At 43.5% G+C, this 71,500-nt stretch overlaps 1 protein-coding gene across 2 annotated transcripts; it reads left to right on the top strand.

The window, feature by feature from the left end:
- Positions 1-40,138: 40,138 nt before the first annotated feature.
- LOC125319527 (3'-5' RNA helicase YTHDC2-like) lies at positions 40,139-71,119 on the top strand. 2 transcript variants are annotated; one of them, XM_048290791.1, is made up of 30 exons: positions 40,139-40,328; positions 41,155-41,245; positions 41,607-41,803; positions 43,411-43,610; positions 44,221-44,387; positions 46,822-46,924; positions 48,125-48,281; positions 50,442-50,549; positions 51,646-51,794; positions 52,174-52,309; positions 52,692-52,818; positions 53,829-53,894; positions 54,660-54,838; positions 55,009-55,105; positions 55,182-55,269; positions 55,371-55,451; positions 56,413-56,495; positions 57,774-57,879; positions 58,014-58,133; positions 58,481-58,753; positions 59,272-59,398; positions 59,875-60,080; positions 60,807-61,002; positions 62,127-62,236; positions 63,671-63,960; positions 64,363-64,540; positions 65,547-65,750; positions 67,581-67,763; positions 68,829-68,928; positions 69,075-71,119. In XM_048290791.1, exons 1-29 carry the CDS (start codon positions 40,154-40,156, stop codon positions 68,916-68,918), a joined length of 4,287 nt encoding a protein of 1,428 aa, XP_048146748.1. In that variant the 5' UTR covers positions 40,139-40,153; the 3' UTR covers positions 68,919-68,928; positions 69,075-71,119. The 2 variants fall into 2 exon arrangements, with proteins under 2 accessions (XP_048146748.1, XP_048146749.1); XM_048290792.1 differs by lacking the exons at positions 40,139-40,328; positions 41,155-41,245; positions 41,607-41,803; positions 43,411-43,610 and adding an exon at positions 44,729-44,745 and having other exon boundaries at positions 44,317-44,387.
- The last annotated feature ends 381 nt before the right edge of the window (positions 71,120-71,500 follow it).

The raw sequence follows: 71,500 nt of genomic DNA, 5'->3' as shown, positions 1-71,500 counted from the left end.
CTCGCTCAGACCTGGGCATTCCTGGGAGATGGGACCTCGTGTCCAAGGGCTCAATAAACTTCCAGATTCCACCCAGATCTGAGTCTGCCTCCTCCCTCCACCGCCTGCCTCCATCACAGCGGTCCTGTGGAAGGACCCACGAGCCAGACTTCTGGTCTCCCGGAGTCCGGAGGCTGGCCCCCGCAGCCGACTGCGTCCAGAGCTGACCGGGCTGAGTGGGATCCGCCCCAAGGGGACGCAGAGGCACTAAACGAACTGAAGCATATGCAGTGCTACATATTAGGAGCCACATGAGCACAGACGGCCTAGGGGAAGGAAATGACCGGGCTGATCAGCTAATGGCAGGAATCATCCAGCCCCCACTGCCGGTTCACCAACAGGCGAGAGAGGCCCATGCCACCTTCCATCAGAATGCTAAAGGACTTGCACGAAGTTACGGCATTTCCATAGCTGAAGCACAAGCAATTGTCAAGGCCTGTCCGGTGTGCAGTTTCCATAATAGTGGAATTGGGATAGGCTGTGGAGTTAATCCCAGAGGACTTAAAGGTAATGAACTTTGGCAGATGGACGTTACGCATGTTCCAGCTTTAGGCCGCCTGAAATATCTCCACATCTCCATTGATACCTATAGTCATTTCGTTTGGGCTACACCACAGCCAGGCGAAAAGGCTAGAGACGTGCGCAGACATTTAACTAGCTGCTTTGCAGTGATGGGAGTCCCGAAAGCCATCAAGACTGACAATGGACCTGCTTATGTTAGCAAGACCGTCCAAATGTTCCTGCAAACATGGAACATCAGTCACACCACGGGAATCCCACACTCCCCTACTGGGTCCACAGTGGATACCCAGCCGCTGGGTCAAACCGACACCACGCAAGCCTGGAGCCTCCAAGATATCACCTTCCAGAGCTGAGCCTGTTTCGGCTACATCTAGTAGCTGATCCAGTGCTCGCGCTTCTTGCGAACATCATGCCTGCCCGATTTAGGCACTTTGAATCCTGGGAGGAAGCAGAAGAGCTTGTGGACACCCTTGAGCAGTATCGTCCCAGGAGACTTCAGTGTCAAATCTGTTACGTTTGCGAGAGACCAGGGCATTTTGTATGGTCCCTGCTTCGGTGTGCAGGCTGTGGTCAAAAGTAGTGGGTACATCAAACACTCCTGTTAGGGGGAGCATGGTGTATTCATTGTGAAGAAGCTTGGCGACGTGACACGTTACAGAGAGCTTTAGAGCGAGAAACTGGTTTACCAATTTTTCAAGGTCTTACTCTTTATGAGTCAGCTGAACAGCAGGCTATTGCTGAGTTTTGCTGACGAATTACCCACGAGGTTTATTGCGTTCACTTACAGCTTGAATCCGCAATAGTGCGTGAAGTTTGCAGAGATGGCCTTAAGATACCACGCCAATGGATGGTGCGTGCTTATAAGTGGGAACGCATGTGTCAGCGCTTTAATGCTTGTAGCATTGCTGACAACCGTGCACGCTACCGATCCACACCACGTTAGCTATATAGACCACTGAAAGAACATGTGGATTACCTGGGCTAACCAAACAGGCCAAGATTCTTTTTGCTTATCCTTAGCAACACCTTCTGATCCCTTCTGTACCTGCCTTATTGGGGTTCCGTTAGCAGAAACTAGTAGCCTCAAAAAATACACCCTTAGCTATTCAGAGCCAGAAACTGCACTCTCAACCTTTTGTAATGCAAGCCATTCCACCCTCACTGATAACTATCTCGATACTCACCTCTCCACTTTTAACATCTGCAATGACCTTAAAATAAAGAAAAACCCTCTAGCTGCCCAAGCACGAGCAATTGCCTTAGGCCTTAATACATCTATGTTTGAGCCACAAGAGCTAGATCTCTTAGGCTCTCAGCCTAGTCCCTATTGTCTTACGTTTAGAGGCAGTCACTTTGACAGCAGTGTCAGCCCCCAAAGGCAAAACAAAGACAGTACATGGCTGAGCCCTACCACCTCATGGTACTTTAACATCACGGTGTACTGCAATGGCTCAGTATGGCCAGTTGATAATCCTCCACAAGAATCCAGGGCTTTTCCCTCAGGAACTTTCCTCATTTGTGGGGACAGAGTATGGCCAGGAGTGCCTTCTAAACCACTGGGAGGACCGTGCTATTTTAGGAAACTAACAATGTTTGCCCCTAGCATTCAGCAGCTACTAAATATTACACACAAGCGATCACAACGGAGCATTCTTCCGTTGGATCCTAATTGCAGAGACTATGTACAACTATGGAAAACTCCTGCTGTCTTTTTTGCTTCTCTTCTAGTCCCAGGAGCTGCATCAGCATGTGCCCTCACTCAGCTTAGAAGGTTGGCATGTTGGACAGGCAAGCAAGCAAATGTCACCTCACACCTGGTAGGTGAGCTTATTGCAGACGTGGATAGCTTGCGCCACGCTTTAGTGCAAAATCGTGCAGCCATTGATTTTTTACTGTTAGCACAAGGTCATAGATGCAAAAATGTAGAAGGAATGTGCCGCTTTAACTTATCAGATCACAGTCAATCCATACACTCTCAGCTCCAGTGGCTCACTGAACATACCAAAAAGCTCACAGTTCAAGACAGTCCTTTCGATGGATGGTTCCAGGGAACTTTTGGGGGACTCAGAGTTTGGGCCGTAAGCCTCATAAAGGAAGGTCTCAGATGGGTCGGTGTCATACATGAACTCCCTAATTAGCTTGGTCTTTGCATGTTAAGTGTTTTGATTAGTTAATTTTGGGTTACACAACTTTAATTGAGTGTTAATGTTCACCCATCAGTCCAGGTACAAATATCAAGTTCTGTTATTAGTGTTCTCACTTGTTCAAAGCAGTTTATCTGCACCAGTTCCAGTTAAAATCCCCTAGTTAAAAGTGTCCCAGTTAAAATTCCCCTTCCAACTTTAAAAAGAGTTGTTTTTCTCATGTTCTCTGTATACTTTTGCAAATGTTTTAAGATGTGTTGGATGTATTTTAATATTTATTTTAAGGGTTTCTACTTTGCTCAGAACCAGCTCCAAACCCCAGTTCCTAACAGCCAACAGCCAGTTTTAGACCTTTAGCCGTTGGTCTGTAAGTAAGCTCCATGGCAACCTGAATCTTAATGAGGACATGTTACCACTCTTACTCCAGCTGCTACTACCCCCCTGACAACGACGAGCTATTGGTAGACAGAGATAATCTGTCAAAAGGAAAGCACCAATCACTTAGGACCAAAGGGGTGTGCCATGGGCGGTCTGTGGGCGGACTGGGGCGGAGCAAAGGAACTATAAAATAGTGAGTCAGCCTCAGAGCAGGTGCAGACCACTGCAGATTTAGCTGTGGTGGGCGCCAGTGCTGGGCACTTAAGCCTTACTCCTATTTAGGAGCCTTCAATAATTTTTCTCCAACTTTTGGGTTAGCTAAAAGTCAGCCCAGCACTGCAAGTTTTCCACCGGAGGTCCAGTGCTGTAAAAGCCAAAAGATCTCTAATCCCTGCGTTCCCGGGGAATACCTCTAGAGCCACTAGGATCCCAAATTTTGATATTTTCCTGATTTTTATAATTTTTCAATTTTTTTCTGTTTTAATAAATTATTTTAATTTTTCTAAGAGTTGTCTCGTTCCTCACAGTCGGCATTATACTTTTGCTATTGCTTGGAGCTCGCGTTATGTTTTCTTGCTTAGCCAAACGCGTAGAACAGTTAACTCAGAGAGTTTTGCTCGCTCAAACTAATAAAAATGGGGGAATTGTGAAGGATTGGTTACGTGAGAAAGGGCATATAGATTTTTTGCAGCTTACTGATCTGAGGAGCTGGCTACGTGAGAACGGGCACATAGACCCTTGTAGTTAGCTGAGCAAGGTCTCACAGAACACTGCACTACGCATCATGTGTAACAACTGAAGTTACAGAATATCACATGTATCTTGCTCAATAACTGAACCACCATTGAGTCTTATTGCTGAGCTATGGGTTTATTTGCAGAGTTAGCAAGGATAGGTTTTGGCAGCAAAACAATGGACATCTGTGGTTAGAAGGACAGAGAAAAAGGAGAACTGCTGACCACAGAAAGGGGAACTAAAGGAGGGGTTAGAGATCGGCTTAGACGACGTGAACCACTTAGAATGCGCCTTTACGAATATGCATGAGCCTATTATTGATAGTATATAAGAAGCTTTGGTACAATCAATAAATCGAATTCCTGCTGATCGCTCATATTGAGCGTCTGGGTTTTCCCTCTATCGCGACACTATACGAGGAAGAGGAATGGGAAGATGCAATAGACACAGAACTGTGCCAAGGGACAGATGATATTGGGTCATCTCCTGTCCACCACCGGCTCAATTCCTTGGGCCTGCAGGACAACAGGGGCTTCCACCCTGGTCCCAAGGAAGGCCCCAGCTGCCACATGGATGAGGGAACAGTAGCAACTACCACAGCATGAGGATCTGAGGACAAGGAATGTCTCTCAGGTGAAGACCATGAAGGAGAAGGTAGCACAGTCACTGTCACCCCAGCAGCTCAGGAAGAGCCCTCTCAGGTGGGGGAGCAGGCAGCAGCTCGCCCAGATGCAGGCCAGGCCCTCACCTACACCATCCCTTTCTCTACCTTCCTGGACACCCTGGTTGAAGGGAACCAGACGTGGCGCAGGAAGGCTCTGAGCATTCTGTGGAGAGCCTCAACTGCTGCCCAAGGCAAAGGAGAGCAAAAGAGGGAGCAGCCAGCAGGCTGCAAAGAAGCTCTGCCAGAGCCGGCCCAGTCCATCAGGGCTGAGGGCCTGGACAAGGACCACCCTGTGAAACAGGGTCCTGGCCGGCAGCTGGAAGAAGCAGAGCCAGACCTGGAACTGAGCATGAAGGAACCAACAGAAGCAGGAACACCTGCAGGACCTGCCTTCAGATCTCCTTCCCCCACAGTCATCAATGCCCTGGCTCGAGAGAGACGGACGTCCGCCTTCAAGAGTGCCCCAAGGGCTCTGCACATGGTCTTCACTGCAATGCACAAGACAGGGAAGCAGGAACAGCAGCAGCCCACAGGCCGTGCACTGGATCAGTTGGACACAGCCCAGTATTTCAGCAGTGAGGTCCTGAGCAAGGCTGCAGTTGTGACCGAGAGACCCAACAAGCAGATAGAAGAGCAAAGGCACCTGGAACACAGCATGGATGCAACACAGGCAGTAACAGCCGGAGCAGCAGGGGCAGTGAGCCCGGCACATGCGCCGCACAGCCCCACAGCTGATGGCCTGGCTGTCCAGGACACAGCCCAGTACATCAGAGATGAGCTCCTGCACAAAGCTGTAATTGTGATCCAGGGATCTGAGGAGCTCACGGAGCAAGAGGGGCCTGGAACAAGGCACTGCTAAGGGGATGAGGGTAACAGCCCCAGCAGAAGGGACAGAGAGGCCAGGACATACTGAGCAGAGTCGCACAGATGATGCTCCGGTATTCCTGGATGCAAATGACTATATCCGGACAGAGATTGTTAAAAAGGCCGTGCTTATGGTCCAGAAACCCTTCGAATACCCAGACAAACCAGAACTAAGCTCAGAGGAATCAACAGAAGTAGAAGAACCTGCAGGACGCACCCAAAGCCTTCCTGCACCTACACTCATCAACACGGTTCAACAGAGATGGTGGAGCCTTGTCTGGAAAGCACTGAGGGCTCTGCACTTAGGCTCCACCACCACCTCCGGCACAGGAGAGAGGAAGAAAAAGAAGAAGATGACAAAGCACCTGACAGCTGATGCCACACATGTGCTGGACACAGTTGAGTGTATCAGGAGAGATGGCCAGGACAAGGCTACACTTGAGCTGCAAGCATCCAGCCAGCAGATGGTGGAAGAGCAGGACATGGAAAACAGTAGGGCTGTGTCATCAGCAGTAACACCCACTGCAGCAGGGGCAGAGAGGCAAGCACGTGAGACCCACAGTCCCACAGCTCATGTTCCTTCTTTCCTGAATGCAGCTGACTACATCCGGACAGAAGCTGTTAAAAAGGCTATTCTTGTGGTCCAGAGACCCTTTGAAGTGCTAGAGGAACTGTGGGAGCCGGAACAAAGTGTACACAAAGAGCCGAGACCAAAAGCCAGAGGAGAACAGAGAGCCCGGCACATGTCCTGCACAGCCCCAGAGCTGATGGCCCAGTTCTCCTGGGTACAGCCCAGTACATCCCAGCCCCAGCAGAAGGGACAGAGGGCCCAGGACATACCGAGCAGAGTCGCACACAGATGATGCTCCGGTATTCCTGGATGCAAATGACTATATCCGGACAGAGGTTGTTAAAAAGGCCGTGCTTATGGTCCAGAAACCCTTTGAATACCCAGAGGAGCCACAGGATGAGGAACTGAGCCCAGAGGAATCAACAGGAGCAGAAAGACCTGCAGGACGTGCTCAAAGCCTTCCTGCGCCTACAGTCATCAAGACCCTGGCTCAACGGAGGTGGCAGAGCCTTGTCTGGAAAGGACTGAGGGCTCCACCCTTGACCTCCACCGCTACATCCAGCACAGGAGAGATGAAGAAGAAGAAGACGAAACACCTGACAGCTGATGCCACGGATGTGCTGGATGCAGCAGGGGCAGAGAGGCAAGCACGTGAGACCAGCAGTCCCAGAACTGATGCTCTGGTCTTCCCAAATGCAGCTCAGTACATCAGGATCAAGGCTCTTAAAAATGCCATTCCTGTGATCCAGAGACGTTTCAAGGAGCTAGAAGAATTGTGGCTGCAGGAACAAAGTATAGATGAAGAGATGGGAGCAGAAGCTGGAGCTGCAGAGCCAGAGAGCATGGCACATGTCCTGCAGAGCCCTAGAGCTGATGGCCCGGTTCTCCTGGACACAGCCCAGGACATCCCAGCCTCAGCAGAAGAGACAGATAGCCCAGGACATACCGTGCACAGTCACCCAGATGATGCTCTGGTATTCCTGGATGCAAATGACTACCTCCACACTGAGGTAGTTAAGAAGGCTGTACTTGTGGTCCAGAGACCCTTGGAAGAGCCAGAAGAGCAGCAGAAGCAGGAAGGGAAGCATGGATGGGGCAAGGGCAGCCAGAGGCAAAGCAGCAGAGACAGAGAGCCTGGCCCATGCCCTGCACAGCCCCACAGTCCGTGACACAACTGTGCTGGACACAGCAGAGTACCTCAGGAGTGGGGTGCCCCTCCCTTCTGTATCTCCTTCTCTTGAAGGGCTGTAACGGTTAATGGCCAATATATACATTCACCTATATATATACACATATATATGTCTATATTCATATATACCCACCTATGCACAGATACATACATATATACCCATATAGATATACACCTATATAGCACCCCTAGGAGTTAGTAACTCTCAGCACATAGATTATTTAAGGATCATTCGTGACTATGGTACTGGTATGTGAAGTTTATCTACACTCTCTGCAAATTTCTCTAGTGCGCAAACAGCACCCTCACGTAGCTAAAGCTGACTTCTTCACCCCCACTCAACTTCAGAAATGTCCTGCATAGCAGAAACAGAGTTGAAAAAATACAGGAATTTGTTCAATAAATACATGTTTTCCGAATGTTCTGAAGTCTGCAGGAACTTTTTTCACCGCAATGTACAGGAATCTGGGTGTTTGCTTAGATGGAACAGACAAGAGTGTTTGTACAGTGACTGTAAATTTCCTTCATGAGGAAGCCTCGGTACTGTTCCGTTTGCTTTTCTGAACGGAGCCATCTCAGTGTTCAATGCAATTTATATCCACAGCAAGGCAAGGGATTTTTCTGGTACATTTGTAGGGCCAGGATAACAAACCAAGAGACTACCACCTAGCTGTGGAGGTTGAGGTCTCTTTTTTGTGGGGACCCAAACTCTTGGGTATTCTGATGCAACTTTCTCTGAGGAAGTTGTGGAGGTTGGTTAAACTGATTTGGGGTTGATTTGGGGGTTAAAGAGCCAGATTTGGCAGGTTCAAGTCCTGAAACCAATTCTGCAGCTCCTGTCTTGTGGGGAACACCACTCTCCTCCCCCGCCCCCCCCCCCCCCCCCCCAAAAAATCTGTGGTTTGTTGTGGAGAACTGGAATTGGCAGATTCTAATCCTGAGGCCAATTCTGTAGCTGCTGCTGTATGGGGATGGTGTTGTCCCTATGCAGGCTTAACTTTAGGGGAAAATGCCTGTCCCAGGTGGTCAGTGCAAAGAAGATGTTTTGTTGTCCTTCCTTGGTTACTTTGTTAGTCGTCTCTCTCCCCCTGGGGTAGACTTGGTACAAAAAAATTGGGATACAGAGCAATTGGTTCCTAAAAAGATGATTGATTACCAAAAAAGTGATTGGTTATCAAAAAAGGCTTTAGGCAGTGGCATTGCTTGCTGCCAAACTCGATAATCACTGGAACAAATAGAGCAAACTGATAAGGCAAACTGCCTGGCAGTGGCAGCACAGCTGCGAGCAGAGGAGGCAACGCACGGAGAACTGAGCAGTGCGGCCCAGCCCGGCCTGTGCGGCCCCGAATGAGACCCCAGGAAGAGTGCACAGGCACGAGCAGCCCCGACAATTCCAACACGGGAGCGACCGAAAGCGAAAGAGAAAGCAAAACCGCACAGCAAGACAGAAAACAGCAGCCACTCAGAAAAAGGGAAATATCACCATAGCTAAGGTTTTAGGAATAGTAAAATGGTATAATGTTAAGCAAAATTATGGTTTTATAACAAGGTGTGACAACCAGCAAGACATATTCGTGCATAGAACTGCTATTAAAAAGAATAACCCTGAAAAATGCATCCCAAGCTTGGGAGATGGAGAGGTGGTGGAATTCAAAATTATACGAGGTAGAAAAGGGTGACAAGCATCAGAGGTCACTGGGCCTGATGGTGTTTCTGTAAAAGGCAGTATATATGCTAAAAATCGTAGTCATGTTAGACAATATCTCCATTGTAAGCCCCCCCTACAGTCTCCCTTTCCTAATCCCACCTTTCCCTTTTACCCTATGTCCTATTACCCCCAGTGTGTTCCCATTCCATTTTTCCATCCATGGTTTCCCTCACAAAACCATGCTTTTGCCAATTGTTTCCCCAAAAATCCCTTTCCAATGCTGAGTGGGGGATGAAAAAGGGGAAGGAAAAAATTAAACCCTCTCCTGCCTCAGTTTCCCCACAAAGCATGCCTGGAGAGTCCTGTATCCCTTCTGTCAGCCCTAAGATGTTCCACAGAATCTGTTTGGACATTTAAAGACTCAGGATGGTGGCTTGTTTAATTTAAAACTGTTCTTGTTATGTTTATCCAGTTTTCAACGTTAAGTTTTAAATCTCTTCTGTTAAAAATAAACGGGTGAAATGTTGGGGTCCCTCCCCCCTGCCATGTAGCCCTGGGAGAGGGGCCCTGAGGGCACAGACACGGGGTTTCCCTGCCCCTGCTCAGCCTCGTTCCCACTGGTTGGTTTGTGTTCCCCTGCGTGGGCAAGGACCCTCGGGTCCCGTGACTGGAACAGTTCCTGGGCAGAGCTCCGGCCATGCTGCTGGAGAAATAAACATCTCTGAAACATCTAGCAAGGATCTGTCCATATATATTTCTTTCCCACGGGCCTCCTTATTTGATACATCGTGTTATAGTATCTCCACTGTTGCTGGTACCATGGAGTGCTTGGGTTTAATAGTTTCACCTACTATTCTCGGGTCCTGCACCGTAACTGTCAGGATAGGAGTGTTATAGGGGACATACACAGTTCCAAAAGACCCACCTTTAGCTCAGCAACAGGCTGCAACTCCTTCCTGCCTGCCTGCCTGCCTTCCTGCCTTTCTGCCTCCCTGGCTTCCTGCCTTTCTGCCTCCCTCCCTTCCTCCTGTCCCTTGAAAGAGGGTATTGCTGTTTGGACACCAGCTATCCAGGTCACCTCAGAGCAATGTGGAGAGGCTCCATATCCAGTTTTCCATACTTCCCTGGGACTGCCCACACCTCTGGGTTCACTCCAGCATTCACAACAGTGTTAGCCTCCCCATTACTCCCCACAACACCAACTCCAGCTGTCAAATCCCCTCCCAGCAAACCACAATCACAACTAGGAGTAATCAGAAACTCGTGCTTTTCAAACCCATCTCACACATTCAGCAAACTCTCCTGGGTGTCCCCATATACACATACACACATTCACCATTCATCTTTCCCACTTATGAAAAGAATATTTGACCAATTCTTCCCCCTGTGGCATAGACAGAGAAGTTTCCGGGCCTACCAGGAAACACACTTCTCAGCTAAGCCCTGGTACGATAGCAGATTCCTTCCCAACTGTTCTTTGGGTCAGCTCTCCCCTGCCGAGGAGGGAATGCCTCTGCCACATCCTTGTGGCTGTCAGGAAAATTCATCCACAAACACCAGAGGTTTATGTCCAAAAAGGAGACAGGAGTCCTGTAATTTTATTCAAATAAAGGGAGAGGCCATGGAGCATTCCCCTGGGGTCTCTCAGATTGTTAGAGGACGCAGCCTCCATTTATCCTAATTTCCCAGCCACATTTCCCTCTCTCTTTCCCCATTGGCTGAGGTACTTCAGAGGTACAGACTTCCTGAATCACCTAATACAGACGCCCTTCTAATGTATACCCCCCCTTTTCTTTTCCTTGTGTCAATCAGTGGAATTCCTATGGAATTTACGGTTCTTCCCACTGCTTCTTTCATCTCTCAGTACCTGGTCTTATCTAGCAGACCCACAGTTTGTTTGTAAAGACAAATTTCTCTCATCCCTTTCAATCCCTCCTCTTAATTTTCAATAATTGTCTTTACAAACTTCAGCTATCATTGACTTAAATTTCTGTTCTTGGATCTTTTTTGGTTTTGCAGTTATTTGCAGTGAGATCATTTTCTGTCCTTTCTTAGCCATTTCTGGATCTGTAGGCATGGCTACTACCTGCATCCCCTTGATCACATGCTCAGTAAGTTGCACTAAGCAAGGGATCATGCATGGTAAAAAGATTAGGGTTGCTACAGCACATGAGAGGAAAAAAAGCATTTGTTTAACCCATAGTCCACCAGGTAACCACAAAACACGTCCCATTCCCATCCTTTCCACATTTGGACTGGTACACAAGTTAACTTTCTTACTCCCTTTGTTATTTGCTTCACTACTTTTCCATTGTCATCTATTTGGAAACAGCAGTTTGAGTCATTTAATTTTCTGTACACTCTTCATTTTTTCTGCTAACAGATAATCTAATACCATCCAATGTTGAAATACCGCATTTTTCATCTGAGTGGATTGGTCAGCAGGAAGGTCGAGAGCTGTAGTTGTTGGGTGGTTATTATTTCAAAGACATCTTGTAACCTAATTATCAGATGTAAATAATAAATAGGTTCTCTGGCACCTGATATGAATTCATTCCACAGTTCCAAGTGGATTCATTAGGGGTCCATAGTGTTGTATGTTTCACTCAGGTGGCCATTCATCTTTTCCCCATTTTTGGGTACTCCCTCCAGCCAGGGATGCATCAACTGATTGTTTTTCTCTAATTAGATCATCATATACTTTGATTCCTAACTGATTTTCCTGAACTTGTGGTAGCAAAAAGAACAACGGTCTGATATACCCTACACAACATATCCCTGACCAGTTTGCAGGTAACCTGCGATGCCATTCATGGCCAGTCTTCACATCTTCCTGGCCTTCCGCAGACCCAACAATTGCTAAGGCTAAAGGTTTTTGCTACTTCTTCTCCTAGGACTAAGAAAACTATTTTCCCACCTCTGGCCCAAACGTAACTGACAATATATAGGTAAGATTATTAAGAGAAACATTCTAATGGTGTAATCTAGTATTTTAATCTAATTCTCACGTTGTCTTCTGCACCACCTGGGGTGAGTGAGGGCACAGAGACAGCTTAACATAAAGAAAGCAGTGATGGTGAGGATTAGCCTGCCAATGACTGGAGATCCGAGAGGATGCCCATACAGACTATTCTAGCAGACAGTCTGTGGGTAGGCACACGGGGCTTCCCCAATGTCAACGCACTGGCTGCTGCTCCAGTCCACTCCTGTGGAGTGTCAGTTGTGGCCTTCTGTCCTTCTCCTCCAGCTGAAATGTCCAAATCTCCGGGGTATCAGAGACCTTGACCCGAGTGCAATGGGTCCACCTGCGTTCAGCTGTCTTGGCGGCTTTTTCTGTGGTCAGTAACACTTGGAAAGGTCCACGTTACTTAGCCACCAGTGGTACTTCTTTCTACTCCTTAACCAGGACCCAATCTCCTGCTTGGATGTTATGAACAGCAAAGTCCAAAGGCAGGGTCTGTGCTAGCTGAGCTTCCTGTCAATGAGATTTCACAAGAGACAGTATCCTGGCCACATATTGTTTTAAATATAAATCACTTATTCCCACCCCCCCTTCGCTTCAGGGGGAGTCTGTGTAAACCTGGCTTCTGTGGGCTGTGGTCTCCCCCACCCCAAACTTAGCCATGGAAGAGTCTCTGCTGCTTTTGGCTCTCTTGTGGATGCATTCCTCTCCTTCGGCCTCGTGTGTTTTTTCCAAGGCCTGAGATGATTAAAGAATGGATTTCCCTTTATCTTAGTGATTTAACTTACAGCCCAAAGTCAGGTATCTCCAGAGAGGCTTCTTTGGCTGTAGCTTCTTTATACAGTTCTTGTTGTAATGGGCAAAACTCTATCAGTGTTTGAGGCATGAACTCTTTCAGTCTCTGACATCCACCCCGTGACTCAAACATTGTCTCTTTCCTAGCGATCTTCTTCAGTTTATGGGTTGTCCACTGTGCAAACCATGTTTTTACTAGAAAATGGACGTATTGTGAACCAGCCAAAAGATAAAAACCCAGAGCACGTAAGACAGAAGGACTTGAGCATGTACACAAAGGAAGAGTCCATGGGGAGGTTGTGTGAAAGGAACAAGCAGCATTGGGGAGGATGCGAACGAGGAACAAGCAGTGTAGCATAATCCTGAGAAAAAGGAAGAAAAGGATAAGAAAATGCAAGCTGAAGGACAGTTGTGACATACACAACGGATGATGTGACACACATACAAAAACCAATCATAAAGCATAAAGTAGCGTGTGAAAATAGGCCTTAACCAGTAATAAATACGCATGATTGCATGTAGGGAAAGCAAAAACTGTGTATTAAGGAGAGTAGTTCATCAATAAAATGGCTTCTGCTTGATTCACATTGAATTGTGTAGAGTCCATTGTTTCTCTCCGCTGTCCACAGGGGTGATGAAGAAAGATTATAGGAGAAAAGATAGAAACAGCAGAAGCAATGACATAAGTAATCATACAGTGTTCAGTATTACCGCAGGCCTGGTTCCTACGGTATATCACCGTGTCCCGCAGCTATAGGGAGGAGGAGGAGGAGAAGATCCAGCAGGCAGGAATTGTGCAGCAAGATTGATTTATTTAATTATTTTACACACTCTTTTATAGACTTTTTTCTTCATAGTCTAATTGGACAAAGGACCAACCACCCCTTGGGGGCGATTGGCCAAAATCCTAAAACATCCATTATCAAAATATTTTCTACTATACCATAAACAAGACTTTCCAAGGTTGCAGGTGGCTTGGTTGTTTACATTCCCTGCTACCTCTTCTGTGAGAGGAAAAAATCTCTCACGGACTTAGAAAAATAACAAGAAGATCCTCACTAACAGCATTTTTGTACCTACAGTTCAGTAGTTCAAAATATGAATTCAGTTGTAATTATTAACCCCAGTTCTTATTAGTCAGTGCCCCCACCCCATGAATCCCAGGAATCAGTGTTTTTTAATGCGTAGTGGGTGTGAGGGATATCACAATATTGTATCTCTTAGATGTTCGTTCAGTATGTTTTGAAATTAATTACAGAATTGTACAGCGGGTCTTCATTTTTAAATTCCACAGAAGTGTATCCTCGACAGGTCCATGTATTAACATGTCTCAATCAGCTGAGTTTCAAGAGGATTTCTAGCTCTTGTAGGATAATTTATTAACTTTGCATCCTGGAATAAATGTGAATGGATTTGTCGAGGATGTGTGTTTTCTGCTTAACTGCATTCACATATAGTTAGAAGAATTTCATTGGTAATATTCCTACTCTGCTGGATAATTCTATGCAGTATGAAGGATTAGTTTTTATGATCCAAAATTTAACACACAAAACATTTTCCCACAAAATGTTCTCATGCAAACATATCCTTACATCAGGACTATGCTTTTCAGGAGACAGGTTACAGCACTCTTGTAATTTAATCTTGACACAAAATAGAAACTGTGGCTTTATTATTGGTGCGATTAGAAATGAAATTAATTCCCTTTTAAACTTAGTTGTATCATCTCAAGTAGCTTTTTTCTTTTGAAATTCAGTGAGCAAATTGCTCTCATCACATTCTGCACCTGCAAGGGAGAAGCATGTGCATTGCAGAATGCGCTGTAGTCACTACACTGATTGGCATAAATAGGAGAAGTGAGGCAAAGTTAAAATACTCTTTTAGGACATAGGGCAGGAAATTCAACAGCCCATTAGTTTGAGACCTGGTAGAAGGCTTTTTTGTATTTTATTCATGTCCTATTTGCAGTCCATGGCTACCCCTCCAGATTTATGAAGGGGGATTCAGTCATTTCTCATGTAACTTTTGCTTGTGTTTTTTAAGACTCTTTAATTCACTAATCAGTAAATCCGAAAAATTTAGCCAAATGATAATAATTTTGAAGCCTTCTGAGGCAGAACTGGGAAGGTTAGTACATATTTGTATGATTTCAAATATGTGTAAGTTCTTATACCAGCTCTCAGGATAAAATTGGTTGAGACAAATTATACATCCATAAGACCTTAGCTACAACATTTTTTCAGTAAAAAGGCCAAACAAGTCAGACAAAAATCAGACTTAAGAATATGCAGAATACTTTGACTAATATTTGATTTCCTAGCAAGGTACTTGCAATGAAAACACAAATTACAAACATTAACAAACTGAAAATGCAAGCAAGTGTAATGACACTTTAAGTTTCACTGGTTTTCATGCAGTTCCATCTCATGTCTTGGTAGGTTCCTATAACAAGAAAGTGAATTTGCTGCTTGCAGTTTTTCTGCTCCCAAACTCTCTTCCTTATCTTCAACGCAGGGATGTTTGACATTGCTAGGAAAAAAAAAAAAGACAAGAAACAAACTTCCCTGGCAGAACCTTTCAGAGTGAAACAAGTTGCTAATTGCATTAATCCATTTAGGTGAAGTTTGAGCCCCTGAGTGATGACCCCCCCGTGCCCTGCTACAGCACGTGTCTCTGCTCCACCGCCGCCACCACCGCCAGCTGCCGTCCGCGCGCCGCCCTCTCAGTCGGGCTTGCTCCACCACACACTGTGCGGGGCCGGGCGGGCACCGCCGGGTCACGCCACTCCCCCCACACCTTGCTCTACTGCCGACACTGCAGCTTGCATGGCTCTGCCCGCGGGCTGGAATTGTCTCGCTGCTGCTTGGAGAGGACTCGGTGCACGTGGCCTGGGTCACACTGTCCCTGAGCCAGGCTTCCCCTGGCCAAGACACAGCTGACATTGTTCAACAGTCTCGGTAATTAAATAATATTCACGAAAATATTCTTCCATCAGCATATATTTTGACTCAAAAATTAACTGTGTCCAAATGGTGTTCCAAAAGTCTTTGGTAAGAATTAAATCCCAAGAAACGTAGAAAAAGTTCTTAAACAACCATGCCAGGAAGTGTTTCAGTCCCTTTTGAGCTTGAATCAAGCTAAAATTTACAAATCGTTGTTCAAGAATCTTTTCAAGTTTAAGATAAATGTCCATATGTGGCTCTGAGAGACAAGAGTCTTTCCACCGTTCCTCCATAGTTTAGATATGGAATAGCAAAACAAAAACAAGAAGAGGAATCCAAAGTTTCTTTACTCACACATCAGTCGCTTAGGGATAGTTCTGCTCGCAATTCTCCACCATTTGTTACAGTGGGGATACTGTAACACGACGTATCAAACAAGGAGGCCCGTGGGAAAGAAATATATATGGACTGATTCTTGCTAGATGTTTCAGAGATGTTTATTTCTCCAGCCGCGTGGCCGGGGCTCTGCCGAGGAACTGTTCCAGTCACGGGACCCGGGGGTCCTTGCCCGCGCCGGGGAACACAAAACAACCCATGGGGAACGAGGCTGAGCAGAGGCAGGGAAATCCTGTGCCTCCCCTCCAGGGCCCCTCGCCCAGGGCTACATGGCAGGGGGAGGGACCCCAACACCAGACCCTCATACCATTGTCTTGGGGTGATTTTATGATAATACTGTATTCCCCTACCATCTGCTTATTGCCCAGAAATGGGTCCCGCAGCTTTAAGCTGGGTCCAGGAGAGGGGGGAGAGAAGCTGGACAAATTCTTCAGCGCGGTTTGTATTCAAGGACTCACACACTCCCCCCTGTTCTCACCACTGCAGAGCCGAGAGAGCACCTTCCTGTTTTTAGCCAGCCTCTTAGCTGAGCCAAGAAATTTTCCTACAGCGGCATACCAAAATCCTCCAGAACTACTTCTTCTTCTGGAACTGTTCGGCTTAGCTGTGATCCGAGAACCAGATGATCAGACCCTGTGGACCAGCAGGCAGGCTGCGGGGATGCCACATCCTGGCCTCGGACCTCAGGAGGGGCCGAGCCAGCTACAGAAAAGAACTCTGAATCCACCAGCTTTTTCCACATCGAGAAAGTTTATTATCTGACATTACTCATTTGTTTCCTGTGCCTTGCCGGCACTCTGCTTGTTAAATAAATAGGTTTTTTCACTTTTATCCAAGAAATTCCTTTCATATTGGTGGGGGAGGGAGTGCTGAAACCTGACTTCTGGGGAGGAGACATTCCTTCCAGAGCGTTTCCCCCTACATGTGTCTCAAACTGAGACAAAATCTGGCCCCTATATGAGGCTTGAGAAAGTGAAAAAACCAGTTTAATAATTACATTCTGGTTTTAAGCACTTTGTATTGGAGTACAGTGGTCAGTAGCCACCATGCTGTTTGATGTAATAATCTCTCTCTGGTCCCTAGGCATGTTTGTCTATCCACAGACAGAGGTAATTTTTGTCCCTGGCATATAACTTTTACAGAGCAGGGATATGAACCAGGATTGCTCTACTGATGTGCTTGGTAATAGTGGTTTATAGAAGGTTAACAGAGGTACTGGGAGCTGTTGAAATGTATATGCTCTGCTGTTTCTCCATCCTAGTCTCGGTAGTCTGCTTTGGGGGTTTGTTAGTAATTACACCCAGTCGGTTAGGGGAAAAGTAGGGGATGATGTTTCCCAGCCCTTCATCTCCTTCTTCCCCTTCAAATCTGGTACGCCACCTTTTGAGAATGTTCCCTTTTCCCTGGATGTTAAAGATACCACCTTCCTGGTGTTTTGTCTGGTAGGTTCTCTCTATACAGTCTGCAGCTTGTCTAGAATCAGGGCTGAGATTTCTAGCAAGGCTGACCAGACACCTGCCCCAGGTGTGGAAAATTCTGAGTGGTGTGGGGTATGGGAGGACATAGGCCAAACCTATGAATTCTCTGCCCCAGTTGCCTGGGGGAGCTTTCCCCCTGAACAAATTCAGAACCCAGCTGAGGTGGGTAAATATCTGAAAGAGAAGTGCAATGACAAGTCTAGTGAGAAGAAACTCACTGCAATCTGCTGGGCCCTGGCTAATGCTTATTGCACACTGCCAGATACTGTAGGGCAGCAGGTACAGGCAGAGGGGCAGGAAGATGAATCAGCAGACACCCCAGTCACTCAGGCTGCAGCTAAACCAGACAGGGAGCCTAAGCCAAGAGCAATTGCTCCTGTCCAGAAAAGGAAACACAAAACTAAATCCATTTGCCCAGTGGGTGATGATGGGGAGCCAGGATCCTCACAGCCAGCAGAGGAATCAGAACCAGAAATCATTATTGAGTCTTTGTCCATAGAAAACCTTCGCGGCCTAAGAAAGGATTAGACTTGATGGTCTGATGACTCTGTATTAAGTTGGTTGGTGCGCATCTGGGACGCCACAGGTGATAAGACAATTCTGGATGATACTGAAGCGAGGCATTTGGGATCCCTGTCACGTGATGCGGGTATCGACCAAGGGATAGCAAGGGGGCCCAAAGCTCTCAGTCTGTGGACACGGCTCTTAAGAAAGAAGTGTGAAGGAAAGACACCTGTGCCGGGAAGATCTCCAGGTGCAGCAAAGACCACAGAACAAGGGAGTCAATGCTTGAGAGAACTGGCAGTGGTAAAGATCATTTTCTCAGATGACCAAACAATTAAGAGTCCAGACCTGGTAAAATGTACACCAGTGATGTGGCTAAAACTCATACGACTTGGGCCACAAGAACATGCCTCTGCTTTAGCAATGATGAAGTGGAATGAGGGGAATGAGACCATGATTGCTATGGTGAGGAAGCTCCGGGCACATGCAGATACTGTGCATGGCCCAACACATGCAAGAATCTCAGCTGTGCAAACAAGTCTGTCAGAACGCCTACAGAAAATGGAAAACAAGATTGAGGAGACTCACCAGAAACTCAGGAGAGATTGAAGAGAACCTTCTCCAAATCTCATCGGTACAGACCAGAGGCCCTGTTACCAGGAGCAGACGTCCCCCAGCTAGGGAGAGAGGGTACACCCCAAGAGCTGAGCTGTGGTTCTTCCTGTGTGACCTCATGGGGAAAACATGACGAGGTGGGATGGAAAACCCACGTCTGTCCTGGCAACACGGGTACATGAACTGAAGGAGGGCAAGACTCAGAGAGGAAGTTCCACCAGAAAGGAAGTAGCTCCAGTTGCCCGTAGCCAAGCTGTCAGGCATAATGGAAGGGAAGGTGACATGTCCAATCCCCTTGATGGAACCTCTAGAACGTATGCCCAGGGAGGGAATGATAACCAGGACTAGAGGGGTCCTGCCTCTAGCCAGGTAGAGGCCAGGGAAAACCGCGTCTTTTGGACTGTGTGGATTCGTTGGCCTGACACATCAGAACCACAGAAATACGAGGCCTTGGTTGACACTGGTGCGCAGTGTACAGTAATCCCATCGCAACACGTGGGGGCAGAATCTGTTTCTATTGTTGAGGTGACAGGGGAATCACAAGATTTGACCCTGTTGGAAGCTGAGGTGAGCCTGACCGGAAATGAGTGGAAGAGACATCTCATTGTGAGTGGCCCAGAGGCCCCGTGCATTTTGGGCATAGACTTCCTCCGGAGCGGGTATTTCAGAGACCCAAAGGGACTCAAGGTGGGCTTTTGGAATAGCTGCTCTGGAGACAGAGGGCATTAAGCAATTGAACACCTTGCCCAGACTATCAGAGAACCCATCTGCAGTAGGACTTCTGAAGGGGGAAGAGCAACCATTTCCCCATTTTCTGTTACTTCCATCTTTTAGAAGAGCTCAGGGAGAAAGAATGGAAAATAATTCTGAGGCTGTCTTCAGGAATATTACACAAAGATCTTCAAGTACAACTAACTAAAACAAGTCCAAGCACTCCTCAAATTCTTCCCTCTACCATCTAAGGTATTTGTTACCAGTCCTATCTGCACAAACAGTCTCACTATATGTGTTATTTTCAGTGTAGAAAGCAAAACAAAACAAGAAAGAGAAAACACCTCACACTTGTCAGCATTAGTCAGCAGCAGCTCACTGGCTCCCTCTCCTGGGTACTCTTTCTCTGTTTTTTCTGTCACTCTTCCAAAACTGTTTCCATACTGTGGGACAATTTCACACTTGAAATTCCCTGCTAGTTTCAATTTCTGCATGTTCAGGTGCTTGTTCACAACTAACTTGCAACTTGATCCAGTTCCACAATGCTGAGCATCATCAGATAAAAGACAGGGTTAACAACCAGCCAGCCCCAAAACCCTGTGTGCTTTATTCATAATTCAGCCATCTGAGCTTTTACTTCACAGCTCTGTCCTGCCTTGGCTACCTCTCACAGTACTATTCTAAGTGGGCAGCCTATACCACCACTCCTTCCTCTGGGGGAGCAGGGGACGGTTCCCTCCCCACCTCCCCACCATGGTGTGTGTGTGTGTGCGTCTCTCCCCCGTTTCATACGAGGTATGGACAAGACAGCCAGCCCCCGACTGGTACTTCCCAGAACAGAAATGTGTTTTCCAGATGACACAACAAATGCATATTCTACTACTCACTACAAATAGCTTAAACTTTGTGCTCTGATCACCTACTCCCTACTGATAGCACAAACTGCATCTCTCAACCTGTGAGGACCGGGTGTCCCCTTTGTGGCCAAGGCTCTCATCTCTGGAGACTGAACTGTTGCAGGCAAACAAAGGTCCATCTGTCAAGAGAGAAGCGGAGCTTGTCAAGAGAATCTCTGCCATTCTGTGCTTTCTTTTGTGCTGTTCGCTAGTTTCAAATATACTGCTAATACACAGTAACAATTCAACCTACAGACTTGGTCAGGAACTACCACGAGCACAGGTTTCATTCAGAGATGGTCTGGTCTCTGCCACCTGACTTAGCCTCAAAAATTACGTAAGGGATTTCATCGAATAACCACTAATACTACATAAATACTGCTCTTTTCTATTAAATATAAAAAATACTGCTGCAGAAAAACCCTCAGAAGAAAGGAGATATTGAATGTGCTGATTACAATTAAGCATTACAGTGATGTTAATTAACACAGGTCAATAATGCAAAAGTCACTGCACTAGGATGAATTCCATATATGTACTATTTATTCTAAAAGATGCATGTGAATGTTCACAGTAAAAATAAGGTGGATTTGAAAAGCCACGTATCCACAGCACAACTTTTCCTTTAAATGCCATTTGAAGCCCATCCTTTGGACAACACTCAACTAGGCACAACACGAGCCTTGTTAATGCCCTTCCTCTACCAGCTGAGATACCAGAGTCTCAATAAAACCTCCGCTGTCCTTTTACACTTCCGGAAATGAATTCACTTTTAGAGGGATTTCTTAGTTCAGATCATTTGGAGTGAAGTGTGTTTAAAAATCAAGCAGACATAACCAGAGGGATCACAACTAACTCCCAAGCTCGTTTCTCCCCCCCTCCACCATCTTGTGCCAACATTAAAAGTCACACAGCCAGATAAAAAGTCACAATATAAACTGGCCGTGCTGCAAAGAAATATTCCTTACTGAGCTAGTGTACAGCTAAGGTGATTCCTTGAACAAATTCTAGTGCAGACAGAGTGAAACTTCAGGACCATGCACAGTAGAACAACTCATCTGGCAGAACAGGCTGACTTAAAAAATCATGAAACCCTCCACTTGCTACTCCCAGTTCACTGCATAAGGAGTGCAGGTACACAGCTGAGGGGTGTGTTTTTTGCAAGAAAGGCCAGGTGCCCAAGTATTTTGTGAGGTTACTTACTTCAAATCAGAACATGTATGACCTGTTGCTTCAATCAATTTCAGGTAATCTCTAGCCTACCCCAGCAATCAGAGACAAAGAGGACTGTTAAATAATTTTAGAAGCCACCCACAGCTTGCATGTGGCACCCTCAAACAATAAATACAAATAAAACCAAGGAGCTGACTGGAACAATTCTTCTCTCATTCAAATGCCTCCCAACAGAGTCAACCCATCCACAAATTTCAAACTGTAGGTTTTGCCAAATTAAATTTGAAAACATATAGAAAGTTGCTCCTTAGCAACTCCTAACACAAGTTAACCAACAGCGGTTAAGGAGGACGCCATCTGCCTTGTCTGCTGTAAATGGAAGATGCAGTCACACATGAGCTAAGACCAAATATTTACCATAATCCCAGTCATTCATTCTGCTGGAACAGTCACCAGTGGTTCCTCTGCTATAAACCCAGGGTGATGCATTTGCTAGAAAGACCAAGTACCAAAGCATCCTATGAGGGCCCCTGCTCCCCATCACCCCTGGGAAGAAAGTAACAGAGTATGTTTGTGAAGTTCATCTTTCAGAATTGCCACCAAGAAACCCAAGAAAACAAACGGCAAAAACATCCCAGTTTAACAATTACTTCTTTTTTCACCACAAAAGGGAAGTAACTAACTTTGAAATTACTGACTTTAAAGAGAGGTACGGTAATAACCCAAATAACATGGTACTTGCAACAATCTCAATGAAAAATAAAGAAAAATCAATTAAAAATAATAAAGATAACAAATAACTTCAATGCTTAGAAGCCAGCTGGATGGTAACTTTCAAAGGGATCAAAAAATTTGACATTTGTATTTTCAAGTGAATTACTGTTCAGTCAGTCTTTCCACAGTACAATCTACCTGGACAACAAGCTCCTAAGAAAGAAAATACAGTAATGCCCTGTAACAACAAGCCTGAGATATATACTTTAGTCCCTTTTACCAGACTGTTAGTGCCTATGAGGAAAGACAAAAGCAATAGCTTACACAAAACACACCAAGTAACTTCACTAACTTCAAAACAGTAGCAGCTCCAGCTAAAACACCCTTCAGGTGTCTGCTGTTTACGTAAGAACAGGACTGCTAACTAAATAAAAAATATAATATGTTCAGAAAATTCAAGCTGGAATACATTCCTCCAACTGTGTATCAGCTGTAACATATACAGACTTTGAAATACATAATCCCTTAATGAATGTTGATTCCTGGTGTATTTTCTAGACACAGTATTTAACAAAAGGGATACCTTTTTCTCCATCCTAAAGTAAGCATGTCTCTCTGGCTTTTCATATATATCCACCCGCCTGGCTTTCCCCATAGCTTATTCCTTTTTTGGTTATGATGCTCTGAGAGGACCTGTGGAAGACAAAGTTGGACTAAAACCCCACAAAATTCTATAAAACTGTGGAATCATTGACTAAGGCAAGTCCCAAGAGAAACAGAGAAAACAGACTACAATCATGTGAAAAACAGCACAGTGCTTCCAGTCACCATTTGACTTGGTATACAGGAAGTATTCTGCTGTATCCATATAAAAGCAATCCTTCAGTAACGTGGACCACAAACACCATGACAGCCTCCTAATGGAGACGGCTGGAGACTAAGCTTAAGTCCAGGAACAGATCTGGAAGATGAAATTGTTTTCAAGACAAACTAAAGCACTCGTGCAAGGACAAAATACATTTTACCAAGGTGGGGTGGGGAGGGGGGGGCAGGGAGGGGTAGGGGCAGCAGTTTGGGGGTTCTGGAGATTTGGGAGGTTTTTTCCCCTGGAATTTCTAAAACTGAGTTGGTTTAAAGAAAACAGAGCAAATACTCTAGACCTCAAGTGAGAATAAAATCCTGTACTGAGGTCTTAACAGCTTTTTTAGCTGTCGTAAGAACAGCCCGTTGTATGAAGAGCCAGACTGAAGGCAAGGACTAAACAAAGCTTTGTCCCAATCTTGCTGACATTCTGCAGACTGCTTCTAAATGATGTCTCCTTGTTAGACAGCTGGACTGAGGCCAGACTTAGGACTGTAGAGTACTGGGATCAAGCTGCTTTTGAAATTTGAAATCCCAGTAGCTGCAAAACTAGCAGAATAAATATGACTTCTCTCACAAGTCTTCAAAGGCAGTTTTTTTTTTCCACCTGTTCTGCTAGAGTTGACCTTTCATAAACCTCTTGCTTGTAGGATAAATAGCTTTACCATTCCCAAACAGCTTGTTCCTGATACTGCTTTCGAACAGCACAGAATACCCTGCAGAGACTAGAAAGCCTCTATTTGCAGAATATTAGCTCATGCCCAAAGTCAGTTCTCAGAGACCCTGACTGAACATGTTTGCCTGACTTCATAAATGGTCATCTTATGGATTAAAACACGTGTTTTACCACCAGTGGTAACTTGACTGGTCACAGAGAACCCACACTGATTTTGCTGCTTCCTTTAATCGGTCCTTTTGTGCTTCAAATAGGCATCTCTTTAAATGTTAAGCACAGAAGTTGAAGCACATTAGCAAAATCAGGCACTTGAAAAAAACATTAAATTAAATGGCAAGGACTGCTGTGGAGAGTAACAGAGACCACAGAAGAATAAATCTCCTCCCTTAAAAACACAATGAATAGATACATACTTTATCTTCTTGAAAGTACTGGTTTTCTCCTCTAATAGCACACAGCCACTAGATGCAGAAACACTGAGGGGGTGCCAAAATACACTCAGCAAGAAAGCTGGGAATGTCCTACTACTGTGACAACCCATGGAAAAGGGAAGGATCAGCCTGTACTTGCAAAGGCTTTGAGCTCCTAAAGCAAGGTACCACTAAAACCACTCAGGTAACAAATCAAATCCAACAAGTTTCTTTTAACTGCTTCTGTGCAGGGCTGGAGAAGGCACAGTCATTCAGCACATATATGCTCATTACAAAGTTAGTATGTTTACTGGGTTTTTAACATCTTACTCTACTTTTACCAAGATTTTCTGTAAGACATTCACCCCAGTGTATAAAAAAAAAATTGTGTACACAGACAACACCATTTTCACACAAACTCTACAAACAGAACTTCATTCCACTATTGTTAATATGATGACAAAGTTCTGTCTGAACTAAACACTAGCTTTACCTTTCTCCTTCACAATCCTAAAATTATTTATCCATGCTTAAAAGTTAAAATTGGAAAGCTAGCATATTTGTAACTTAATAATGAAATTAACTTTTTCTTCACCCATTATTTCCACAGCTCATACCTTAATTTTTTTAAAGCAGAAGTATTTCCTGCAAATTCAAAGTTACCTTCTTTAGACTTTGCAGCGTTAGAACAGAGTAATCCAAAACCCATTGAGTGACTTCTGCAGCGAAGATGAAATTCATTATGTGCTAAATGGAATTTCAGTACAATCCATATATAATAAAGCTACAAGGCAAGTAGGTTTCTGAAGAAATTAATCTAAGCCTGTCACCCATAAAAACCCAGCACTCAAGACTACATACACAGACTGTACCCCACCCCCCCCCCCAAAAAAAAAAAGAAAAAAAGAAAAAAAAGCACAGGTGTCCTCCCCAAAACACCAACCCTCTGAAATTGAAAATGTTTATAACTGTAACATCAGATTCTGAAGTTCTTCAAAGCAAACAGAATAAAACAAAGAAAAGCAATTACTGTTTTTTCAGTTAACAGCTCTTTGTTAGTAACAACAGAATCCAGCTACAGCTGCAAAACTGAAGTTCTGATGGGAACAGTGTTTAAGAGCCTTCTGCTCTCAGCAATGCTCATCCAGCTGATCTCAAGCGTTCAGAATCCAGCCTTAACTGTGGACTGCTTTGCAACCGAGGGGTTGGGGGGAGGGCAGGGAAGTATTTTTTGGTTGGTTGGTTGGTTGGTTAGTTGTTTCTTGTGAAATTACGTCTTGTTGTAGAAGTATCAGAAGAATGCCAAACATTTTAAGACGTTAAAATAATGAAGTAATAAATATTAACCCCAAAAGAATCAAAAGGCATTTCAGTACAAGCCAACAAGTTAAAGCTCTGGCGTTTCCTTAGTACTCTTCTCTAGCTGCAAAATTTCAATATGCACATGTAAATGCAAGACTCAGAGACACTGGTTTAGCATTCCATATCCCCTAGCTCAGTGTCTTCTGGATTATAATCACCAATGGTACATGCTTCATTAGGCTTTACTGTTTTGATATCATCCTATTTAGAGCCTGAAAACTAATCAATATCTCGGGTGAGAGCCTGAACACTAATCAGTATCTCAGGACATGCTCCTCCTCTCCATCTGTGCCTGTACTTCCCTGCTATTACTTGAAGCAGTTTATTACAGTTTGATGCACGACAAAGCAGTTCCACAGCTGAGACACCATGCTACTTCATTAGGAATACAAATAGCTCTTTTCCCCATGCAATATGAACTAAATAAACACACACACAAAATGCCTGCTTTTGCTGGCATAAGGAGTAAGAAGTATAAAGATCTTCTCTTCCTTAACAGCTCTGGAGCTGGAGAAACAGAAATCTTATAAACAAACTGCTGCATGTGCCAGGCAAAGAAATGACTGACCAAGCTTCAGCTCTGCAAACAAAGGGATTCTAATTTTCAAAGATAAAATTTATACTCAGTAGCCGCTGCAAAACTGCAAACTTCAGCCCCATTTCATTGAAAATAAGCTAGTTTTTAAAAAGCTTATGCTAGTGATAGGTTATAGATCACAGGGAAGTCTACTTCTAGTACACAAGAAAGGAGCTGATTTTACAGTGCTGGCTTCTATCTCTTCAGCTCTTTATACAGATGTCTGGGCATTTCTTGCTTACTTATTGTTTAACCCGCTGTAAAAGACCTTGTGACATGCAGAAGTCAGCCTCCAAACTCCACTGAGGCTGCAAGAAAGGCAAAAAAATTGTTGGCCACAAGGACGAGCGAAGGGAAGTCCAAGGAAGCAGGGCAAGAAGGAACAGGAAAACCAAGCAACTGGCCCGTATGAAACAGAAAACCCCTCTATGAATAAACCCAGAAGCAAGACAAACAGGATGCATAGCGTGGCAAGATGAAGTTTAGTGTAAAAGCAGCTGTAACTTTTTTCTCTGTATTTTAATTTGTGACATTAAAAAAGATGCAATTACCTAAACATTAGGGCTCTAAACAACAACAAACCCCCAGCTGCTATACTTTTGACAAGGACAGTGAGTCCATACATCAGACCAAGTTGGCTCTAAGACTATGATGGCACATACTATAAAGACATCCAAATCTGACTGGACAAGTCTTCTCCTGCATCAGCCACTGCCATAAAACAGATTATAAGTGAGATTGAGTAACTACAGAAAGCAAGAAAGGCATTCCATTTACACAACTCATTACCCAGGCTATCTAATGAAGTAAAGCCATGTAAAAGATCATTTCTTAAATGTTCTTTCCCTCCTTTCTCACACATACAGAGAAATACGTGTCTAGGGACCGTGCTTTGCGCACCAATACACCACATACAGAGATTTAAAGTAAGATAGTAATTTGTAACACCGTGTCCTCTGATAAAGGCCAGTTCTGCCTTGAAGGCACAACTCCCTCCTGAAGCAAAGTATCAGCAACCTTCAACAATGAACCCACCATCTCCTGAAGGACTTTCAACCACCACCCAGGCCCTGGGCTTTATTTCCATCTCCTCATGAAGTCCAGCGTCCCTACTCAGACACATCCTAGAGTTTTCAACACTGTACTTCAAGCAACACTCTGAAACACCTACTTAGAAGAACACAGACTACAAATCTGGGACAAAACTAAGGGAATGTGGATTAGTCGATCAGAAAGGGGTAGCTTGTGTCATGGTAACATCTCTCAATCGTCTGTATGAAACTCTAGAACAGCAACATTAACATTCCCCGAGTAAGATCTTTAAATTATAAATACACAGAGAGTTTACACTGCAGAAAAAAGATCACAGTACAGATCAGCAAGTGTGCTCGGAGGAGACAGTGCACACTTTACGTGAACACTGTAAGTTTTCAGATATCAGAATCAATTCCATGAAGACTGTAAACAAACGGAAAGAGAAGCAGTCTTAGCACACTGGTTGGAAAGTACACATTTTCTAAGTTTATATTTCAGAACCACAACTGTCAAAATAATCATTAGACGGGGGGGGCGGGAAGTGTTCAGGGAGCTGTTTAGATAAGAAATATCACAATCCTTAAACTTTATTTTTAAAGTGACTGCCAGCTGTTACAGATTTTCAGACCCTTTCTGGCTCCAAAGAGATGGCAGTGGGGATTCAAGTTTACTTCGCCTTTTTGTGGGGTCATATGCTTAGGTTACAGGTTAAATGGCCAGTTGAAGAAATTCCCTCGAATCAGGGGGATGGGGAAGCCGAGATTAAATGATTTACTAAGAAGGGGTTGTTAGAAGCAATGCATACCGCTTGCCCGACACTTATTGTGCCTACCAAAGCAGGATAAGAAGATAGGAGACTATTGATAAAGGGAAGGAATCTTGACCAAAGATCCTGTTTTTAACCTAAAACTTAACTCAAACCAGTCTCGAAGTTTGGACTTAGCCCAGGGGCATAAAGAGCATGCACAGGGAGGAAAGGTGAAAAGTTCAGCATGAGGAAGACCCTCTACTTCATCTGAGGAAGACTCTTATTTCATCTCGGAGACCCCTGCCCACGACCACCAGACAACACTGCGCAAGCACAACGCGGATGTAAATGACTTTTGGGCTCATTGTAATACGAGGCGAGGCTGGGCGGGGCTAGGCAATGAATATGTATCGGCCTATTGGGAAACTCAATGAATATGGGACTCGTAACCCGATATGTACCAAGCTGAATGCAGCTGTGGGCACGCATGACTTTGGAGGAATTATCCCCCATGCGTCCCAGCGCTGGAATAAACGTGCCTACTTTACTCCTTATTCCAGTAGTGGAGTCCTTCCCGCTCATCACCCAGTTCTCTAGAGGCACTTACTAATTGCATGCAATAGCGTAAGTTTCATTTTGAAAACGCAAGTTTCCAGCACCTCTGGCAAATCCCACCTCTTGAAGTTCGGTATTTTTTAAATGATGGCGTGAGAGCTCAGAAATACCACTGCCACAAAACCAACTCCTGACCAAAACACATCAAACTTCCACTGTGGCTTATTTCCAGCTATCTCCTGCCAATGTACATGCTCACCCTTCCACACCAAAATACCAGCCTGGGTGACACTCCTCAAACTCTCTGAGGACCAGCAGAGGAATTTAAACGAAACTGTGTACCGTACTGACAACCAAAATCATAGGATCCGGGAGAACAGTACGAGTTTTCTCCTAGATTACCTACGACCGGCTTTTTGTGTGTTTACTTGCAAAAACCACCTGCCCGGGGCACGAGGTGATAAAAACCAGGTTTGGAGGCGTCACCTTTCAGCCCCGGCGGACGTAGAAGTGCTGCGGGCAGCGTTCGCCCGCTGTCCCGGGAAGCTCTCGGTGCCGAGGCCCCGCCGGAGCCCCCGGTGCCGGCGGGAGCGGGGCGGGAGCCGCGGAGCACCCGGCGGGGCTGCGCTCCCGCAACTGCTCCAAGTCGCCCACAAGTTGAGCGCCGGGGCACGCGGGGCGGGGGGGGAAGGATGGGACGGCTCCGTAGCAGCAAAGAGCCGCCTCTCGCTGTCGCTACCTGCTGACGAAGCCATCCCCATCGCCGTCGCAGGTCTGCAAGAGCCGCCTCATCCTCTCCTCCTCGCCCGTGCTGGAGGTATCGGTGCTGCTGCTGCCGGCGCTGCTCGCCTCCGTTACAGCGGCTGCCGCCATCACGCGCCCCGCTCCGGAGGAGGAGGAGGAGGAGAAGGAGGTGGGGAAGGAAGAGGAGGCGAGGCTGCCTCGGGCGCCCGGGATTCCCAGTCCCGCCGCGCCTGCAAAGCGCGAGCGGCAGCACAAAGCGGGGTGGGGGCCCCGCCGGCCCCGCACCCACCGCCCGCGGGGGTAGACCCGGGCCGGGATCCCGCCGGGGCTCGGAGCGGAGACAGGGCAGATGAGGCTCGGAGCTCCCCGCCTGCGCACGGCATCGTCCTGCTTTCCTGCCGCCGCTGCCCGGCGCCGGGATCACGGCGGGACCCACCGGGAGCGAGCGGGCGGTGCCGCCAGCCCCGAGCCAGCCGCCCTCGCTGCCGGGGGACGCGTCCGGCCGCCGAGTGCGGGCCCCCCAAACCCGCCCCGAGGCTCGCTTGCTCCCCTCGGGCTGGGCAGGGCCGGCTCCCGGCTCCGGAGGTGCTGCTTTGGCTGCGGCTTTGGCTGGTCTGCGGAAGCCAAGCCCAGACAAACCAACAAACACCAGCGTTTTTTGTAGCCCTGCGTTTGCACTGGAGGCTGTTTGGTGGGGTATGGTCAGGTAATGCAGGTAAAAGCATTCTGAGGTGCCCCTCTTGCCTCATCCAGTTCCTCCCCACTGATCAAATTTTACCTGCGAGGTCAACAATTCGTTTTTCTGTCCCTGAACGCGTTTGTGGCCTATACCCTTCCATGTCTGTTGGGTCTCCTTTTCATTTAAAGAAAAGTAATTTTCTTTGCGGGTTCCATGAGGCCAGACGAAAAAAAAAAAAAAAAATCTTGCCTCTATAGTATGGCTTCTTAATTTCCTTCAGTATCTTTGCCACCCTTCTCAATACCTAGTTAAGTTCTAGGCACTGCTTTTTATCCTTATTTCTGTGAAAAGAACTGATACACCACCAGCACGGTGGTGTTTTATCTCTACTGGAAATAGGTATTCTGAAAGGATCTAGAACAACATTTCTGTTTACACTAGCATTACTGTCGCAATGACCGCCACAGACCACTGCCCAGGCTAGGCTCCTGCGGTGTGCGACAGGAGTGGGGAGCAGCTGGAGGCTCTTGGCTTTAAAGCTGCTCCTCAGGAGTTCAGCTCTGCCCAGGAGAGCTGAAGCTCCAGGCACAGTGGCTGTCAGCAGTCCGGACGAGGGAAAGGATAAAAAGTAGCAAGGAGGCTTGCCACAGGGGGTAAACCAAGTTAACTGGAAGCAACCCCCAGGAGATCAGCCTCCAGCAGCTCCAGGGAACCTCTTATAAAGGGAGGTGTTACAATGGGGAGGGCTTAACTGGGGACCAATAGAAATCTCTAGGGGAGGGATATGGACGAGGATAGACATTTCCTTGGGCCAATAGCCTCAAGCGGAGGAGGGAAAGGGATCACATGCCCCAATGGGGCATCGAAGTTTAGGGGATTTCCAAGGGGGGAGGTATCTAGAGGGGTAGGGTCTCGGGGGATTGATGGGGACCATATAAGGGTAAATTGGGAGGTTTCAGATGATGGACACTGGACCTTCGGGAACAACAGGAGGGGTTTGGGTGATTGATAGGGAAAGAGCTAGAACAAGGGGAGGAGAACAACCATGTAGGGAGCACCGGGGGAGCGGCTTGGGTCTGGGGCAAACCAACTGGGAATAGGAGTGGGGAAGGTAGGGATGAACCATTGGGGTACAGAAAACTTATATAAAAATACAGTAAAGGTATCGCATCACCACACATTACGTTTCTTACTCCATCACTCTGTGATTAATGTGGGACAACTAATTTTTTTTCCTAACCCGTTTCTGTATTTGAAAAAAAAAAGACCCTGTTATTAAGGACATGCATTTCTCTCACAGTATCGGGTATTATCCTTCTGCTATTAATTAAGTCTTTGAAGACATCCAGTTCATGCCACAAAACATCTTCCTTGTTGCTGACAGGGATTAATGAATATATAAATTCAGCAAAGTTATCACACTTGTTGCACAGGCCCTTTCAAGTACGCTAACTGATGGCAACAGTTCTAATTGTTAATATTTATTGTACCTTGATTAAGTAAGTCATTACAAGGTAAAGAGTCCCTCTGGCATTTTATTAACTAGAGCTGCTTGCAAGTGCAAGCACGCATACACTCACTCTCGGATTCTCTCAGTGTCTGCAGATTTCCAAATTAGGTTGCTCACATTAGTTCTTGCTGGATGATCAGGGCACTGTGGTATGGAGCTAATATAAACAAAATTGCCGAATCAAAATTAATAAAGAAATGACATTTATTGTGCGACCGAAATATCGGTTTCAAACGCCACGATCGAGAAAAACAGCACCGAGCCCGGGGTCGGAGCTGGGTGAACACTCATAGATCTGATCTCTATCGCACCAGACCTCCCAAGTTCGCGAATGCTGCTTTGGCTGGTCCCTTCTTATACAGTTTTTGGGCAGAGTCCGAATTAATTCTATTCTTCTCGTATTCATGAAGTTTTCTTGTCCCGGAGTTGGGCTGCACAAAGCCTTTCCTGGGTCTGATGAATTGTCCATCCTGGGTGATGAGTGGGCCATTTCTGCTGATGGATGGGCCATCTCTGGTTCCCGGAACAGTTATTTTTAGTTCCCAGAATGTCCAGATTCCTGATGTACATATCAGAGTGTGGTGATCGAGTCGTCATGGTGCAAATGTCCCGGTGATAAGATCCAACCCCACTGTCATAGGCTAGCAAGCATAGTCCCGGAAGGGACGTCCTTGCTAAGGGGTGCTTACAGTTTCCTCTGGGAACTGATAGAACCTATCAGCTGGCCAGTTTGAATATGGACAAGTCTCTAAGCCACTTAAAGTTGTGACCACCTCTGTGATCCACATTTAAGAATAGGCAAACTCCCCCTCCAAGCTCTCTCTCGTTTCCGGTGCTGGGACAGGTGGCTGCGGGCCCCGAGTGGGGGCCAGCGGGCCCAGCCAGGCCCTGCTTGGGCCAGGCCGGGCCAGGCCACGGCCATCCTGAAGCCATGGACCTGTTCCAGCCGTGGAACCCCCCCCACTGCCTTGCCGTGGGCAGCCGAAGCGGCTCGGCTCTCCCCCCTCTCCACTGCGATAAGAAAAATTCAACATTCCAGCTGCAAAGCTGCAAGGCCGAGGTGAGATTAACCCTTTTATTGCTGTGAAGAGCTGAAAACCTGAGGGAAGAGAGAGAGGAGATGCTTAAAGCTGAAATTCTGTTGTGAAGCTATGATATATCAGAGTATCCCGTTGTAATTTCATGAAGATATGGGGGGTGGAGTGTTCAACTCGTGAGCAAAAGCACCTGCGCTGAGCTAGGCAGATGCTGACGCAGCTGTAATTTCATGAGACGTTTGGACAGGGAGAAATGAACCAGATGAGGACTTTTGCTCCAAATGGGAAAGGAGAAAACCTCAGTCCCTAGAGATGAACCTGATGAGGACTTTTGCTCCAAACGGGAAAGGAGAAAATGTCAGTCCCTAGAGATGAACCTGATGAGGACTTTTGCTCCAAATGGGAAAGGAGAAAACCTCAGTCCCTAGAGATGCTCCCAGAGATAGTCCTAAAGATGAAGATGATGAAGACCCTTTGCTCCCAGGGAAGGAGAAGGGCCTCTGTTTCTGTTTCTGAACGGCTCAACCTTAAAACTGTACCCCAAAAAACTTCAAGAGTGGACCCTCGAAAGCAGTTGCGGGAAAAGCTGCAAGTCGGGGGAAAGGACTCACACGCAGGCAGAGAGACTCCTCTTCCTAAATGGACTGAACAATATTTGGAAGTGGGCGGCTGTCTCGTTGTGATAATGTTTTCATAGCACGAGCAAGAAGAGACTTCTCTTTCTAAATGGACTGAACAAGGTTATTATGGAAGTGGTAAACAGACTGAACATCTTAAGGGTTGTCTTTTTACATTGTCAGTGGGAGAAGGGAGGAAGGTGGGGGGAGGAGGAGAGTTCTGAAGGTGGTATAATTTTTTTTTTTTCCCTCTTTTAGGTTTGTTAATAAACTTCTTTATATTCTTTCAAGTTTGGTGCCTGCTTTGCATTTCTCCTAATTCTTATCTCACAGCAGATAAACAGTAATGAGTACTTTGGACCAAACCACTACACTAAATTGGTGTTTCCGCCCGGTTTCACAAACCCAACCCGCGACACCCACCTAGGTGGAATCCTCACTTATTGTGAAAGAAATACTTTTAGTGTTGTGAAATTTTTCTCTCAGCCAGGCTGGTGCAGGGATTTAGAAACTCGGTCTCTGTAGGGTCTAATCACATTTCAGTTTTATATATATAATAGCACGAATTACAGATTTTATTTATAACAGAGCCAACACACTTCCACACTCTTTCAAGGCACCGAAACCAGAGGATACTGCAACTACCCTTTCAGATGTTCCATCTTCTGACCTATAGTGGTCTGACTCTTAGCGCACGCTTTTTCTCAGTCCCAGGTAGGATGTTGCTGATGTGTGATACCAGCTGATTACTGCAGCTACTGGAGAAGATGTGAAGTCACAACACCACTTTGCTCAGCCAGACCCCATAGACGAGCTGTTCAATACCACAGACAAGAATCCGTGCACACATTCTGCAAACACAGTAACTGCTTCTTACTAAGAATGAAAATTCTTAACCACAGGGAGCTGGACGCGATGTATCCGTCTGCGTCCCTGTCATCTTGTGATATTCTTTGATTCTGTGATTCTTTACAGAGTCCTGAAACAGTGTTTCCTGACAAGGCCACCAATATCAATGGAGCAAGATCGGGTCCAAGATACAGCAATGAGAATCTCCAAGAACAACCTCTCTCCATCCTGACGCTATCTGCTAAGCCTCACAGCTGGCCAGTTCTCACCTTTTTTTAAACTAGTCTCCCACTTCTCCTCTAATCTAGATAACACTTCATCTTTTGTTCTCATCTTAGCCACATGCTTCACACAGTACCTTTCTCTGTGAATGAGGAATTCGCCCATTCCTTATCTTCTCCCTGCTCACTGTGAATAATTTCTGAGTTGGTTGAATTGAATTTTTCCTGCTATCTTTTTCGTTTCTGGGGATCAGCTGTAGTTAATTTTTTTGCATTTGCACCAGTCCCAGGCAAACCTGGTGCAGTGGGTTCTGACTTCCCCTGATAACAAATCCCCCATACCAGTTCCTCCTTGCTGATAGGAACAGCTGATATCCTAGCTGTGGTAGGGCATGCGAGACTGTAAAACCAGCTGAGCTTGCTGGCTTGTACCGTGATGCCCATCTAGTTTTTTAAAAAGATGCATCACATCAGTTGGAAAGCAATGCCCTAAGCTGCAGTTCGCCACATTCCTGTGCCTGCTGTGATTTATGTGGCAGTTCACTCCTACAGCCAAGAATGTGAACTTCAGATGGCAAAACCCCCACATTTAAAACACAGACTGTGCTGTGCAGCAGAAAGTACAATTCTTCCTGAAGTGTCCCTGCTGTGAGCGGTGTGTGGTGCCTAGAAAGTTATGAAGAGAGAACAAGGAAGGAGGGCAAGGAGTGAGACTTCCCAACTGCTGTGAGTAGCAAAATAGGCTTGATATTTCTCAAAAGAAATTTTTGAAAAGTTTGTGTGTTTTCTATTTAAGACTGTGGATTTTAACAGTCAATCCATTGGGTATTTGTTTGTTTGTCTTTTCATATAAGTTAAATGGATCTGTAATTTTTCAATATTAATCTATATTCTACAATATAAATTTTCCATAATGCCCTGATTTCCAAATGCAAATAAACACATACCAGACAGTCGATGCAAACGGTAATAACAATGCTGGAGCACTACTAGCTGCACTTTTTCTCCAACATTTAGAGACCCAAAATCTGACATCTCTGAAAGATGGGCAGGAGGCACCCGATTTGTAGAGATGCTGGACTTCTCTGACTTTCCACCAAATCAACAGGACATTTAAGTTCATGTGATCTCCGAAAGTCAAGTCTGCCTCAAATTAGGTGTTGAACAATAGAAGAAGAAAAGCACTGTAAACCTCTCGAAATTTAACTATAAATGCTTTTGCAGTAGAAAACAGCGTAAGTCACTCTGCATAAAAAGCTGCCAAATGACCAAAATCAATCGACCAAAAAAAGAGAAAAATTTCCTTCTAGATAGCATTCAGCCATAGCACTTTTCAATTAACCTCTTTCAAAACCCACCAACAAAACAAACAGTATCTTAATTTGCAAGCAGGAAGTTTTAATTTAGTAATATTCCTTTGAGCGAGGTAGCCAGGGTGTGCAATACAGGAGACTTTCTCACTATCAGGAGTCCAATTGCCCAGAATACCATTCCTTTCAACTTCCTAGATACTGCATCAGCCCTTTTCACACACTTGCTAAAAAGTTCCCTGTTGCTCCATGAGGTTCTTGGTGAACAGACACTGTTATCTGAGTGACACTGTCACCCAACACAGACGGGTTCTCTTAGGGATATTGGCAGAGTGACGATGGCACTAAACCAGAGGTACAACTAAAGCTTTGCTTTCCTAACAGGATGTTATGATTGACATAGAAGAGAATTTATTATTAGAATGGCACGGGATTTCTACGGGCAGAGTCAGCCTAGTACAGTCTGTAAGTAGCACGGTAGGGAATTTATAAGACAATTTAACTTCTAATTTCTAATCACTTGGACCCTCTGCAGATCAGGTCAGATCCCAATCCATGGTTACGGGGGCTGCCTGGGAAGGCACGGCAGGGCCTGGCAGCCAGGACCCACCCAGCCATCCCAGCCAGGTCAGCCCAGGGTATCAGACGCCTCCCTGGGGACAACAAAGGCCAGCCTGGGACATGGGACCAGGGTGGAGCTGGCTTGGCCACTAGGTACTCTCACATCACATGACTTTGCACATGTATACCAAGGTACTAAGATGCGGATGATATGCCCAGACCTAAATCTGTGCCTAGCCTATATAAACCATGCCTAGGCAATATAAGGGCTAAGTAAAAGTTATTTCCTTTTTTTTTTTTTTTCTTAATTAGGGAAGTGAAACTGAAAACCTACTTTATTTTCTATGAGGTAACTTAGAAAATGCGTACTTCTGATGTTGCTGCAGGGCAGACAGGGGGATTAGCTAGTCTAATTGCTGCCACTGCTTAGGTATTGGACTGGAGACTTTGACGTACGTGACGATCAAAAGCAACGCCTGGTGGTATCAAAGGAGAGATTATCCTGTATTTCAGTCGGCTTCAGATGAAGACCATCTCTGTTTATTGATCTTCACGGTAACAAAATTTAAAGTAACAGACATCTAATGTCAGTTCAAATGAATGTTATTTAAATAACATCATTGTGTACAGCCAACTGCATCTGCTGCTAACAGAGCCATGGGTTAGCTAGGAAATTGCTAGTTAAATTCTCATCAAAATCTTGTGTCTGAAGTCACTGTCTTACCTCCTTCACATTACTTTGTTTAGATCCACTTCACATCACAGACCATCTAGAAGCTCCATGTAGAAATCTAAGTCTTGTGCAGCCTCTACCACGGAATTCTCAGCAAGTAGAGCTGTTTGAAAACTCTTAAAACAGTATATTCAAAAGAAAATAAGAAAATACTTTTTTTCTCTTTTTTGTCAGGCCAATTTTTCTGATTTTTCTCCTCCTGCTCCAAGAGTGATCTGCAAAACTGAGATATTTTAGCTAGGATTGAAAATATTTTAGATAGAATATTAATTTCTAAATAGACTATTGGTGCCTCTTTTGAGAAGCTTCCTACTCATTCTTCACCTTCATAAATGCTCAACCTCCTTGTAAAACTGTCCTAAAAAGTGCGACCTTTTTGTGATGATGAATATAAATGAGAACAGGTTTGCCCCTTTTTCCAAAAATATCCTAAACTGCCCTCCTATTCAAACAGGTTGCTACTCCTGGATCTTACATACGGATCCACAATTCGGATACAGAAAGTAAGAAGTTCATTTTCCTTCATTAATTTCTTCTATATCGGTGTAAATAAAGATACTGAATATTTTCGCTATCTGTTATTGAGTCTATCATTTGAAGGTGTATCTCTGTTAACAAAATACTACTTTGATCGAAAAAAGTGGGGGCACTTGTAAAGATAACTGGTCTTTTCGTAGACTGCGACCATGAGGTAACCTCAGTAACCTTTTTCTGATGACTGCAATAGTTAAATGTGTTCTGTGCTCCAGAAAATTTCTGCAACATAGGTATTATTTTAGTCAAAATATTTCAGTGAAACGGTATTCTAACAGGAAATTACATTCTGGATAAATAAATCTCCCTGGGAAGCACATCAGTTCCACGCAGTTCCAGTTTCAGCAGAGACAAGCACATGAATCACAGGTATGAAATCCTTCTGCCTTCAGTCTACCCCTCAGGCTCACAAGACACGGGATCCCTGCAGTTTTCATGCTGCCTTTGTAACATGTTCTAGACACAGGAAGATCTGTTAGCACAGGATCATTGCACTCTCCCTCCTGGCCTCTGTCATTTGCTCACCCTGGAAACTACAGTTTCTCAATTTAGGAGTGAGGAGTAGTGGAGACAACTGTGGGAAGAACTGGGGTATATTTGACCCTGTTGGGAATCATGCTCTTTCCAGCCTTCATTCTGGAGACATTGCTGAACTCTGTGCATGCCTTGAGCTGCACTGAAGGCTTGCAGTTTTCCCCTGGAAGTTCAACAGCCCAAGCTCTGGACTGCTGCAAGTGAGGACCTGAGAGAGGTTGTTTTACAGGGACAGAACTGATCGAAAGGCTTTTTTTCCTTGATGTCTCAAAAAGAAATTAAAATGGCAGTGAATAAGGGAAGTGGAAAGACAGATAAATAAGAAATGATCTGTCAGTAGATGATAGGAGAGGTTACAGAAATGGGGCAGAGGCAATCACCCCCATAGAGCCCACATCAGCAGCCAAAGTTCTGGGGAACTACCAGTGTATACAGTAGTGTGCAGTAAAGCAAGAGATGCCCATTTTCACTGCAGTTAATTTATTAAACAAGTATTGCTCCTTATAATTTGACATTAGTCTTACTTCCCTAAGTGTGTGTAAATACATAACTTATTTGATGGGATCACTAATAATCATAGCAGCCAACAGCTATCTGGTTACAAATTTACTATGATGCTTAAAAACCCCACATACTGCAATACCTTTTACTTTTTGTAGTCAAGGAACTGAAAAGAGAAATAAATCTTGTGCTCTTTTATTAACTTGACCTTAAAGAATAGTATTAGCTCACCAGTAATCCTTGCATCATATTTCAAGAGCTAACAAGCCTTACAACACTTAAAATCTGTAAAATATCCCAAACAAACAAAACCCAAAAAGACAAACTATTTTGCAGTCAAATCTGACACTATCTAACACAGCATGTAATAGATAATATTGTTTCATAAACTTCCTTTGCAGTTCTTTTTCTCTTCGATCTGACATCTTTTGTGGAATATAGGAGTGTTTGCGAGAGAGAAAATATTCTGCAAACTAAAAAGTCAGCAAAACCTGCTACATAATAGAAGTGCCTCCAGGGAGGGTAAAATAAGGATGCCTAATTGTATTTAAACACGCAGATGTATTTTTGCATAAAACTGTGCTGCCTCTTAATTCTTCTTATAAAAAAAATACATGGGCATTTAGCTATATGTTAATAGAAGGAAAATTTGTTTTGAGTAAACATTAGAAGGTATTTCTGAGGCCAATCACGAAAACTGAATTTTTAAAGACTTACAGCTTGTTAATTCTAATAAGAAAATCCACAGCTAGTCATTTTTATTAAGAGAATATGTATAAAGAGTCTATATAAACCTCCATGTCTAAGAGCTTGGGCAAGCACAATTCTGTCTTTGCTCATGTTTTTTCATATGCTGAGTGCAGACTGCAGTTCAGTCTTTAGCAGGGCTGCAGCAGGCAATGCATGGGTGACTACATTCTCCCATTTTTTCACCCTCTGATAGCATCAGGGAGTCAAAAAAGCAGTGAGAGAAGCAAGGCATGTATGAAGAACTTTGTTATGCAGGATGCGCTCAGGCTTCACCCCACTCTTAGCTGTATAAATGAGAGCTAACCCAACAGACAGTTACCTCTGTGCCCTGCTGTCTTTACAGGATTGCAAATTGAGAGCAGAATTGGGCTTGAGGAGTCATTTTTCAGGATCATGGGGGTTTCTTCTGTAGGAAGGCAAGATGATGCTGTTAAGAGGCAGAAACTGGTAACAGGTCTGGGTTCATAATTAAAAGATTTCTGATGTGACTCTTTCAAATGAGTTATGAGCTCTCCTTCATTACTCTTGATACCAAAGATGGTAAGAGGAATCCTCATCTTAGTCAGCTGTTTAATTTTCCGTAATAACTGTGATGTGCTCTGAGGTGACAGTCCTGAATGTCACAGGAGCAGCTATGAGGAGCTAGCATTATGTACTTTGGTTGAAGATGCATTGGCAGACACCTGAACTGAAAAACTGAAAAAAAATTTAAAATAACCTTACAATAGATCGATTGTTCAGCTCCAGTGCGACCTCTCAGTGCAGAATTATGCTGAAGTGACCCTTGTACACAGCTTTGGTAGAGGTCTCTTAAGAGCTATTTTTCAGCCAGCTACATCAGACAGTGGGTGTTTATTTTCTATTTATTTAATTCTCCAGTTCACAACTGAAGAGTAGTTTGTTCTTCTTCAAAGTACTCTCCCTCTGACTTAGATGTTTCTAAAGCAGCAGCCTTCAATACCGAGCCCTGTGTCATGCCCAAGAGGTTTGGGCTTCGTTTCTATCTCATGTCCTCAGCGTGGAGTCAAAGGACAGCAAGAGAAGACGATCCAAAATCGAGGGCGAGTGGCACTGTACAGCCGTGAGGAGGCTGAGGGCCGAGATGACCCTCGCCACACCTACGTTTAATGCCATTCAATTAGATCACGTAATTTATGACCAGACAGGGTACCAGTGCCACTTTTTGGTCACGGCCATGCACAGGCCTCGGCACATGGGCAGGCTTCAACACCGAACGGGGGAAAGACCCGATTTCCTTCCGTTCGGGGCCGATTCCGGCTGTGGATGACCCCACGCACGCCCGGCCCCGCCCTGCCGCCGGCGTCGCCCCCCGGGCCCGGGAGCAGCGCCCGCCGATCCGTGCCGGTGTCGCGGCGCTGTCGGGGCCGTGTGGCGGCGCTGTCGGGGCCATGTCGCGACACAGGCGGGTCGCGCGGCGGCAGCCCGGCGGGGCCGCGGGGGGCTCGGCTGCCGCCGCCGCGGTGCGCGCCCGGGCCGAGGCCCTCAGGGAGCTCGGCGTGGACGAGGAGGTGGAGATGGCGGTGCAGCTCGCCCTGGAGCGGTTCCGGAGCGGGGACGAGGCGGGTGCGCGGCGCGGCGCGGCCCGGCCCGGCCCGGGGCGACCCTGCGGGTGTCGGGAGGGCGCTGGCAGCGGGTCAGGGAGGGGATCCTGCCCCTGTGCCCGGCCCTAGTGAGGCACAGCTGGGGTGCTGTGTCCAGCTCTGGGCTCCTCAGCACAGAGACAGGGAGCTACTGGTCAGGGTTCAGCAAAGGCCACAGGCGAGATGAGATGAGATGAGATGAGATGAGATGAGATGAGATGAGATGAGATGAGATGAGATGAGATGAGATGAGATGAGATGAGATGAGATGAGATGAGATGAGATGAGATGAGATGAGATGAGATGAGATGAGATGATGAGAGGTCTGGAGCATCTCTTCTGTGAGGAGAGATGTGGGACCTAGACCTGTTTAGCCTAGAGGAGACTGAGTATAAATACGTATAAATATACGTATTTATGTGAATGCTTATAAATATCTCCAAGATGAGTCCCAGGAGTGTGGTGCCGGAGTTTTTGGTGACAGAACAAGGAGCAGTGGCCATAAACTAAAACCCAAGAAGTTGCACCTCAACATGAGGAAGACCTTTTATCCATGAGGGTGGCAGAGAACTGGAACAGCTGCCCAGGGAGGACGTGGAGTCTCCCCCTCTGGAGACATCCCAAACCCACCTGGGCATGCTCCTGTGTCACCTGCTCCAGGTGACTCTGCCTTGGCAGGGGGTTGCTCTGGGTGATCTCCAGAGGTCCCTTCCAATCCTAACAATTCTTTGATTCTGTAACACCAAGATAACATGTCAAGAATGCCTGTTACATTGTTACTGGTTTTTTACTATTATTTATCATTCTAGAGATGGAATTTCCTTCTAGTTTCACTAGTACTGAAAGAGCGTTTGTTCACCAGCTCTGTCAGTCTCTTGGACTGGTGTCTAAAAGCAAAGGGTAAGTTGGGGTACAATTTTCATTTTTTGGGTGCAGATGAATGGAATTTCATGACTAATGATAACATGATTGATATTTCCAACATAGCCGACTCTGCTGCAAGGAATGGTATTAGAGAAAAAAGTGTAAAAGTAGGCATAGAAATAAGTGTCTTTGTTGGTTCGGAAAAACTTGTGGCATGCTTTTTGAGATGGCTTGCTTTTATACTTCATGGGTTTCGCGTGTCCATAAAAGAGGCTTCTCACCATGATCTCTGCTTTTCTTTTAAAGGTTTTGCATAGAACCTCATACTTTGACAGATAAAAGTTAACCTAGAGTAGGTCACTTATTCCTAAGATAGGTTTTCTTTTCCCCCCGACAGAAAAGGAGCAAATCGATACCTGACTGTAAGGAAGAAGGATGTCTCAGAACTGACACGTGCAGTCATGGCTTGCGACTTGGCTCTCCGTACAAAACACACCGTTCGGAGCCTCATTCAGAGCTTTCCCGTCACGAACAAGGAACGCACAGAACTCTTGCCAAGGACAGAGCGAGGAAGTGCGCGTGCTATTGAATCTGGTATGTTCAGCGTGTCTTCGGATTTGGACTTGTCTGTCAACACCACTTGAAAAAACAACGTACGACCCGAGTGCAAAACAAACCCCTTTCTGTTCTGTCCCCTTGCCTGCCCTACCATGCACCTTTAAACAAACACATGAATTTTCTTTACTTTCAAGGTCTTTTATAACCGGTGTTGTGAGGAACTTGGGCAGTCATATCACGCACATTGCGATGTCTACCTTGTGCTGAGTTAATTTAGGACCTTTGAGCCAGTTCCAGCCAAATCTTTTCGGAAGCACATTTGTGAAATGTGGCTTCATACAAGTTCCATGAGGTGGGATTGAAGAGTCAGGTCTTACCGTGATGCCGTGTGAGAACACCCTTACGAAAGAATGAGGTTGGCTGTGCTGCTTACAGAAATTCACGTACTTGACAAAGCAAGAAATTTAGTTTTTGTTTCTTGATCTCTACCAAATAGACGTGATCCTTAAGATACTACTGTCCAGACTTCTTGATTTCTAGGATATGAAGGAGTTCACTGAAGACAAACATCTGATAAAATGTTGGGGGTTTTTTGAAAGCAACGCTTTTATCTAGATTACGGCTTTAACAGCTGTGAGTGGAAGAGTTATACTGTGTTTCTGTGTGCAGAGGTGGCTGTAGCGAAGAGAAAACACTTGTACCAATATGCCTTGTTTAATTAAATATTTCTGATATGTGGTGTCTGTTCTTAAAGCGCTTCCTTTGCTGATTTTTTCAATTGTTTCGGTTGTTTAATAGGATTGTTTAATGAACAGAGGGCAGCTATAATAAAAGTACTGAAACACGATGTCTTAGAAATGTAAGGGGTAAGCTAATGAAGAGTCTAACATTTATCTTTCTCTGCTTTTCAAGCATGTGTTTTTAGTTCTAATCTTTTAGTCTGTGTTTGTCTTGGTACAACAGAGCTTGTAATTTAGCATGTGAATCTGTTAATCACGTTAAATATGTATAATTGAGTTTGCAGCAAGTTTTTCATTCTTCTGGAAGATAATGATCAAGGAATTACAGAGTAGCATTTACAGTGCTGGGTTTGAAGCAGCTCCCTCAGAAGATGTGCACGTTTTTTGGCTACTTACGCGCTGCTTTCTAACACACCACGCTGCTGTGCGGGTCCAGGACCCCCGATACAGCGCGCTTGGATTAATACGATTTGGGGCAAATGCATGGAATAGCTTAAAGGTTGAACTCTGTGAGCGTGTATTTCTAGGGAAACTGCAGATGTGAAACGTGCACGCAGATACGAAGGCCACCAAAATACACCAGGCTGGTTTTCTCCGGTTTAGTTTCTCTTTCTCCTTTTGCTCTTTGTGGGCTTTTTTGGCATGGAGCAGTGCTCTGGGAGAGTCTGGTTGTGTTTGAAATACCTATGAAAGTAATAACTGTTCTGAAAAATGCCTATTTCAAGCACCATAACAGGACGTGTTGCTATGGGTCTGACTTCTAAATGTGTGCTGGGTTTGTCACTTTACCCACAGGGGTGCATAAAAAGTCAGGAAGGTTAATTGTTAAGTATAATTTTTGAGCAGTGTTTTGGTGACCTTCCTCTGTGTCTGTAGAAGTAAATTCTTAATTTCTCTTCACAGAAAACAAAGAATTGAACAAGACAAGCGGTCGACTTAATGACGGGATCCCCCAGGTCCCAGTGAAAAGAGGGGAATCAGAGTTCGATTCCTTCAGGCAATCACTACCAGTTCTTGAAAAACAGGAAGAAATTGTCCAAACGATAAAGGACAATAAAATTGTTTTGATTATAGGAGAGACGGGATCGGGAAAAACTACTCAAGTATGTTTCCTCAATGACATGAAAAAGATAACAGTATTTATACTAAACTAATGCCAATTTTGTAATATTTGTGGTAAGGGATATTTCTATGCTATTTTAAGGCTTTTCTTTTCCTGTATGATTGAAAATCTTGTGTTCCAGTTCACTTTCTAGCTTTTGAAATACTAAGCCAGCAGATAGATAGGTACTAAAAGCATAAATGGTTCCTCACAGTTTTCTGATAGATATAATTTTTTCATTAAAATATTACAAAATATTGAGGGGAAAGTAGCTGTGATGTTTGTATAACCCTTTTTCTTCTAAGGCTAGTTCTGTTCTTAGTACCCAGAGTAATACATTTTTTGTGTTAAAATGAGAGATTATCTACAGGGCTTTTTTTCCTATAGAGCTCTCTGAAGCAGGAGAGAGACACTTCAACTTTAAAAAAAAAAAAAACCCTCAACAGGTTATACTTAGAAATTTATTTTATGCCCATTCAGGTATATTTGCAGTGATAATCCTATTGAAAAGTCTGTTGCAACGTGTAATACTGAGATGCAGTTAAATTGTTTCCCTGTGCTAAGAAAGCTGTGACTTTCTCAAAAAGTAAATTTGAACCACTTCTTTCCAGATCCCTCAGTTTATCCTTGATGACTGCTACAAGAACGGAGCTCCCTGTCGTGTGTTTTGCACTCAGCCGAGACGTTTAGCAGCTGTTGCTGTGGCTGAAAGGGTGGCAGCAGAAAGGAGAGAGAAGATTGGCCAGACAATTGGTTACCAGCTCCGGTTGGAAAGCAGGTACTAATGGTGCTTCTAAGTGTCAGTTGATCTCGTGCTGGTATCGTGAATCTTGTGTACCTTTAAACTGCAGTCTATTTGGGATGCAGCCCCATAAATCATAGGTGGGGTATGTTATTGCAGGTAAGGAAGACTTAGGAGTGAAAAGGACAGCTTTCTTCCTGTATTTTGCCGTTTCATGTAGTAGCTTGTCATACTGAACTGAATTTCAAGTGCTTTCTATTGGTTTCTTCTAGGGAGTGTGTGCATGTAAATCCTTGTCTGATTTTCAGATCAAGTCTACACTTTCCTCTCTTCTCTTTTTTTCCCCTCTCTACTTTTAACATGTGTGGATCCAAAAGTTCTGCAAGCTTTGAAGGTAGGTAGGAAGACCAGCATGCTGTAACAAACGTATATAGTGTGAGTTGGTATGGGTCATAAAAGAGAGAACAACAAAATTGGAAAGTGACTGATGAAGCTGAGCATTATTTACCAGTCCAGTTTGGGTTAAGTTTACTGTGGTTCAGCTTTTAAAACGTGAAGTGACGTCAAAGTAGAGCTTTCAATCACTTGATGAATTTGTCTGTGAAGCAGAGTGTGAATGGGTTTTTACATCTTTGCACTGTGTAGCCAGTGACATTTCAGGGAAGGGGCGACGGCTGGGATATGAGTGACCAGAAGGTGGCAAAAGGTTGTGTTGCTTGAATGAACGAAGATAACTCACGGCTGAGGAAAACGAATGTGCTTGAACAACAAAGCCAAGACAAGAATTGGAATGTGCTATTAATAGCTATGAGGCTATTAAGGGATTAGAAGAGCTAGTGAAGATGTATCACAAATAAGCTGAATGATTAATGGCTGGAATACTGGCTACTGTGCTGGCAGAAGAAGAGCAAAGTCAGATCAAAATGGAAGAAAATCCATCTTGAGAAGAATCAATGCATTTACTCTGGAGAAACACTAAAAGGGAGAGATGGCAATATTTCCAGGTGTGCACAGAAAAGATCTGGAGTGGAGGTGTTTAGGGGTGCTTATAGTAAGAAAGAAGTCTAATTTTTTAAGTTTTCTTAATGGTCTTCCAGAAAGAGCTGTGGAGGACAGTACAAAGGAACTTTTTGGTTCCTTTGGGATGGCAGCACCAGCGAAAGTAGTGACAATTGCTGTTTTTACTGGGGCAGCTAACTCTGCCCCAGGTGTAGAATAGTTACACTTCAGTATTTTGACTTCCTGAAAAACCAAAGGATCAGCTGATTGCTTTGTGATTTAGTCAGCTGTAGTGTATTAGGTTTGCGTGACAAGGCTTTGGGAGCTGTGGGGCGGCTTTCTGTGAGAAGATGCCAGAAGCCTTCCCCGTGTGTGACAGAGACAGTGCCAGCCAGGACGGACCTGCCTCTGGCCAAGGCTGAGCCCATCTGTGATGGTGGTAGTGCCTCTGGGACAGCAGGGAATGGGGGAGAAAAACCTGCACAACAGAGGCCGAAGTCCAAGGAGAGCAGCGAGCGCATGTGGGAGGAGCACCTCTGCAGATGGGAAGGTCAGTGTGGGAGGGGAGGAGGTGCTCCAGGTGCCAGAGCAGCCCGTGGTGCAGCCCATGGTGAGGCAGCTGTGCTCCTGCAGCCCATGGAGGCGCATGGTGCAGCGGGGATCCCCCTGCAGCCCGTGCAGGACTCCGTGTTGCAGCAGGTGGGTGCTTGAAAGAGGCTGTGATCCTCTGGGAAGCCTATGTTGGAGCAGGCTCTTGGCAGGGCCTGTGGCCCTGTGGAGAGAGCCCCCAGTTCGCTGTCAGTATTGTGACCCTGTGGGGGTCCCACGCTGGAGCAGGCTGTTCCTGAGGGACTGCACCCTGTGCTGGAGCAGGTCCCTTTTATGAAGACCTGCAGCCCCTGGGAAGGACTCATGCTGGAGAAGCTCACGGAGGACTGTTGCCCATGGGAGAGACCCATGTTCTCCTTATCCTGGTCCTGACCCTGTGAGTCTTCCATTGTATTTCCTCTCCCCTGCCCAGCTCAGGAGAGGAGGGATAGAGTGGCTTGGGTGGCACCTGGCATCCAGCCAGGCTCATCCCACCACGTGTAGGCAAATACAAAGGCTATATCCAAGCATATGCTGAGGAATTGGAACCTGGTTTTCCACATGGGATTTTCTAGTAAATTGAATGACATGGAGAATGACTGTTTCTCATGGTTCTGTTTAACTTTCTTACTTATTAAAATTTGAATCTGATGTTTTCAATTAATCCATTGTTCAAAGTTAGGAGCGCAAGCACTAAGAGTTGTTAGGAAATGTCTGGGAATAGGCATAGTTTGAAAACAAGGGGTATGCAGGAGTTCTTTGGTGAGAGAACTGTAATGCCTCTTCTGGTCAGCAGCTGCTTTAATTTTTGAGCCATGGAAAGCTGCTAGCAGCCTTTAAGTGGTGCAAAACCCCTGAGTCGTCTCTGTGCTCTGTTCCATAGGGTTTCTCCAAAGACACTGGTAACATTCTGCACTAATGATATGCTCCTTCGCACGCTGATGGCAGGAGACAGCACCCTCTCCACTGTGACACATGTAATTGTGGTGAGCATCCTGTGGTCTTTCATGTGTTGCTTGTTAATTGGAAAATGTGGTCCTAGTTTGTTTTATTTAAATTTGCTGAGCGTTTTCGGTGGTTTTGTTTGGTAGAATCTGAATCGACTTTAAAGGCTTTCTGAGTCCTTAGTGTAGCATGCATGTTTTGTGGGTTTTGGTGCTTTTCTGTGCGTTTGTTTGTGTTTTTCCCTGGAAAAACATCTTATTTTATGTTCATGCCAATAATTAGGTGTGGAATCAGGAGGAGTTGAGGAGGACAGAAGTGTAAATTTTTCTGAAATTCCTCTGTCGGCAGAAAAGCCTTAGGGAGGCTTAGATGTGGTTCGATATGATTGTGTCAGAATTTCTGTTATCATGTATTTGTTTCAGCAATACCAGGTTTTCAGTCCATTTGTTTGCCGAGTGTTTTCAAGATAATGTGCAATCTAATTGCTAGCAAATTGTTCAGGAGCGTTCATTTATGATTGTGTTAATATTCCTATTGTGGAGTTCTGTAAGTAAGGGGAACCAGAATGTTTATGGCAAGATTTAAGTACTCCACTACTGAAGACAAAAAAGTCACGGTAAGTTTAGGTGCCTACCTGTTTATCAGAGTTAAAAAAGCATGAGAGTGGTCTATTAATTCTTGATGTCAGCCTACAAGCCTTGTATTTGAGTCCTGTTTCATTCATTCATAATACAAAACAAAACAGAAGAATGACAAAGATGATTAACCAGTTATGTCCTTAATTTACAGGCTTTGTGTATGACTTGTCTAAGCAATGTCTTTTTTTCTGATTATGTGGTGTCATACATTTCTTTAAATGCTCATCAGTTGTGAAGTGAGAATTTATTAAAATAAGATTTGTAGGATTTGTGGTTTGTGACCTTTTCTTGAAATTTGGCTTCCAATACAAAATTAGAGAGGTTTCAGGCATTTACTTTGGCCTCTGACATTAAGGTGTGTGTGGCTTGTGCATTACAGTGCGCTCTGCTCTGATAAAAACTTTTTGAAACTTTTTTTTTGCTTGTGGATAGTTTAAAAAAACCCCCTTACCTTAAGCTAGATTTACACATTTTAAGGCCTCTGTGATGTACCACCAAATCATGTATTTTATTTTTTTAAAAAAGAGGTTTGTATTTGTCAGAAGTTATGATCTTGCATCTGTGATGTTTGTTTATCTCTTGTTTTTTTTCCTTTTATTACAGGATGAAGTACATGAGAGGGATAGGTTCAGCGACTTCTTGCTAATAAAACTGAGAGATGTGCTGCAAAACCAGAATAATTTAAAACTAATTATTTCTAGTGCTGCTCTAGATGCGAATCTTTTTATTAGGTATTTTGGAAGCTGCCCAGTAATACACAGTAAGTACTTCTCTTAACTCTTAAATCTGAGTATACTTGCCCCAGACTCACAGACTTCAGTGAACTGTAGCAAACTACTCTGAGTAAAGGCAGGTGGTGAATACACTCGGAATTACAGCAGTGCCTGTTCTTTGTGTATTCAGGTTTCTTGTTTCTTAACTATTTGCGCCTGCTTCAGAGGGAAGTGTTTTTATCGCTGGGAGTTCTGTAAATGCAGGAATGTCCTGGCCCTCTCCACGTTTAATTCAAGAAGTAGGAAAAGGTTATTGAAGTGCTGCTTCCATGCTGGTACAGGACTTAGGAGCTACACTAGTGTGATGCATGTTAATGCATTGCAGCAGATTCTAATTCTTCAGATCTCATAAAGGTTGTTACTGGATAAATCGCAGATAACTGTACCTGTTCAGTTGAGAAATACAGGAGGCCTAGGCAGGTTTGGTTTCATGCTTCAATCACGTGATTCTTTGTTTTAAAGAAAATCAGTAGCTGTTCCTCTAGGTAAATACTCAGAAAAGACATCCAGTTTCTGTTAGTTTATGGTCAGCCTCGGTTACCTGCAGTTAGATGACTTTGAGATGCAAAGAAAAGTTCCCATTATTGCTGCTTTAATTTCATTTGACTGATCTTTAGGAGAGGCAAAATACAGATGTGTGGGAGGTGGGGGGGTTTGCGTGGGCTTGTTTTCTTTTTCCCACCCTCCTGGCTTGCAGGTTTTCTGCATGGGTGACCTCCTCTGGCAGCTCGCAGTCCTCTTCCTTTTTCAACAATGATGTCCAAGTTTATTGTATTTTGAACAGTAGCTTTTAAGAGAAATGCTTTATTTGACAATCAGGTGGACTCTCTGCATGTCAGCCTGTATTTTTAAAAATCTCAACAGTTCTAGGAAATGGGTGGAATCAGTTACTGGTTTGTTTTAGCAAATGTTCGTGAGAAGGAAACCTCGTTGGTTTTTTTACAGATAGAAGTGTTTCTTTCTAGTTCCCAGTTCTGAACTTCTGCCTAGTAAAATAAGGCTTGCAACTTGTTTGAGACAGGAATCTGGAAATTACACTTGATTTCATGTTCTCTGAATTTTTTTTTGCAGGGGAGAGCCTCAGCTGTGATTGTTGTGTGGCTTTCCAGTTTACTCTTCTTGCAGCTTCCTGTTCTTTTAGATGAGTGTATTTGTTTTGGAAATTCTGATGAGAGTCGCTCCAGTTTACCACAGTGGTTATGCTGGTTGTGTAGCAGGCCAATAGCAATTGGAAAGATGTTGTTTCCTTTTTTGTTTTTGGGAATTTAAGAATTAAAAGAAGCGGCTTTAGACTTCTGTCTGTTAATGTAATGAAAAAGGTTTGCTTCTCCTTCAGCAATGTGGCTGACAAAATCCTGACCACAGAAACCAACATTTTGTAGTTGTGGATTGCTGTAGTACACAAGAGTTTGTGATGGGTGTTGGAAGGCTTCCTCTATGACAGCTTCTCGAAGTATGTGGACTGTAGATGGTTCTTTCTGAAGGAAAATCCTGAGTGATCTAAAGTCATCTTAAGGGACCAGAAATCAAAATGTCAAGATTTGAATTCTTCATGCGAAAAGCATCCTTTAATGTTCACAGATAAGGTCTAGAAAAGAGTCGTGTTGAAAAAGAAGTAAGGATAAATTATTAGGAGGTAAAGACCACTGGGATGTCTCATCTGTCCGGAAGTATTCAGTAAAGAAAGCCCAGCTTTGCTGAATCAGTTGAGGACGCTGAGAAAAGCCTATCTCCTCACATACTTCTCATGAAAGAAAGTAGTTCAACACAAAGATGTACTGTCTCCTTGTGGAGTCTTGCACAAAGCTGTATTAATTGCTTGTTAAATAATTGCGTTTTTACTCCAGGTGGCAGGCTTACGTGGTGAGTTCTTGTTTGTAACCCTAAACAAAAATGGCTGTTTTCTTCTTCTCATTTTAAAAAATTGCAGCTAACAACTCTGAATCTTATGAGCATCTCTTGCTATATAACAGCTGATATAATTGAAGAGGTTAATGAGAAACAAGATAGCATTTGACTTTGGAAATGTTTTGTTTTGTATAATTTTAAGAAAAATGAACTCCAGTGAAGATAATTTTTTTTGAAAAATAATGCTGTAAGTGAAGCTGGGGAATATCTCATCTTTGATGGAATTTTTGTCCTTTCAGTCCAAGGAAGACCTTTTGAAGTTAAAGAGATGTTTCTGGAGGACATCTTGCGAAGCACTGGGTATACAAACAAAGGGATGGTAAAGTACAAAAAAGAGAAGCAGCAAGGTTGGTGACCTAGTTAATCGTAAGGGTTGGCAATGAGAAGCATTGCTTGATTGAACAAATGATTAACAGGATGATTTTCGTTAAAATTCCAAAGTCAGGAGATGAAATGAGACGTGATTAGATGACAGCAAGTGTCTTTAAGCTCTCAGCATTGGCATTGTTGAAATGTAATGTTCATGGAAGTTCATGCAATTAAAGAAGGAAATTCACTTTGATTCAGTGGTTGCATTCTTTTTACTTTCAGTTGATAAATGTCTTATTTTTTCTAATTATTATGGTGTAGAATTACATATAATTGGGGGCTCTGCCCACATGAAAACTACAGGAGCAGAGGATGCTCTGTACCTTTGGGTGCAAATTCAAGTGCAGCTGTTAAAGGAGGCAGGATTTTGTACATCTTGCGCAAAATGTACAAGTTGTTCCTATTAGCATTTTTCACTGCATTCTACAGACATGGATGTATTTTTTAATAAGCATTCACACTCTTAAACTAAATATAATTGGTTCTCAGTTGATTAAGTAGCTATTACTTCAGCAGTTTTTCTGGCAACTGAAAGTAGTGATCCTAATGATCATTTAAAGAAAATTTAAAAAAAAGGCAAACCCCAAACTATAACATACAGTCCTAACTGGATGTTTATCCCAGTGCTCAGCTCTGATCCCTGTGGATAGAAAAGCTCAGTTAAGACACTGGTGTCTTCTACTGTTTCTTCCACTTGCATACAAAAATAAGTTGTTACGTGCAGGGGCTGTATGACTTGTCTCCAGAATTCCACTTCTGGAGAAAGAGCTGGGCTGAGATTGTGTAGAAGGTAATTCCTTAGGAAGCTCCTTTGACTGCAGTAATTTGGAATAATGGAGGCTTAGGGGGTTAAACACCAAAATGCTGGGTTTTACCTTGTTCTCACAGCACTTGTTTGCAGTGGTGCCCTTTGGGTACTCTTAAACACGTCATTTATGTTGGACTGTAGCAGCATTCTAGATTAAATAAAGCTGAATAGGTAAAACTTTGAGCTGCTGTAATTATTTTTTAATAGAAAACAATGGATAATAAAGATGACTCTAAAAATTTCTTGGGAAATACTTTGCATTCTAGAAGAGAAACAGAAAACCACTCTTGCTGAGTGGTGTTCCGCTCAAGAAAACACCAACAAACTGGCACGTCGGAGACAAAAATCAGTTCCAAGGGCAAGTGAAGAGTACAGTCTGTTGGATGATGGTGGTGACACAGTATTTAATCAACTGGTAAGTTTTTCCTTTTGTTGCAAGAGAAGTTTATATTTGTGTTCCATTACTAGCCGTTTAAAGTGTGTTATCTGAAGCGCCGTAGGCTCTCAGGTATTAACGCATTTTAAGGGTCGCTTTACTAGGACGAGCTGCTCTGGCTGAAGTGGGCTTTTCGGTTACGGTGGTTGTACGCAGCTTTTCCTCAGATCAAATGGCTCGACTGCCCCTGTGTGAGTACTTGCATAGGACACAGTCAATGCTTTAACTGATGCCTGAGTGGTGGATTTCTGATTGCTGCTGGGAAAACGTAACTGTTCAAATTCTTTGTGGGTAATGTGTGAGAATAAAGACACCTCTTGGAAGAGATTCATCTTTCAGTGTTGTTCTTTCTCATCAGACTGAAAAAGATGTGAATTGCCTTGAACCGTGGATAGTAAAAGAAATGGATTCGTGTCTGTCTGACATCTGGTTGCATAAAGATATTGATTCCTTTGCTCAGGTGTTCCATCTAATTTTAACTGAAAATGTCAGTGGTAAGTTTTGTATGTTATTACATAACAAAAAAGCAACCACAAATTTATTTAAATTTCTATGGCTACTTTCATCTTCAGTTTCAAATGTTGTTACTTTTGCATTCTGATGCCTACTGAAAAAATGAATAGGGCTAGCAGAATTAATGAGTTGTTTAGTTCATTGTTGTTGTTTCGAAGTATTGGCAGAAGTGTGCTTCTAAAACAATGTGGGATTCCCATGAACTGACTGCAGAGATGAGTGAGGAAACAAATTCTCTTTGGGCTGGAATTTGAAAGCAATATTTGTAGAATATTTGGAAAAAAACCCAAACATTTTTATTGGGTTTGCTGATTTTTTTTTTTTTTTTTTTTTTTTTTTTTTTTTTTTTTTTTTACTTCTCAGTTGATTATAAGCACAGTGAGACCGGCGTGACTGCTCTGATGGTTTCTTCAGGGAGAGGCTTTTTGAGTCAAGTAGAACAGCTGATCAGTATGGGAGCAAGTATCCACTGCAAATCATCCAATGGCTGGTAAAAAACAAACAGAGAAACCAAAAGATAGATTTATTTGTCAATATAGGAGAGAGAAAGAAAATTCTGTAACATCTGAATTAATTTGCTAACTTACCAGACTGCTGTAAGAGCTATAGATTTTGACAGCCTAAACCATTTCTAACTTCTGTTGAAGCACATTGTTTTCTGTAAATTCTACGTGGAATTCTTAATTACACGGTCTTGATTATGGGCTATAAGCTTGGTTTCAGTATGTCTTATTTAAGACACTGGTTAGTGGAAAGACTGTAATCTGCTGAATTCCACCAGAATGTTTGGTGATTCTTATTTTCATGGAGTTACCTGTGTAAGAAGATCTTTGTCTTATGTTTCTAAATATGCTGTAGCATGTAAAAATATTTGTGAATCTGTAAAGACTCAAGTTTTGTGGCCATGAAGTGTGTCTTCCTATAAACAGGAAGTACAGTAAGTAATGGTAGTATGGAAGGCTAAGAATTAGGATTCCAGGGCTCTGATATTTGGTACCAACACTTGAAAAACTTGGGAAGGAATGCAGTTTAAAGGTAAACCAGTGAACTGCACTGTGAGGAGGACGATTTCTGAAAGACATGAAATAGCCCAGTATTTTCCCACATTTTGATGAAAAACACCTGGGGTGTGACTTTTTGGGATGACTTAAAGGGTACTGCAAACAGGCAGGTCTGATCTCTGCACACTGGTGTGGGCTTTTTAAAGGTATGGCACACGGTTCCTTGTTCCACATTTCCTTGTGCGTGTTTGTGTTGTACTCCTGTGTAAAACTGACACTCTTGTGTGGTAAGGAACTGAGTTACCTGAAAATCGGGTCGCTGTTACGCGTGATCATGCACTTCAGAATGGGAAGTTGCAGATCTAGCAATAACAGCATTGCTAGCAATGCAAAAATGGACACAAAAGTGTGGTGTCAGCTGTCTCCTCGCATGATGTGCTATTCATACTCGTCTTTTGAAGTGGAAAATCTGGTAAGAATACTTGTGCCACTCTTTCAGGACGGCTGTGGACTGGGCTAGGCGCTTTGGACAGACAGAGGTTGTTGATCTGTTGGAATCCTACAGGTAAGCTGTAACTGCTTTGCAGAAGGAGTTGTGGTGAAAGGAAATTTGAGGTTTGTGTTCTTTTAATCAGAAGAGGTTTTAGCTTTTTATGCTTCAAAATCTGGGCTAAATAGCAATACCTTTTTTTTGAGAATAGGAGTATTTCAAAAACAAAGAACAAAAACGTTTGTCATCAGTGTCATGTTGTTTAGGTTAGCACAACTTGCTGATTCTATACTATGAACCATTTTATCTTCATATGCTTATTTTGGAAACAAATCTGTCACGTGTTTTTATCTGTGTATTGTTGATACACAATAGACATAGTAAAGAAACTTTATCGAAGTAACGTGTCCACTAGGCCATTCAAGAATGCTTCTTTGATTAACTTACAGCTATCAGAGTTGAGGTAGTGTTTTGTAAAGGTTACATTATTATAATTTCTCTTCGTGTAGTTTCTGCTAGTGGGAAATTTTTGGAAAATACGTATCTTTTAAATATTTTTCCTTAAACTGATAAACGAGAAATGTCTTCAGACTTTCATTCCCTTACGGTTGTGTCTCAATGAAGTTTAAGAAAACTAAAGTTAACACTAAAAATTGAAGTTGCATGCTTTGTTGGGTTAACATTTAAGTCAGTGAACAGTACTAGTACTGTGATTCTCTTCTGCTACACTTAAAAATTAAAATTCAAGACCGGTGGTCATGTTGGTCTTGATCTAAGTTTGAGCTGATGGCTGAATGCAAACCTGAAGGGAACAGCCTTCTGCGTATTTTTTTATTACAGTGCTTCATTCGGATTTGGAAATCTGGATGAAAGTTCCCTGGTCCAAAAAAGTGGTAGCGACCTTAGTGCAGAGGACAGAGAGCTACTGACAGCTTATCATCACAGCTTTGATGATGAAAAAGTGGATCTGGATCTGATCATGCACTTACTCCACAGCATCTGTCGTAGCTGTGATGCGGGTAGGTAAATACCCACACTCCCAGTGAATTGTTGTGGATTCAGCTTCTGATGAATCCTGCTCGCTCTTTGGAAATCCCCAAAAGTTAAAACCTTCCGAGTGCTGGTCTACGTGGCGCTGACATATGTTTGAATCTTCTGTTTAACTCTGCAAACGCACTTCCTTCTTTAGGAGCCATTTTAATATTTCTTCCTGGATATGATGAGATAGTGAGCCTGAGGGACCGCATTCTTTTTGATGACAAGAGATTTGCTGATAATGCTCCCAGGTAAAACCTTTAGTTTCTGTGGCTTTCCATTGCTTCTTTAAAGGATCCTTAAAACGTGCTTTTTGTCTTGCATTAGATACCAAGTTTTCATGCTTCATTCGAGTGTGCAGACTTTGGATCAGAAAAAAGTGCTTGAAACTCCACCTTCTGGCGTCCGCAAAATTGCAAGTATCAGAGGACTTGGTCAGATGCGACAGTGATCTGTTTTGCCTTTGCTTTCACAGTTACTACAGTTTTGGTTGTTTGGTTGTTTTTTTCATTGCAGATTCTTTCTACTAATATTGCAGAAACCAGCGTAACAGTCAGCGATGTTGTATTTGTCATTGACTCAGGCAAGGTGAAAGAGGTACGGCTGCCTTAAATTGTCTTTGGGAAGTGAACTTCCTAGTGCCATTCTAAAACACACGGTGCATAAATTTTGGAGAACTTTTTTTTTTAACTTATCAGTAGGCTGAGAGCTAGTGCCTGTCAGGCAACAGACCTCACTGAGAAGTTTCAACATCCATTTGTTTTATGACAAATACTGTAAATAGCTAGCTGTCTAAAAGCCCTGTAAAAACTAATGTAGGTTGAAGTGTTGATGGATCTTTTTTTTTTTTTTTTTTTTTTTTTTTTTGTAATTTAGTATTTCGGTTTGATTTTTAAAACAAGTCCTCCGTTTAGACCACCACCTTCCTGAGACTTGGAGGACACTGGGAGTTCCTTTTGTCCTACTATTGTATCATGTCCAAAAAGAACCCATTAAGCTTTTAAGCACTTTTTTGGGTGTGTTGCATGCCTATTCCTAAGTTACTTGTTCCAGAAAAGTGAGATAACAGAACGAGGCAATTTAAGACCTAGTGTATGGCTTTGAAAATGGAGTTGGATTTCGTAGGAGATACACACACCAAATTTCTGAAGTTCTTATAATACAATTTCTTTTGGTAATTTTACATCAAATCTAGGAAAATAAGGAGGTAATTTCCAAGCGAGATAAAGAGGAAAACTTTATTTGGTATAATAATGTATTTTTGCTTGCTTTGTGATATCTCAGAACGCAGACCTGACGTATCTTTTACTGACTTGCAATTACCTGTTGACTAGAAAATGTTTAATTTCGAAAACTGTGTAGCACAAAGATACTGCAAAGGAGGTACCATCATAAATTCACGTGAAACCGAGAAGATATCTTTGTGCCAGAAGCTGCTGTATATATTACTATGTCATACTTTTTAGAGAACTTCTGTTGGTAATCTAAATAACTACTAACTTTTATTTCATGTGCCCTATTCAGTCTTGGGCTTATGTTCCTTTCTTTGTTTTTATAGAAGTCTTTTGATGCACTGAGCCGTGTTACAGTGCTAAGAATGGGGTGGATTTCAAAAGCCAGTGCTATCCAGAGAAAAGGCAGGTAATAAATGCCTCATAATGGTTCTTATTTCGCAGATCTCCACCGTCCTGTGTGTTAAGAATAAAGCACACAACGTAATAACTGTTTCTAGCCTAGTCCAGTGTCGTGTTGGGCAATGGCCAGCACTCATTCTCTGCAGATGAGTAGGGGTCAGCATGTATTTCCTTGGAATCATTTCCCAAGTTGTAGAAAAGTGATGCTCAGGCATTTCCCAGAGGTCTAGGTTGTTTTCCACCCCATTAAGTTTTAACGGGGGGGAGGTCCCGGGTGCAGGAGAGCCAGCCTGAGACACAACAGGAACACCGATACAATTTGAGCATTGTGCTCCCGTGTCATTGTTTACCTTCACCAAGTTAGACTTTTTCAAAGTTCACGCCCCTTTCCCATGAGAAAGCCTCTAAGCAGCGGGGGAGCTGACCAGTGTATACCTTTTCCCAAGGCTGTTCAAGGCTGCCGGCTAGCAGGTGCCTTGCAAGCCTATCTTCAGCCTGAGGCCCCATCAGGGGTACTTCTGCAACAGCCCTGGGATGCCCAAGCTCTCCTGGGGTATCTCATGCCCCTGTTCCACAAGGAATTCCTCTACATTAATTTGTTCTCCTTCCTCTTTCTCCCACGTAGCACCAGCAGTCACAGTGTCCACCTGTTTTCACACCTTGTCTTTGGGCAGAGGACTGCCTATTTCACTTTCTCCAAACTATCCATGACTTAACAGGCCATGATCATATTCTTCCCAACACTGTGGGTGAGGGCTTGGAAGTTTTGTAGCAACAAATGCCTGTTTCATCAATTCTGTTGGCATTAAGCGTCAAGTATTTGTGTGTGAATGTGAGAATTTGCTGTCTCTGTCCCTTCAGTCACAAGTTATTTAATCTTTATTCTACCTTTTACTCCAAGAGTAACTTCTGTTTGGGGGATGCACAGGGAAGAAACAAAGTTTGCAGCTTAGAGTCCTTACAGCAAAGGATGATTGAGATTTGGACTGGTCTTAGGTTAGCAAAAAACCCACGGCCTTTACTTAGATAAGCCTTGTTTTTGTTTCTCCAGATTTCTCAGTGTTGGGTTAAAATTACAATAAAAAATTTCCATGCCATCCAAAATAATCCACGCTTGCAAAACTCAAACTCTGTGTGTGACTTACCCTTAGCAACACCTTCTTCACAGAACTGCTTCTGCTTTTCCGTTCTAAGTTTCTGTGTCTGTTTGTTGGCTTTTGGTTGGTTGGTTTTGTTTTTAGAAAAAAATCCTAATTTTCACAACTTCCCATACTTTATTTTCAAGGGCTGGGCGCTGTCAGCCTGGAGTCTGTTTTCGTCTCTTCAGCAGGCTCCGATTTCAGAATATGTTGGAATTTCAGTCTCCAGAACTTCTAAGAATGCCACTTCAGGTGCATGTTCAGTTTGAAATTGTAACTTTAAAAAATTTAATGTCATCAAACCATACTATTAATTGCAAAAAATCGTGTGTTGGGTTTGTTTCCAAGTCTTAGTAACCTTTTTTCTTCTGCCTTTGAACTTGCAGGAGATTTGTTTATACACAAAGCTTCTGGCTCCAATTAATTGTCCAGTTGTAGACTTTCTTATGAAAGCTCCTGATCCTCCGCCTGCTGTAACTGTCAGAAATGCTGTGCACATGCTTAAGGTCAGGAAAGGAATAGGTTTAGGTGGGAATTTCGTTTGATTCCATATTTGTGGTGTAGCAGCCTACCTTACTGACTTCTGTTTGTACTGAAGCTGTTTTTAATTACTTCAGGATGTTCTGAGTTCTTGTTTATTGTCTGTTTTCATTTTGTGTGTGGGGATGTGTTTTTCCATGTCGGGGAAGAGAGTGATTCAAAGTTGTCTCTGTTAATAGTTGGACTTGCTGTTTTAGTGTTTGGGAACAAGTCTCGTTAATGTCCAGTATTCACATCCTTTCTGCTTTTACTGTAAACTGATTTAGTCCACTGTCCCTGTCCCCCTCTCCTTTGTTTGTTTGTTTATAAACAGACCATAGATGCCATGGACCCTTGGGAAGATCTCACTGAGCTTGGTTACCACCTCACTGAATTACCTGTAGAGCCACACCTGGGTAAAATGGTGTTGTATGCAGTTGTGCTGAAGTGCCTGGATCCTGTTCTGACCATTGCCTGTGCTCTTGCCTGCCAAGACCCTTTTGTGCTGCCCACGCTGGCCTCCCAAAAGTGTGCGGCCATGCTGTGCAGGAAGCGTTTTGCTGCAGGGACGTTCAGTGACCACATGGCCCTGCTCAGGGCTTTCCAGGTAGGATTTCATTTCAGAGAGTACTCATCACAGGAGATCACCCATCAAGGCAAATAAAGTACCAGTCAACTTGGATGTAGAGTGGTGGACTGTGATTAAGGCCTTGGAGAAGACGTTATTTTTGCCTAGTGGCTTTCCTGTGTATTGGACTCATCAATGTGTGAGGGAACACTTTCTGTGGTATGTTTTGTTGATGTTTCCAAACCTTATAAGATTGTGAGCGTTCCAGCCATGTGCCAACAGTGTGGCTCTTTACATCCTGCTACACTGATAACTTCAAATCATGATCTTAATGTAATGATCTTTATTGAATCAATCATTTTAACTTGACGTAATGATCACTGGAGTGAATAGGTAAAGAGAATCTAATTCTTGAACAGAAAAAAAATCTAGTTTGATGCATTTACTTCCAGAGTGGGTTTTGCCTTCATTTTATTGACATAAATGTAATTTTTTTAAAATGCATTTTTTAGTTTTAGCTAGTCAGACTGATAGGCAAATGTAAAAAACTTTTTCAGGCGTGGCAGAAGGCACGCGGTGATGGCTGGGAGAGAGCCTTCTGTGAAAAGAACTTCCTATCCCAAGCCACGATGGAAATCATCGTAGGAATGAGAACACAGCTGCTCGGCCAGCTTAGAGCCTCGGGTAAATAGCTTGGAAGAAATTTTAACCTCGTTTTAAAGTCCAGCCTATAGAAATTGTAACAGAAATAATGTTCACTGGTGTCATTTTTCTTACTTAATTTGAATCAGACCTTCACGTACACGTTGATGCAGGGTATGGTGTAGATGAGGAGGTGTGGCTGATCTAACCGAAGGCATCCTCATCTCCACATGGCACTGCATTTCAGTGTCGAGATGAATTTCTTTGGGTCATTATGTTTTAGTAAATTATTCCCATAGGAAATGTCTTTGTATTGTAGAAAATAATTGTATTCTGTGTTAGTCTACAACCCCTTATTGGGAGGGATTTCAGTGTAATGGTTTCTTCTTGATGCTGTTAAGGTTGGCAGTGGTGAAAGATGCAACAAATTAGTAGTTTATTTCACCTTTGTTTTCAAATTCCTTTTGGGAGCCAAGCACAAGCTAACGTGGCACCGTTTTGTCCTGTTCTTCTGACAGGTTTTGTGAGAGCCAGAGGAGGAGCTGATATTAGAGATGTTAATACTAACTCTGAGAACTGGGCTGTAATTAAAGCTGCCTTAGTGGCCGGGATGTATCCCAATCTTGTGCATGTAGACAGGGAAAGCCTGGTGTTGACTGAACCAAAGGAGAAGAAAGTGCGATTTCATCCTACCTCTGTTCTTGGTCAATCTCAGTATAACAAGGTAAAATCACTTTGAATTTCTAGTTCACAAAATAGAGCACTAGAATCTATCAGATGTTTTAGAGACGTCTTTTCCTAGTTGTCAGTACTTTAAAAGCAGCAAGGGCATTAAACACTGCAGCTTTAGAAAATACTTTTCCTACCAGTTGGTAGAATTGGAGTTGGTTCATTTTTCCATTGTTTCAATTAGTCCTTTCTCTAGATGGAACAAGGCAAAATGACAAAAAACCACCCCTAGCTGTAAAATTGTTGTAAAGATATAATGATCCCTGCTCTTAAAAGCAAGAAGTTCTGCTCTGAAACTTTTCTTCTTTAACATCTCTTTTGAAAGCAAAGTATTTTGTTTCATGGTGGTAGGATAATTTGTGCATCTGGTTGAATTCTCTCATGCTTTTTTATTTGCGTGTATATTTTTATTTATTTTTATTTTTATATACGTATGTGTTATATACGTATATAATGATATACGTATTTCTTCCTAAAGATACAGAATCACAGAACGGTTTGGGTTGGAAGGGACCTTAAAGCTTATCTCGTTCCAACCCCCTGCCATGGGCAGGGACACCTTCCACTAGTCCAAGTTGCTCAGAGCCCCACGCAGCCTGGCCTTGAACACTGCCAGGCTGAGGCATCCACAGTGTCTCTGGATAAAATAAGAAAGATATTAAAATGTATGTTAACTACAGGTAGAGGGTATAATAGCCCCGTCTTATCTGCTCTTGCACAGGTTCCCCCAGCAAATGGACAAGCTGCAGCCATCCAGGCCCTCCCTACAGACTGGCTTATCTATGACGAAATGACGAGAGCTCGCAAGACAGCAAACATCAGGTGCTGCTCTGTTGTGACACCTGTCACCGTGTCCCTCTTCTGTGGACCAGCCAGACTGCCAAGTAACGCCTTGCAGGCATCTTCAGCCTTCCGAGGTACACTGGAGTGTGGATTTGGAATGTTTCTATTGGCATACACCAGTGTGTGGTGTGCAAAGCTTCTTTTTCAATCATTTTTAATGCATATATTGGCGACTTCTGAAATAACAGTGTAATGATTCCTGTAGCTATTCAGGAATAGTTTGTAGGTTCTGTAACAAATGTCTCAGTTTTGGGATTCCTTACAGATTCATATCCATAATTGACACAGTTCTGGGGTCTCAGAAACTACAGTGCAGTTTGTAAGGAGAGAATGCAGCCACAGTGTCTAATGATAATACTAGTACTGAGAAGTGTAGCATGTGTGTTCTTTTTCTCCAGACTGCTTTATTTGATACTTCAGACCAGATTATTCAAACTGAATAATTTAGAAACAATCAGTATGGCAAACAAGACATACTGCTTCTAGCCGACGCATGCATTTTCAAGATATTTTCCACTGATAATTTCTAATGTCAATTAGCTGTGCTGTTAACTAGAAGTAATGGAGAATATATAGAAATTTCCTTTTTTTTTCTTATTTAAATGGAGTGCTGTAGGAATGGAAGCAAAAATAACTGCTGCTAGTTCTCATAGGTTGAATCAAACTAAAAGTCCAACTTATTTGTGAAGCTTTTCTGTCTTGCTTTTAAACTGTTGACCTTAGAATAGTGTTCATGCTGATTGAATTGCACTCTAGGAAATAAGGATTCCTAATTAATAGCCATACGTATCTATAATTTTTTTTTTTCTTACTAGGTCTTTATCTAGTAATCTAGTAAAAAAATCTGCTCTTTTACTAGGAAATAGAGCCACGTGTGGTTTTAGAAACAGCTTCGGGCAACAGCTGGATTGTGGCTTGTGAATACTGGTGAAGGTACATGAGTTGAGTCAGACCACATCAGTACAGGTTTTTACACAGTAGGATCTTCAGCAGGTCTGGCTACTTGACTGCTCCTATCTGGAGCAAAGACTCTGCAGTGTATTTGCAGAAAAGAAGAAGTAGTTTTACAACAGTTTACATTGTAAAGTCAATTTTAGAAGGAAAAATATTTATTGCTGGTAATACGGTAGTGTTCAGGTTTTTGTATATAAGTAGAAATAATACAGAAATGCTAATGCACCTTTTGTCTTTAATTCAGGGGGAGGGGTATCTAATGATAGCAGTGACAGTGAGATGGAGGACAAAACAACTGCTGATCTGGCACTACTGAAGCTGGATGAATGGCTTCATCTCAGACTGGACCCTGAAGTACGTAAGAATTCACTCCTGTGTTTGCTTCATGTAGAAGGATTATAAAAAGATGTGAAAAGGTTTTTGTAACATTTGAGTAGCCAAGAATTTTCTCTAAGAATGTCATGGTCCGTTGGGGTCTGTCAAACTAAGTACTCTGTGATTTAACCCGTATTTTGTGAGCCCATCAAGAGTTAAAGGGCTTCAATCCCCTTTGGCCCAGAGTTGTCACGTGAATTCACGTATTCAACGTGCAAGTCGCAAGGTTTCATAACCTACCACCCATACCTTTCAAATCTTGTACCTATGAGCAAAAAGACAAAAAATAATTGGTCACCTAATCCAACAGTGAGAGTGCTCATCCCTCTTCCTCCATCATGGTGTGGGTGTCCTGTCTCTCACATGAGGGAGCAGGAAAGCCTCAGCAGTCCAGATGCTGTTGGATCTGCTTCAGAAACTTTCTGGGCAATATGATGTTTTATGTGTCTGAGCTTGGCAGTTTTGTCTGTTTCCACAAGTGAGCACATTCTGAAGAGACTGCCAGACAAAAGATAAGGGCTGCAGGGGACAGCAGGCTGCACGTGACAGTGGCTGCATAATGGCCCTATTGCCCTTTCTGGCCTCCTGTCCTGCCTGTGTGGTGCTCCATCAGGCCACAGCATGAGCTGGGATAGCCAAAATCTGAAGAGGAGCTGAGAGAACAGTCACATTGGCATATTGTGTTTTTCTTTCTCTGAGAGCATCGGATCGAAAAAGGAGCATTTGAAGCTGGAGTTGCTGAAAGAAAGTTGCTATCAGATTTCGGAAGGAGAAATAAAAGCCTCTTTGAAACAGAAGGCTTTAGGTCATTGAAGAGCTATGGCTGTGGTAGGAGGTAGTTTATGGATCATGAAACACTGGAACTTACCAGCTCTAATAATAATGCTGTCTGTCCTAGACATGTCCAGAAGAGTGATTTTTAAAAATTTTTTTTCAATGGAAGCATTTCTGATAACATGGGAATTAGACTCTAGTCTTCTGAATTTAGTCATTGCATTTGAGCAGAAGTCTGTGTAAGAAAAATGTCACTTAGAGCTCTTTTCCCTCAGGTATGACTCAAGAGTGCGTGAGTACAGATTGATTTGATAGGAAGGGCATAAAGCATGAAAAAAGTGGGTTTTCTAGAAAGATAAAAAGGAAAAAAAATCTGTGGATTTGCAATACAGTGTAAAGTTTAGTACAGAGCTAAAGGAAATGTTCCAAAAATTACCTTGCGTCCAAGGAAAAGAAAGTAAATTAACATCTTACTTTAAGTAAGAGTTATTCCCCCTCCCCAAGACCTTGGTCTTGCCTTTCAGTTTGGACCTTGTTCTCCCTGGAATGCGAGGTGCTGCCTGATAGGAAAGAGTAGGGTACTCTCACCTGCCTGATGTAATTTTCATCAGTCTGTAACAGAATTGGAATTCATTACAGGCTGCTGGGATGCTGTTGCAACTCAGGCAGAAGTGGCACAGTTTGTTCCTGCGTCGTATGCGAGCTCCTTCTAAACCGTGGTCTCAAGTTGATGAAACAACTGTAAGAGCAATTACAGCTGTTCTGAGTGCTGAAGAACAGTCTGCAGGTCTGCAGCAGCCTTCAGGAATTGGCCAGAGACCGAGGCCTGTGACTTGTGAAGAGCTTCCTTTGGCATCTACATGGAAGTCAACCAACAGTAGAAAAAGCTCAACAGAAACTGAATTCTCTGACTCCTCTAGTGCTGAAAAGTAAGATGTTGAGGTCTTCTAGGCACTGTAGGTTGCAGTTTATGTATGCAAGCACCACTTAAATTTCTGCTAGTAATAAGGAGGTGGAAATAGTGGAAGTACAGTTGAAAGGTGTGATACTGTCCTATGCTGCATTGTAGTTTCACTGAGAAGTATTTCATACATGGGCCTGCTGTTTGAGAGAGCAGTCAGGAATATTGTCCATGAATTGTGATCTTTGAGAAGTAGCAGACAAGGTTTAGCAGTAGCATTAAAAAACAATGCATGACCGGTATGGGTTTTTAGTTAGTGTTTAATATATGTTGTAGTTGCTGTAATACATGTGGCCATGCAGTAGGCTGACAGGTATGTATGTAAATTGTTCAGTGAGTGCTCGTGAAACTCAAGGCATGTCCTTTTTAGAGTTTCAGTGAAATCTACATCTCCTGCACTCCACCAGCCAAAGAAGTACAAAGAAAAAGACATTTTGCTCTCCAAACGATCCTCAGATGACAGATCAGCTCAGTCCTCAGTGAAGCCTGCAGACAGCGGTAGCTGTCCCAGCCCCTGTGCTAGTCCTTCTTCTCCAGTATCTGCAAAGGTAGAGTTCTCCAAAGTACCACCCTGCTCTTCGAAAGTAAAGGGATGTCTTGCTGATACCATTCTGCAACAATTAGGTATTTTACGGCTAAATTAGGAACCTGACTTAACTTTTCATTTATAACAGCTGCATAATACTTCCTTCTGGAACTTAAAATCTAGACTAAATATCCTTGTTACGCTAGTTTAATACAGCAGAGATAGTATTTGTGGACTGCTGAGGTAAAGCTATCCAAAGTAAAAAAATGGGATTTTTTTTTTTTCTAATAAACGGTGAAGGTGTATTAATTTTTTTCAACTAAATTAGTACATTGTACACACACTTCTGAAGTTTTTGGATTCTGCCTTTCTGTTTCTGTAACAGCATCCATTGATACAGATTCTCTTTAAATATTGTGTTATCTGTGTTACCTGCCTTATTATGACTGCTTGGGGTTTTTTGTGAAGGTTATTTTAACAAAGCACACATTTAACGAGCTTATTGTCATAATTGTCCCCATATACTTGAATGGTAAACTGCAGTGATACTGAACAGATCACTGAAACGAAACCTCACGGACTCACTGGAGGATTTAGTAATTCCTCTTGAGTTTTTCAGCTTTTAGGTTGAGCCAGTGTAAAAGGAAGAAAACATGTTTCCTGAAGGTAGAAATGGGAGTGGTGTGCTGTAGGCTGCAGTCTAGGATGATTAATTTTGGTGCCATCTCAAGGCGTGTCAGACTTAAACAAATGGTAATTAATCACTAGACTTTTTACTCCTCTTCTGCTCTACTTGTTTTCGGCTCCTCACGGAGGAATTGTTGAGAAGTGCTTTCAAAATGTAAAATAGACGTCGGATACATTTTACAGCCATTTCAGACAGGACCAGCTGATTTTACGTTTCTTCCAGAAGCTGGAGGAGGAAGGGAGGAGCACAGTCAAGGATTTCTATGTTCGTGTGTGTAACGCTTCAGAAATAAAGCCTGGTTTATTTTGTTGTATTTATTAATTTAATTTATTTTTTCCAGGGTTGCAGATCTCCTTCACCAAGACAAAATATGCCAGTTCGGTACTTTATAATGAAAAGTAGCAACTTGCAAAACATTGATATTTCTCAACAGAAGGGAATATGGTCCACTACGCCAAGTAATGAAGGGAAACTGAATGGAGCTTTTTGGGAGAGCAGCCTGGTTTACTTAATATTTTCTGTTCAAGGGTCTGGATGCTTTCAGGTGAGTCCTAATCTAAAACTAAGTATTAGCAGTAGTTGGTGGTTTAGGAGGGTGCAGCAGATGACTGTGTGTAGTGTGGACAGCTTTGCTTATGACTCCTGGCCTTCTGAGAAGCAGAGCAGTGTGCAAATGTCTGTGCTTGCTGAAGAAAGAGCATTTAATTCTTCTCTGAAACATGCTCTTCTAGTTAGCTCAGTTTGTCCCTCGAAGGCAGAGACAGAATTGCCTCCAAACATCGTGAGTCAGAATAATGTTTATACCCTACATTAATCCTCTTAAAACAACAAAAAGCGCCCCAAAAATCCTGACAAATTCAGGGATTGCTACTCTTTGCATGCCAAAGTGTGTATTGTAAGTGAGCAAGGAGTTACAGGCAAGTCATAGCTTTCTAAAGCCAGGAAACTCATACATTACTCTATTAAAATTTTAATAAAAACTGGTTTTATTCACTTCCAGTTAGGAAGCTGGCCATGATTCTTCCAGAGCTGTGTCTTGACTTCATGTTCAGTGAGATACATGTCAACAGTTTGTTGGTCAAATCTGTGGTCAGTTTGAAGTTAAAAACTTGACCTGGTAGTGCAAAGTTGCACGTTAGCTTTGAACCAGCTAAATTCAGTTGTTCCAGCTAAAGAAAGGCCCGCTTACTTCTTCATATATAAGCTATTTGTAAAAATGAGCTGAACTTAAAATCTAAGGAACCAACCAAAACACACCTGTCTTGGCAATACCACTGAAGGACTGCAGTGACATACGGTGTACGATGATTTGGCAAACGCAGGTGTAATACTGGCAAGTAATTTTCAGCAAGCCAGTTGATACCGAAAATGGGCGGTTGCATTGGTGCTCTCAGACAGGGTAGCGGGGAAGGGAAGACACGCCGACGTCAGGAGTGCAGGTGGTTGACCTTGCCCTGCCCTCCAGTTGTGACGGGGCACTGCACCCTCATGGGAATGTGGGATTAACTTCCCTATTAATCTTCTGTTGTCCCAACTGTCTCTTTCTAGTCCACATTTATTTTTTTTCCACTGTTCCTTTCATTAATTCTCATTTAAGTCTGCCTTGAGCTATCTAGGACTGCATGTCTTACAACAGCAGTGAGTGCTGGTAATTTACACAGTGAACTGCATCTTTTGGACTGCTACATCCTAACTGGCATAAATTCACCTGAATAGTAGATCCGTTGTCTGTGGGGTTGGGTTCACTTCTGGTTTGTTTGGTGTGTGGGCAAGTCAGGGTGTCCTGAAGTAAGTTAAATGCTATCTCGGGTTTGGGGTTCCTTTCATTTTCTTTCTGAATACTTGTCATGGTGGAATTTTGTCCAGCTTCACTAAAGAGGGAAATAAAAGCAGCTTTGACTTCTTTCTTGGAAGAACAGCTACACTGTCCCGGTTCTATGTGGAAGTTAACGTAGAGGGAACATGAGAAGGAACAAAGGGATTTCTGCAAAAATAACCTACAACTGACAAGGAATGTGAATATCTAACGGACTGTTCTGTACTAGAATATTCATCTTGATTTCCTTCTGCTTCAGGTGGTTTTGCAACAGCTTTTTAATCTGTTACGAAGCTCAAAAAACCTTCAGTGATAATTCTGTCATTGAGGGACATTCCTTACGGTCAAACCCTACAAGGCATATTTGAAGTGGAAAAAGAAGTGTTACTTCTAACTTTCTAGATGTAAAACATTTTGGAAGCTCCAGCTTCATGGTGGAGAGTGTGTTAATCACTTTGAAACTATTTTGAAAGTTTCACAGGAAGTTCAGTTATTTATCTCGTTCTGCCGCAGACAGATGTGGTCCCATTATGTCTGTTCTTTCCATTTTTGTCCCAGGGGTTTGCTAGAATGGGTTCAGCAATTGGGCGTGAGAAAAGTCAAGACTGGGGATCTGCTGGTTTCGGAGGTGTGTTTAAGGTGGACTGGATCCGAAAAGAAAGCATTCCTTTTCAGTTTGCACACCATTTGCTCAACCCGTGGAACGACAGTAAGAAAGTACAGATAGGTAGAGATGGCCAGGTAATGTTACTCTCTCCTAAAGTTTTCTTCACTTGGTAGAACTGTGTATTTTTTATTGGCTTGTTCAGTTTATCGCCACTTGTTCATGTGTCTTGCTAATCTGAATCCCAGTTCATTGGTGCATTGTACCTTCAGCGAATGCAGAATTACCGCTGAAGTAATGGAGACATTTTGATAAAATCAAAACAGTTTCTTGCTTACGTGTTTAAAAAATGATTTAAAGGTGGATGCTTCCAAAAAGAAGTTGTTGGGGTTTTTTTGTAATTTAGTTCTGGAGGTTTGTGCCATGTTTGGTTGAGATGTATTCTCTTAGACAGTCTGTTACACCCAAATAACTGTTCATAATGAAAAGATTTTTTCTGTAAAGCCTGAAGAGAATCCCGAGTTTTGAGGTAAAGCTTAGGACTGTTCTCAAATCTGTTAAAGCTCTAACTGCAACTACAAAAAGCCAAAGAATTGGCACAGAATTTCTCTGTGGCAGTTTCTGCCCTCTCTCCATCCCCTCCCAAAACATCTTGATGACTCAAGAGCTAAAGTTTTTGTTTCACCTTCTCTTCTCCAAAACTCTCTCCAGTTGTAAGAAACTGGAGGAAAGAAGTACAAGGAAAGGACAGCCACTGTATTTCCTGTGACCTCTCTTTCCACATTCTCCACCACGCTTGATGGAATTCAACTTAAAAGATGTGGAAAATAATGATCTTTAGTTAGTTAGTGAGTGACCTGTGGGAGGTACGAAGTATCTGGTGTGTCCGTTCTTGTGTATGGAGGTAGTGTGTTCACTGGAATTATCTTTGTGAGAACTGACATCTCACTGGGAATGGAAACACCCCAAACACCCTCTAGGCCAGGGTGGCTTATGAATGTTTTTATCTCCTGCTGAGCCCTAGTAAGAAAACCTTGCTCTGCTGGGAGTTCGGATGTTTGTCCCAATAGCAAAAGGGATGAGCTCTTGTAGAAAGTTTGAAAGCAATCACCGGCAACCTCACCTAATTCAGTAATAAATAGTTTCTGTATGCTCAATAGCAGCAGTGCAGATAACTTCCCGGATTTCCTGATCCTTTCTAGGAGCTGGAACCACAAGTTGGAGAGCAGTTGCTGAAGCTTTGGGACCGTATTCCTTTGGCAGGAAAAAACCTGACTGAGCGTGCCAAGTAGTATGGCAGAGGTAGTTACTCCTGCGTTGCTTCCTGGTTTTGTGGTAGAGGAAAAGCTGTCCGCATACAGTGTATCATCACAGTACAGTCTTTGTAGCTTGTGGAAGGAGAGGTACACTTGGTACTAAATATTCTATTCATTTTGAATTTTTTCCAGCTGGTTTAGGTTGTTGAAACATCAGCCACGAGAACCAGCAGCACGTCTACAGTGAAGATGAGGAAGAAGGCGGCGCAACAACCTCCTGACGTTCTTAGTCATGCTGTGCAGCTAGAAGTGGAAAAATAAGAGGGAATTGTGTTGTTTTCAGTGTTTTCTTGCCAGCCTGGTTTTTGGCTGAGTTGGTTTTTTTACAGTAGTGTGCAGCTGATACTTAAAAATACAGTTAAGTTCAAAACAAAGTTTGAAACAACGGACCCCTTGTAAGTTGTCTGTGGGTTTAAAATAGCATAGCAGACAGTTCAGATACGCAGTTTACAGTTAAAGCTTTCTCAGCCCAGTACAAGGTATGAGAATGTAAATGTTAATTAATCAGTCTTGCAGTTCAGTTAAAAAAATAATAACTCCAAATATGTTGAAAGGCTCCGTAAGTGTTGGTTGAACTTCTGCATCCACAGTGCAAGAGAGAAGAATGTAGTCATATAAACACCTAAGCAGCTGGAGATGTGAATTTTTAATTTATTTAAATGTAATTATTTTTAATTAGTTTAATTTTATTTTATTTATTAATTATTTAATTATTATTGGATTTGATTATTTTAATTAAATTTCATTTAAATAAAGAAGAAGGAGCATGAGACTTTTGAGATTGGGTGCGTCCGCTGATGTTTTGATTATTTTTCACCTTTAAGATGGGACTCGCACCTTGACAAGCTGAAACAGTCTTTCAGAGGCCTGTGGCCAAGTGGCACTTCAATAGTTCGCTAATTTAGGCACTGGTAGAAGAGTTGTATTTCTTTAAAAGAATATAAAAAATAATTACCAGTACAATTTCCTTGATCATTTAACATAAGTCTTCATGCTTTCTTTCAAGTTGTTTCTTTTTCTTCCATACCACTACTGACTTGGTTTATTTGGCTTTTTCTTAGTCCTTAACATACTGTACTGTAAGGCCGGTATAAATTCACTGTGATCACTGTCAGCACTGTTTGTGGCCATTCTTTGGCTAAACCAAAACTTTTTTCTGCTGCTGAGCCTCTACCTATTTTCTCATGTCTGTTCAGGATATTACCCTGTGCATCCATTTTGCCTTCTGTGTAGCGAGCTCCATACATGAACCATCAGTTTTACCTTTGCCAGGACTGACTGGGTGCATGTAAGGCTGTACTGCCTAATACATTGTGTCTCAAGACAGTGCATGAGGCTCTTGCTGCCTTTTACAGTACTTCCAGGCCTGTGCCCACGCAGGAATGTGGGGCAGTAGTGCCTTGTACAGATTTACAGGGCCCTGTGCACTCCAGGGACGGAGCTGGCCCAGAGAGGGAGCACAGGTGGGGTGTAATGTTTGGTTAACCAGCCCAGGTAGGACTTCTGCAGCTTGATGATAAAAAGGACAGTCCAGCCGTGGAATTTGCATTCCACAAGGCCACTGGCCAGTCTAGAACACTTGAGTGGAGAAGAGATTGTACCCTGCTTGCCTGCCTGACAGAGACATGGTCGTGGTAAGTCTTTGTATGCCCAGATGTTAGATCTAGCCCCAGTCATGGTGAATTACATGATATTATTATTATTACCCAAGTAACTGTACTACTGATCTGTATTTTCTCGTGCACCGTATTTAGAGGTGGACCGTTTATCCCTTAAGCTGTTGGTCTGGTGTCTGTAACCGTCTGCTTTTAGCAGGGCTGCCTAAAGCCCTTACGCTCCAGTAGCAGAAGTGGACTGCCACTTTCTGTGATGATACCAACAGCATCATCAGCCTGCAAAAGAACTCTAGCACTGCAGCATAGTTTTTAGAGGCACCCCACCTGCCTGATCGTGACTGAGTGTGATCATCATACCTGCAGTGAAAACTAAAGCAGGAAGAAGGGCAAGGACCTGAATCTATCTGAAAAGTAATAGGGCAGCAACAGCCAGCAATTCAACACAATCCTTGCATTGGTGATGACAAATGGGAGAAATGGCCTGTGACCATCCCCTCAACAACAGTAAAAATCCCAGATTGGAGGTTGTTCTGTGTTAAAGAGTAAATTAAGTTCTTGCAAGCTAGACCATTGTCCATAACTAGAGTGTGGAGGAAAGGAACTGTTGGGGTCTCTCCCCTGCCATGTAGCCCTGGGAGAGGGGCCCTGAGGGCACAGACACGGGGTTTCCCTGCCCCTGCTCAGCCTCGTTCCCACTGGTTGGTTTGTGTTCCCCTGCGCGGGCAGAAGGACCCTTGGTCCCGTGACTGGAACAGTTCCTCGGCAGAGCTCCGGCCATGCGGCTGGAGAAATAAACATCTCTGAAACAGCTAGCAAGAATCTGTCTGTCCGTATATATTTCCTTTCCACGGGACTCCTGGTTTGATATATGCGTGTTGCAGTATCCCCACTGCAACATAATGGTGGGGAATGCGGGCAGAACGATCCCCGATCCCTAAGCGA

This window comes from Corvus hawaiiensis, chromosome Z (genome assembly GCF_020740725.1).
Source record: "Corvus hawaiiensis isolate bCorHaw1 chromosome Z, bCorHaw1.pri.cur, whole genome shotgun sequence".
Classification (NCBI taxonomy): domain Eukaryota; kingdom Metazoa; phylum Chordata; class Aves; order Passeriformes; family Corvidae; genus Corvus; species Corvus hawaiiensis.
This window is presented reverse-complemented; position numbering and strand designations above follow the sequence as displayed.

Excerpts from the sequence above, each read along its gene's own strand:
- LOC125319527 (XM_048290791.1), top strand. The coding sequence starts at position 40,154 with ATGTCGCGACACAGGCGGGTCGCGCGGCGGCAGCCCGGCGGGGCCGCG. Across the intron at positions 57,880-58,013 it reads TTCTAAGAATGCCACTTCAG|GAGATTTGTTTATACACAAA; the intron begins GTGCATGTTCAG and ends TTGAACTTGCAG. Across the intron at positions 61,003-62,126 it reads GGCATCTTCAGCCTTCCGAG|GGGGAGGGGTATCTAATGAT; the intron begins GTACACTGGAGT and ends TCTTTAATTCAG.